The 68348-nt window shown below is 60.2% G+C and overlaps 2 protein-coding genes and 2 long non-coding RNA genes across 6 annotated transcripts; 1 reads left to right on the forward strand and 3 right to left on the reverse strand.

Moving 5' to 3' along the window:
• Positions 1-658: 658 nt before the first annotated feature.
• LOC112544881 (uncharacterized) lies at positions 659-5289 on the reverse strand. Its single transcript, XM_075923138.2, has 3 exons — positions 5173-5289; positions 4348-4449; positions 659-3440 (listed from the first exon to the last, which is right to left on the reverse strand). The coding sequence occupies exons 2-3, from the start codon at positions 4440-4442 to the stop codon at positions 671-673; spliced, it is 2865 nt and encodes a 954-aa protein (XP_075779253.2). The 5' UTR covers positions 4443-4449; positions 5173-5289; the 3' UTR covers positions 659-670.
• A 13929-nt stretch (positions 5290-19218) lies between these two features.
• On the forward strand, positions 19219-40751 carry LOC142827720 (L-gulonolactone oxidase-like). 2 transcript variants are annotated; one of them, XM_089776984.1, is made up of 12 exons: positions 19219-19352; positions 22050-22151; positions 22872-22997; positions 25434-25528; positions 27190-27280; positions 28045-28230; positions 28938-29045; positions 32917-32993; positions 34971-35120; positions 37767-37931; positions 38819-38909; positions 40395-40751. In XM_089776984.1, the coding sequence occupies exons 1-12, from the start codon at positions 19350-19352 to the stop codon at positions 40521-40523; spliced, it is 1323 nt and encodes a 440-aa protein (XP_089633110.1). In that variant the 5' UTR covers positions 19219-19349; the 3' UTR covers positions 40524-40751. The 2 variants fall into 2 exon arrangements, with proteins under 2 accessions (XP_089633110.1, XP_089633109.1); XM_089776983.1 differs by lacking the exon at positions 19219-19352 and adding an exon at positions 21525-21737.
• Positions 40752-42408: 1657 nt separating this feature from the next.
• On the reverse strand, positions 42409-44430 carry LOC142827721 (uncharacterized). Of its 2 annotated transcripts, none has more exons than XR_012902423.2 (4): positions 44307-44430; positions 44073-44191; positions 43394-43472; positions 42409-42640 (listed from the first exon to the last, which is right to left on the reverse strand). It is a non-coding gene; the product is annotated as an uncharacterized LOC142827721 (long non-coding RNA). The 2 variants fall into 2 exon arrangements; XR_012902422.2 differs by having other exon boundaries at positions 44040-44191.
• A 2729-nt stretch (positions 44431-47159) lies between these two features.
• LOC112545505 (uncharacterized) lies at positions 47160-51456 on the reverse strand. Its single transcript, XR_003088984.3, has 3 exons — positions 51083-51456; positions 50441-50528; positions 47160-47292 (listed from the first exon to the last, which is right to left on the reverse strand). It is a non-coding gene; the product is annotated as an uncharacterized LOC112545505 (long non-coding RNA).
• Between the last annotated feature and the right edge of the window lie 16892 nt (positions 51457-68348).

A 68348-nucleotide genomic window follows, 5' to 3' on the forward strand; every position in this document is an offset into this window, starting at 1 on the left:
CACCCACATGCACGCGCGCGCACACACGCACACGCACGCACACACCCCCCCACACACACACACCCGCGCGCACACACGCACACCCACATGCGCGCGCACACACACACGCGCACACACACACACGCACACACCCACATGCACACGCGCGCGCACACACGCACACGCACGCACACACCCCCCCACACACACACCCGCGCGCACACACGCACACCCACACGCGCGCGCACACACACACGCACACCCACACGCGCGCGCACACACACGCACACACCCACATGCACACGCGCGCACACACACGCACACGCACACGCGCACACCCCCCCACACACCCGCACACACCCACACGCACGCGCGCACACACCCGCACACACACACACACACCCGCACACACACACACGCACACACGCACGCACACACACACACCCACACACACGCACGCACACACCCACACGCACACGCACATTCCCCGCACCGCTGGGTTTCTAGCGCCAGGGCAGTGGCTGCCCACGAGAGGATTTGCTGTTTCTCTCCACACGCCGCCGCTTTTATTCACTCTTGTGGCCGAGCCGAACGAGGCAGAGTCTCGGATCCACAGGTGTCCGCAGCCCGGCTCGTCCATCGCCGGGAGGGGGCGGGGGGGCCCGTCGGGGCAGGAGGCGGCTTCGGGGACTCAGCGCCGGGGGGTTCGGCGCGCGCCGGGGGGCGGCCGGGCCCGCACTTTGCTCCGCAGCGTGGAGAGGGTTCGCTTGAGGCAGGCGAGGAGCCGCCTGAGACACGGGGCCCTGCTCCTCGCCGGGGAGGGCGGCCTCGGGCCGGAGGCCTGCGGGGGGGAGCCCTCGGGGCTGCCCGGTGCTACCGGCCCCGCTGGCGAAAGCCCGGTCGTGCTGGTGGCCACGGACACCGTGGTCGGGAGCCTGCCCGGAGCCTTTCTCCCCTTCCCGCCCCGCGCCCGTCTGCCGGCGGGCAGGAGCCACATCACCGGCACGCCGAGGCTGGACGCGGGGCCCGCGTCTCCCGGAGCCCCGCGCGGGGGAACCCCAGGGGGTCTTCTGGGCGAGTCGGCCCCGGCCGAGCCGGCGGGTCTCCGGCGCCGCTTCTTGCACCTGCGGCAGACTCGGGCGCGGGGCTGGTCCCTGCAGACACCGGGAGGCGCCGTCCCGTGGAGCCCGGGTGGAGCCGCCGCGTCCCGGAGGCCAAGCAGCTCCCCCGAGACTTGAGTCCCCCGCGATTTGTGACTCCCCGCTGCTCCGGGGGCCGGGCCGGCCGAGACGTGTCCTGCCCCGGGCCTGGCGCTGCTCAGCACCCCCATCAGGCGCCGGAGCTGCAGGTGCTGCGCGACCTGCCCGGCGACCAGCGCGGCGAGGGTGGCGCTTGTGCGCTGCCAGGAGCCGGGGGGCTCGGGGGCAGCCTGGGGGTCTGGGCTCCTGGGCAGAGCTGCACGGTCTTGGCCTGCCCCTCTCCCCGGCCTCAGGCCTTCTCCGGAGACCCCCTTCCTCTCCACGTGCGGCTCCAGCGTCTCCCCGCTCCCTGCGGCGCCGGCCGCGCTCCGGTGGACGTGGAGAGTCGCCGTGAGCGTCTGCTCTGTCCCGTCGGGCCCCGGAGGGGGCGATGTCGGAGCCGCCCCCGCCCGCAGGTCACAGGGCTCGGGGCTCGCCCGGCCGCCTGCCGCGCCATCGCTGCCGCCCGTCCCCGGCGTTGGGGGGCGCCGGGAGCCCGAGGAGCCGGCGCTTTGCCCCTGGGTCTGCCACGCTGGGCGATGGGCTGGGGGTTCCCCCCCTCTCGCGGCCCCCGGATACTTCCGGGAGTACAACCGGGCCAGCTGCCGCCTTGTGTCCGCGGGCAGGGCCGGTGCCTCCATCCCCCTCTCGGCGGGGGCCCCGGCAGGCCGGTGACCGGACTGAGCCTTCCAGGAGGGCGGCGAGAGATCCGGCGCCACGCCCCCGCCGTGCGGAGGAGACCGCCGGCCGCTCTGCCCCGGGACGGGCGCCGTGAACTCCCCCCGGGAATCCTGCACCCTCCGGGGCAGCCCCCATCTCTGCTGCACCTGCAGCTTGACCAGGTGGAGCTCCAGCCGCTTCCTGGTGTCTCTCCGCAGGAAGCGCAGCTCCCCGCGGCGGAGAACCACCTCGACCCGGGGCCTCCAGGCGCAGGGCGGGGGCCCCGGGGACCGGCTGCCCCCCCGGGCCTTCCACGGGGCGTCGGGCCTCCCCCGCTCCTGCGTGGCCAGCAGGAGATCGGTCTCCATCTCTCCGGGCTCCGGGCCAGCTCTCCGGGCTGGGACGGGGGGAGGCGGCTTTGCCGGCGGCTCTGGGGCCGGGGGGGGCAGCCCCCATCGCGTGGCGAGCTGCATTCGCCTTACGGGGGGGCTGAGAGGTGGGGCTGGGGCCCGCCCCCTCGCTGGGGATGCTGCCGCCCCGCCCTCCCCCGGCTCTCCAGGGGGCTGGGGCGGCCAGGCCCGGATGGGCTCTCCGGGAAAGGCGGCGCTTCTATGCGACTCGCCCACCAGCCGCGGAAACGCCTTTCTTTGGATCTCCAGGCATTTCTGGGCCACGTGGCCCTGCAACTTGGCCGCCACCGTGGACACGCGCCTGGCCGGGCTGGGGTCAGGGGCTGGCACAGCCCTGGGGGCCTTTGGGGGCGGGGGCCCCGTGGGGCAGACACAGGGCTCCTGGCTCCCTTGGCCACGTCGGGGTCTAGAGTCGGCTCTCGGGGGCGGGGGGAGCTGTGCTGGAAATCCACGGGTGGGCGGAGCTGGGAGTAAGTCCCACGGCTGCTCGGTGTCCCGCCCCCCCAGCACTGGCTGCCCCAGGGTGGGGGGTTGTGGTGCTGGAGGCAGGAGAGGCCTGGGGGGTTTCTGGGGGGCTGGGAAGTCCTGCTCTTGCTGGGTTCTCCCTGTGCGTGCAGGACGGTCCGGCTCCTCCCACGCAGGACGGTCCGGCTCCACCCACGCAGGACGGTCCGGCTCCACCCACGCAGGACGGTCCGGCTCCTCCCACGCAGCACGGCCCGGGCGGGGCACCCTGCTCGGGACGAACATCTCCGCGGGGTGTCCCTCCGGCGGGGGCCCAGCAGGGCGGCTGGGGGCCACCTGGGCCAGCGACTCCGTGGACAGGGTGAGCGCTCCCGGCTGGCTCGCCAGGTGCTCGTGGCGGAGGCTGGAGTCGAAGGCAGGGGCCGACGGCTGGGCCCGACCCGCGGGCTGCTCCGGCCGGTCTCGCCAGCTCGGGACACGAGGCCTGGGGAGAGGCGGGGGTGGGGTGGGACGCGAGGGGCCTTCCCAGCCCACGACAGACACGGTCTCCCCCGCGCGGCAGAGGGACAGCGACCAGCGCTGGGAGGCTTCGCGCAGGGCAACGCAGCTGGACCCGCAGGGGACGGAGGAGCTGGAGTCCCAGGAGGAAGAGGAGAGCGAGCTCCCGGCGAGCGTGCTCACGCTGGGCCTGCGGGAGAGAGCAGACGGGCAGAGGGGAGGCGGCGTGTGGGTGGAGGGGGTCGGGGGGGTGGCGCCCCACACGCTGCCCCACGGCAATCAGCTGGGTAACAGCGCTCAGAGGGGAAGTGGCAGCACTGGGTCTATAACCTTCCCCGCAGGCACACGTACAGCCCCTAGCACACGGGCCTAGCGTGGCTGGGGGCCTCGCGCGATTCTAGTAGAAAGATTGGCTAATAAAAAGTGTGTGTGTGTGTGAGAGAGAGAGAGAGTGAGCGAGACACACACACACACACACACACACACAACCTACTACTGCTACCAGTCAATGGAGTTTCTCCCTTGGGGGAGGTCTGTGCGATGGGCCTGAACGTCCTGGGTTTGACCCCAGCTGATGCACCATGGCTGGGGCGTGTCATGGGATGTGCCGCTGTTCCTAGCAGCCCCTCTCTGTCACCAGCTCCCTGGCTTTCTCCGCCCAGCCTGCTCCTGCCCAGCTGGGCCGGCCTGCCATCCCTTCCCAGCGCTGGGCTCTTCCTCCAGAGGCAGCCTGTGGCGTGCCTAGCCCGCCCGGCCACCTCCCCTGCCAGTCGGGTGGGGCAGACACCCCCTCAGGGCTGCAGCACAGTCGGTGTCTGTCGCGGGGAGCAGGGGAAGGCTCCAGACAGCCGCCTGCCGGGGACGTTGCTGTGCGGACGGGTTGGATCCGCTCCCAGCCCTCGCCTGTGTCTTTGCCTTGCGCTGCGGATGGGCCCTCAGGGGTCCCTGGCCGGGGAAGCGAAAGCCTCTTAGGGGCTTTTCCCTGCTATCTTAGGATCTGGGAGTGTCTGGTTTTCCCTGCCCCCTCCCCTCTGCATTCGCTCCCCCACCGTCCCCCCCAGCAGCCCCGAGTCTGGTGCCCCCCTGCATTGCCTTACGGTATCAGCACTTCCTCCAGGTGCCTGGCCACGTCCTGGATCCTCTCCTCCACGAGCCGGAGGCCGTGAGCCAGGGTGAGCGTCTCCAGCGGCATGTGGCAGCTGGGGACAGAGAGAGCAGAGCGCTGAAGGCAGGCCCGGCCGCAGACCCGCACTTATCCGGGGGCGGCTCTGAAAGTCTCCTGCCCCTTCCGCAGGGAGGTAGAGTCGAGCCTGGCTGGTGCTGGCGAGGGGGTGGCTGGACTGGGAGGTGAGCCCAGGCTAGTGCCGACAAGGTGAGCACGTACCCTGCTGGCAGCATGGCTCCTGTCCCTGTGACGGCAGAGTGTTAGCATCGAGGATAACGGCCTACTACCGCTACCAAGTAATGGAGCCACCTCTGCTTTCTGCTGCAGGGATGAGGGTCCCGGTTTGAAATGCTGCTGGGAAGGGGCGTTACACAAAGCTGCCCTGTCCCCTCACCCTGAACGGTCTGCGGCCTCGCCCTGCCCACGGTGCCAGAAAGGCCTCTCCGTCGCACGCCCCTGTGTGCACGGGGCTGCTCCCACGAGGCATTTTCTCCCCCCTTGGCAAGGGAACATGGGCCAGTCCAGTCCACACAATCTACCCCCCTCTCATTGGCGGCATGGTGCGAGAGGATGGGAATGAACCACTGTGCGGTGCCTGGGGGGGGTTGGAGATGGCTCCTGGGAACGATTCCCGAGGAGATAACGGCTCTCCTGGCCCATCGGTCAGGGCGGAGAGGGGCTGGGTGGGGGGAAATGCAGGAGGCCAGTCCAGAGGAGGGGCCTGGCCCAGGCAGGGTTTTGGGGGGCCCTTGCTCACCATGTCCCTGGGGATTGACAGGCCCCCTCCAGCTGCTCCTCACTGCATCCAGAAGCTGCCAGAAGTGAGACATAGAGAGACACTGGGCGGCCTGGAGACCTGGCTCTCCCGAGCCCCGTGGTCTGGGGCGGCCTGTGACCAGAGCCCTGGCACCACTCCAGGCACGGAGGGACCAGACCCGCTCTGTGCGGCATGGGGCCCACGTCGGCCACCACAGCTGGGGGGTCGGGGACTTACCCTTCAGCACCCGGCGGGGTCTGCGCCTCGTCCTCCTCGGGGGGGCCTGCCACACGCAGAGAGAAAGCAGCCGGGTCAGGAGCGAGGCAGTGAGGCTGGGCGGGCAGTGAGTCCTGCGCCAGGGGAGAGCCACGGGGCCCTGGGCAGTGGTCCCTAGTGGGAAGTGCTGCACCAGGGCCCAGCATGGCCACCTGCAGCCGACACAGGGCACCCAGCAGAACCGCACGGGCTGCCACGGACAATCCAGGGCCTGGAGAAGCTGCCACTGCGGGTGCCCGGAGCCGGCGGCGTTTCTAAGCCTTGCAGGACGGAGCCGGCAGAGAACCCTTCGGGCCAGTGGGGCTGGGGCGGGGCCAGGCCGGGCGAGTCCAGCTGGAAGGGGGCCTGTGACTCAGGTGTGAGGGCGCAGTTGGGGTCCCCCGATTTGGCACCCCTGAAGCAGCCAGAACAGTCTCCAGCAGCCAGCGGAACAGAGAGGGGGTTCTTGATTTTCCAGAATACAGCCCAGCACAGGCGTGAGGTGGCATGGGGGGGGGGGGGCTGGGATGCCCCAGACCCCTGAAGGCTGGTGCCTGGGGCCCTCGTCTCCAAGCCCCCTCCCTAGGCGGCTCCAGCATGTTTCCAGCTCCAGGCTAACTCTTCCTCCCCCCACGTACTTCCTTTGTGCCCCCCCCCCCCAGAACCAGTCAGGGCAGTGTCTGGCCCCCCTGCTGGGCCGTGCTCAGGGCCAGGGCCGGTAGGGGGCAGCCCAAGCCTAGCAACCAGCAAGATGCCCCCCAACATCACATCGGGCTGGAGAGAGGCGGCTGCAGCATAAGCACCGTGTGCGGGAAAAGGTTTTCTTTCTCCACTCTAGACCGACAAAGTGCTGAGTCGGCAAAACGCGGCGGCCATTTTTATGCAAATTAGGCATGGGATATTTAAATTCCCTGCCTCGTTTTCAGTGTCAACCTGCCTACTCTGCATCCCTCTGCCGGCAGTCTAGACACACCCGCAGGGATCAGTGACTGTCGGAAGACAGGGACCGAGGGGGGGATGGGGACGGGGACGGGGGGGGATATGAGGGGGGAGAATGCAGAGAGGCAAACAGCAGGTCCCGGGGATCTGTCTGAAGCCAGGGCTGCCCACCAGACTCCGAATCTATCCAGCCGAGGGGGGCGCAGGGAAGCGGTTGAATGTGCAGCCCAGTCGGTTCCACCCAACGCTGAGTGCGCTCGGGGGTGACTCCGTGCTGGGCGGTACGGAAACGCGGTGTGTTCGGATGGGCCCCGTTCGCCACACCCTCTCTCCGGGGCTCGCTGTAGCACCGCCCTGCCCCCAGCACGAGTCGCCCGCCGGCCGCCTCGGGTCACTAGTCCATCTGCTGCAGCCTGAGATTTGCTGCCCAGCCATAGACACTAGTGAGCAGGCCGGTTATCTGACGTCAGCATCTGGCCCTGGAGCGGCCGCGGGAATCCTGCCCCAGCCCTGGCGTCTGGCACTAGGGCGGATGTCGATAACGGCAGAGGGCTCCGAGGAGCCCTACGACTGCCCGAAGGGACAGGAAACCTGCCTTCCAGGGCGAGACTCTAGGCGCTCGGTCTGCAGCTGAAAGAGGTCAAAGAGGTTCCGGGGAGGTCTGATTAAAAGTCTTTACACACCGCAAGGGGACTGGAGAATTACAACTGGGCTGCTCAGCCCTGCAGAGCAAGGTCCAACATGGCCCAAGGGCTGGAAGCTGAAGCCAGACAAAGCGGACTAGAACCAAGGGGTTGATTTTTAACAGGCAGAGTAATTAACCATGGGAATCATTTACCAGGGGTCGCGGGGGATTCTCCATAGCGGGCCATTTTTAAAAGCAAGACTGGGCATGTCGATAATCGCCCTGCTCTGGGAATTATCTGGGGGAGTGTTTTAGCGGGTGCCACGCCGGGGATCAGACTGGGAGTTCACCGGGGGCCCCTCTGTCCTTAGGATCAGAGAACCATAGAGCTGGAAGAGACCTCAGGAGGCATCGAGTCCAGCCCCCTGCCCCAGGCAGGACCAATCCAACTCAATCAACCCAGCCAGGGCTTGGTCCAGCCGAGACTTAAACACTTCTAGGGATGGAGACTCCACCACCTCCCTAGGGAACCCGTCCCAGGGCTTCCCACCCGCCTAGTGAAATAGGACTCTGAAAAACAACACTTTCCAAAAGTCAGGGTTTGGCCAAACGTGTCATCTCAGCCAAAAATGAAATCAGGTTTATTTGTTGGGACCCATTTTCCATTAACCCTTTAAATTGCCTGGAACTATACTCCTGTCCTTGAATTCTTTACTGATAGAATCCCAGCCCAGCTTCTCCAGTATTTTTGACTACCAGGCCTATCAAAACCCGGGTCAATCGCTTGTCCTTGTTTGAATATTGACACAACTTTGGCCCTTTCTCAGTCTCCTGGAATTCCCTCTGGAACCCCAGATGTAGTAAAAATTCACCCCCCTGGGCCATGGAGTGCCTGAGCCAGCTCTTTCAGGACTCTTGGGTGTCGACAATCCAGGCCTGCTGGTTTCAAAACCCTTCTGGCTGGTTCCTGCGTCCAGCCTCCCCACCTTCCCTCTTACCTCCGGTCTGGCGAGCCTCATCGCGGCGTAGAAGGCGAGAAACAGCAGCGCGAGTCTCAGGACCGGCAGGCAGGAGGCGGAGTTCAGATGGAGGAGGAGGGAACTCACGCCCCCCATCGCAGACAGAGCGTCAGAGACACGCTCAAGCCTGCAACAAGGAGCCAGGCTCCGTCTGATGCTCTGGCATCGGGCAGGCGCTGATGTCGCCTCTCGAGGTCAGAATGGGGCTGCCCCCCATCATCTCCCCCAGCCTGTGAGCTGTCACTGCTGTGATTGGCTCAGGAGAGGGGGCGGGGCAGCGCCCCAAGGGAGCTGAGCTGCTGAGCTCAGAGCAGGGCAGGAGAGAGGCTGTCGGGCTCCCAGGGAAACCCTGGGTCTCTATGGCCCTCGAGTCCCTGGGCAAAGGAACTTTCCCTGCTTGGGGGATTCACAGACCCTGTGACTCAGGCAGAGTCTCCCAGCCTGGGGCGAGACGCAGCCCTGACCTGAGTCCCCTGGAGCTCTGAGGGCAGAGCAATGAGCCTGGCACTGCCAGCCCAGCAGTCCAGACCAGGAGCTCCCCCCGCACCCCCAAATCATGCCATTGGCTTCAGAATGGGGGGAAAGAAAACGCATCTCGGCTCCAGGACGCTTCATGTGCCTGCTGGGGTCTGAGCCTGGAGGGGCTTTTGCAACTTCTCTTTGCAACCAACAGGGCCTGAGATTGGCTATAAAATAAAATAAAGCCGAGGTTCTCCCATATCACGGGATCGTAAGAATCCTCATTCCTTATCTAATGCTTCCCAGCAGCAGTTTTTAACACATTTTACAAAGGAGGTCGGCAGTGTTGATGAGGGGAAACTGAGGCACCATGCAGGGCAGTGACTTGCTCAAGGCCGCCCATCAGGACAGTAGCAGAGCCAGGACCAGCACCTCAGAGCGTGGACCTCGGGGGACTATCAACTGGCCACGGCGCATGCAAAGTGAGAGGTCACAGTCACTACACTGCTGTGGGGCGGGGTGGGTATTTCGGGCTCTTCCCATGGCAGTGGGGAAGTTACACGCGTGGCCCTGTGACCTGAGAGGCTGCTGGCTCAGGGGTGTCATTATGAACATGAGTTCCTCGCGGGGGTGTATCTGAGTTCCTGTCAGGCCTCAGCACGAGTTACCTGCCCCATCTCCCCATGTCCCTGTGGGGAAGAGGACAAGCCCCTGACGGCCAGGTAGGGTGCTGACATACTGCGACGGTCAGGAAGCCTTTGACAAGGTCCCTCCCCAAAAGCTCTTGAGCAAAGGGAGCTGACCTGGGATAAGGGGACGGTTCTCTCCCGGGCTGGTCACCGGTTAGAAGACAGGAAACAAGGGGTAGGAAGAAATGGGCAGTTTTCAGAGTGGAGAGAGGTAACTAGAGGGATCCCACAGGGGTCTGTGCTGGACCAACCCTATTCAAGCTGTTTATAAATGGTCTGGAGAAAGGGGTTAGCAGAGAGGTGGCAAAAGCTGTAGATGCTCTAAAACTGCCCGAGGTAGTTGAGTCCAAAGTAGACTGCAAAGAGCTACAAAGGACCTCACAGAACTGGGACCCAGAATGGCAGATGAAATTCCGTGTTGATAAATGCAAAGTAACGCACATTGGGGGGCAAAACTCCAAAGTACGTCTCAAAGGCTGGGTCCACGTTAGCTGTGACCACGTGAGAGACAGATCTTGGAGTCACTGTGGAAAGCTCTTTGAATCTATCCACTCAATGTGCAGCAACAGCCAATAAAGCAGTGGTCCCCAATCATTTGAGGTTGCCGGGCACCAGGGGGCGTGGCCGTTCGCCCACCGGGCGCCAGAGGGCGGGGACACTTGCGCGCCCGTGGGCAGGGCCCCCCCATAGCCGCGTGCCATGGGGCAGGACCCCCCCATGTGCCATGTGCCTGGGGGCGGCGCCCCACCCCCAAGCACTGCGCACCGCCTCCAAGCGCCGCACTCGCTCCCCCCCAAGTGCCGCACGCCTGGGGCCGCGCTCCCCCCCCAAGCACCGCGCGCCCAGAGCCTGGGCAGCCAATCCACGGTGCTCCTGGGGCTGGCTCCAGTACCATGCATGCACCACATGCCTGGGGCAAGGCCAGCCCCGAGCACTTGGCGGGCGCACACAAATGCCCCCACGGATGCCATGGCACCCGCGAGCACCGTGTTGGGGACCACTGCGATAAAGCAAACCGCATGGGTATGTCTACACTAGTCCTCTAGTTCGAACTGGGGGGCTAGTGTAGGCATACCCCACGATGGGAATCATTAAGAAAGGGATAGGGAAGGAGACAGAGAAATCATATTGCCTAGATAAATGCATGGTACGCCCACATCTTGAATACTGCATACAGATGCAGTCGCACCATATCAGAGCAGATATATTGGCATTGGAAAAGGTTGAGAAAAGGATAATACAAATTATTAGGTTAGGGCCACGTTTCTCAAACTGTGGGTTCCAACCTGCCAGGCGGTCGCGATCAACTTAGAGGGGAGTCGCGGAATCACAACGTTTGAGAACCCCTGGGTTAGGGGTATGGAACACCTTCCGAATGAGGAGAGAGAAATAAGACAGACGTTTCTCAGCTTGGAAAAGAGATGCCTAAGGGGGGATAGGATAAAGGTCTATAAAATCATGACTGAGAAAGTAAACAAGGAAGTGTTCTTTGCTTCTTTTCGTACCATAAGAACTAGAGGTCACCAAATGAAATGAATAGGCAGCAAGTTTAAAATGAACTTCAGTCAGTGCCCAGTCAACCTGTGGAACTCCTTGCCAGAGGATGTTGTAAAGGCCAAATCTACCTGTGATGTCATAATGCTGCTCAGTTCTCCAGTCTTCCGTGGAGTCTGCATGGACAGGCAGGGCAGACGTCACACGGTGAGCTGGCCCAGCCGGAGCCCCTGTGTTCAGACAGAGAGGGGTTCCGGGGGAAGAGGAGTCAGGCAGCCGTCCAGCCTTTCCATCTCTCTAGGATAATTCTGTCACTTGCTCCAGGGGCACCTCGCCGGATCCATGACCAGTGTCCGACAGGAAGCGTGGCCTCTTCTCAGTGATGGAGGGTTATTCCCCAGGCTTTCAGGGCACCCGTCTGTTTCTAGGCGTCTTTGCAGGTTCTGGGTTTGTACAGAAAAAAGGACACGAAAAATCAATGGTGGAGATCCAACATTTGAGAACAGGCCGGCCACTGCCGGGTTCTTCCCATGCACCGAGTAGCCCCCTGGCGTCACTGGCGAGCCGTGTGTGACGTGGGTTCTACCCAGGGCAGCCCTGTGGAGCTGTTAGTCTCTGCGATGTCACAGGCCTGCTCCGTTTTAGCGTTACAGGCGAACCTGGCGACCCCTCAGACGTTGCCCTTGTTTCCCGTTGTGCGTGCGGCTCCTTTGCCCCTGGACGTCACTTTGGCCCCATCAGCGCAAGAGCATGAAGCATTCGGAGGGACGAGGCCTGGCTCGGGGAGGGCTTCCCAAACGCACTGCCCGATACCGTCAGCAGCGAGGCCGGGCAACGGGGCCCCAATGCAGGGGTCACGTTTGCTGCCTTCACGGCCTCCCTTGGCAAGCTCTGTTGCCTGAGATGGGCCACACCCCCGCCCCTTTTCGGGGTGTCTGCAGCAGGGCCTGTCGGCCTGCCCCCTTCACAGCGTCAGCCGAGCCAGTGGGAGCTGCAGCAGAAATGCCCTTTGCCTGTTTCCCGTCGGTTCCCAGAACACCCTGGAGTTTGGGATCTTGCCCTGCAGGGAGCGTGAGCCGGGGGTAGGAATTCCTGCCCAACGAGCCGGACTCCTTGTTTGGAAAGTCGCCGGCCAGCCCGGCGCCCTGTGAATCCCTGGGGAGTCGCTCAGGGGAAGAGCTAACTCCCTGGCCCTGAAACCCCCAGAGAGCCCCGTGTTTGGGCGCTGATTGACCCCAGCAGACTCCAGAGATCCCCTCCCGATACGGGATTTCTTACCGGCCCAAGAGCCTGCTTTGGAAAGCTCCCTCCCCCGCTCCTGTGCTCTCCTTTTCCCTCCCCCAGGCCGGGTGGCTCACAGCCAGGCTGAATTCCCTCCCTGGTTTTCTTAGCAGCTTCCAGTTGTTCAGTGGTTTCCCCTTCGCCTTAATGCTCCCCCATTGTCTGTCCCCGGCTGTGCCCCGCTGGGTGCTTAGAGCCGTCTCCTCTCCTTGGGGGGTGGCCCCTGGCTGGCTGGTTGTGTCACCTCCCTGTAGCCCGGGGCCCAGTTGTCCACACACCAGCTCTCAAAGGGGCGGGGGGGGGGCGAACACCAGACTTTCCTCCCCCCCCCCCGTTTCCCAAATCCCTCTCTGCAGTGACAAAGCCTTTCCCTCGCCCAGAGGCAGCCCCCCCCTCGCTGCTGCTGGGTTAGATCAGGCCCGTGTGTCGGGGGGCAGCAGAACCCGTCGGACCAGCCCGCGGGACGAGGCCTGGGGGGTTCCCTGCTCATCGCCGTGGCAACCCCCGTCAGCGTCAGCCCAAGGTTGAAACTGACCGACTGACACAAGCGGATGCCGGGGGGGGAGAGGGGGGGGGCAGGTCTCTGGGGCGGCCCAGGTGGCTGGATCTGACCCAGCGCCTGCCCTGCTGGGGCCGCAGGCTCTCGGGGGGCCTGGCCACACGAGCCAGGTGGGCACCACTCAGCGCTCACCGCCCCGCTGGAGGAGGGGCCCAGCCTGCCCCCCTCCCCAGCCGGCTGCGGGAGGGGGACCAGACCCCCTGCACCATGTCAGAGAGCGGGAGGGAAGGCAGCCTCCAAGGGGACTCAGGCTTCCCCACAGGGTGCCAAGCGCTGGGCTGCTCTGAGCCCTCCTCCCCTCGTGCCTGGGCACAGCCCTGCCCAGAGCCCTGTGGGACAGGGCCCCCCGGGGGACACTCCCAGGGGTCACAGCAGGGGAACATTGGAGCCTTGCTCAGAATGGCCACAGAGGACTGGCGAGCCAGGGGCTCCCAGGGGTGAGCCCATCTATACCCAAGGGGGACATTCCCCTTCGCCGGGTAACCCCACCGCTGCCCACGCGGGGCGGCTCACCCCTTCCCCGGCAGCAGTGGGTGCTGGCTGGCTGTGTTCTCCAGAAGCCAGGCACTTGGACAGTCCCTCAGGAGAGATTCAAGTGATGAGCAGAGCGCCCACAGCCGGCAGCAGGGGGTTCTCCAGGTGGTGCACATCTGCACATGCCTCGGTGCACAGAACAAACTTTATTCCGCACGTGTATGGAAAAATGAGAGGGAACATTGCTGGCCAGTGTCCCAGGCAGGATGCAGGCCGGCTGGACCCTAAGCTGGGCCTGTCTTGAGCATTTCTCCATGGGCGGCGTGTTTGTGAGAACCCAGCACCTTGGACAGCAGCAGCCTGTGACCCGCACTGCGGGGACTCTCCTCTGGACAGCCGTGCACAGGGTGACTGAGCTGCAGCCGCAGGGTTGTGCTGGCTCAGGGCGTGTGTGGCCGGGAGGAGGGGGAGGGAAGGGCCAGGCGGGGCTGGGTGCGGCTGCACTGCGCTCTGCGCTCGGGGCTGCCAGTCCCGGCCTCGTGGGCTCCGTGGGTCCCAGCCCAGGCGTGAGCGTCCCCACGGCTTTGTGCACCTGTGTGCAATGGCCGGGTCACACGGCCGGGCCGGCGGGGCGGTGGGTATCACAGGCAGGGGGAGGCTCTGCCTTCCCAAACCGCCAGCCTGGCCCCTAGACTCCGCCCCCAGAACCCGACTGTGGACGTACGGGGGGGGGGGAGTGTTGCTGCCCCCAAGCGCCCCACCCCCGAGCTCCAGGACCGGGGAGGCTGGAGACGTGCACCACTCCACCTCCCCATGATGTGGGGGCGTGGCCGGCTCGGCTCCCGTGGGGGTGGGGTCTGGACAGAAGGGGCGGGGCTAGGGGCAGGCTGGGGGTAGGTTGGGGGGTTGCCTCCCCCAGCCCTGCCTTCCCCCAGCGCCCATGTGTGCGAGCACGTTCGTCCTGCACCACACAGACCTGCCTCGGCTCGGCCTGCGTCCCACTGCTCCGGGCAGGGCGGGAAGGGACGCGGGCTCTGGCCATGGCAGGGTCCTGGGACCGGGGTCAGGATGCCCGCTGGCCTCAGTCTGGCTGATCCGGGTGTGATGGAAGGGGGGTTTGGGCTCCAACCTGGATCCGAGCCTGAGCCTCTCCCGCAGGGCAGACACCCCGAAGGGGCAGCCCAGGTCCCCTGGCGGAGGGGTCACACGGAGGGGGGTGGGGAGGCCTTTGGCCATGGGACAGATCAGCTGTAGGAGAGGTGGGCGGCGGCTGCTCCGATACCAACATCGGGGGCCACAGTCTTTGACCTAAGAGGCGTGAGAGGAGCCGCAGGCTGCCCTGAACGGTGTGGGTCAGACCCGACCCCCCCTACGGGCCAGTTCCTGCCCAGCTGGTCTCGCCACGTGGAAACGTCTCACCGCTGGTGTTATGCTCATAAGGAGCACACAGGATCTTTTCAGGGGATAAGACAACAGGCCACATTTATTGATAATACAACAAAGTAGCATATGCATTTACACACACACACACACACACACACACACACCACACACACACACACACACCCTGCTGATGGAATAGTACCCGTCTGTTGCTCTGCCCAGTCTATTGGCCAGATAGGTCAGGTGCGACGTTCATGTCAGTCCGGATCTTAGCAAGGAGGACCCATACAAGACACCCCATCCTTTATAGGACTTTCCTTCCATGCAAGTCTATGCACTTTGCCTTGTCAGACCTTAATCAGTCATTCAGCATCACAATCAATCTTCCTAGGACATGTGCTTATTGGGAAGACGTTGTTCTCACAGTCATCTGATCTCAGAGTGCCGATGACCCCTCGGGGGTGTTGTCTTTCCAGCGAAAGTTGTGGTTGGTTCCCGGTCAAGGGCTGCTTGCCTCTAGCTTCAGGGTTCGTCCGTCTGCCCGGTTAGCCCGCGTCTTTTGAGTTCTTTCACTAAGGCTACGTCGAGACTGCAAGCCTCTTTCGAAAGAGGCTTTTTCGACAGTATCTTTCAAAAAAGCCTCTTTCGAAAAAGAGCGTCTAGACGACAGCCAGTACTTTCGAAAGAGCAAGCCGCTTTTTCGAAAGAGAGCACCCAGGCAGTCTGGATGCTCTTCTGAAAAAGCACAGTTCGCATTACATAGCGCCTTTTTTCGAAAGAGCACTTTTGAAAAATGGTGTTATTCCTCGTAAAACGAGGTTTTCCATGATTGAAAAACTGCCACCTTCTTTCGATTTACTTTCGAAAGTGCGTGGCAGCGGTCTAGACGCAGGTAAAGATTTTTCGAAAAAAGGGCACTTTTCTTGAAAAATCCCTGTAGTCTAGACACACCCTTAGTTGATCATTATTTGGTGCTTCTGAGTCCTCTGCCTCTCCTCTGACCCTGTGAGCATGCCGTGGCCTTGACACTTATCTCTCCTAAAGCATTCTCTCTCTCATTCACACAAACAATACATTTACAGAATTGCAGCATGGAACAAAGGGGACTTCTAGTCACTTTCACAAAGTTACAAAGTCTTTCAACATTAAACTTCTCTCTATCTGCTACACGGCCTTACTAACCCTCACGTCACTCTGGCTGTGTCTAGACTGGCCAGTTTTTCCGGAAAATCAGCTGCTTTTCCGGAAAAACTTGCCAGCTGTCTACACTGGCTGCTTGAATTTCCGCAAGAACGTTGATGATCTCATGTAAGATCGTCAGTGATTTTCCAAAAATACTGTGCTGCTCCCGTTCGAGCAAAAGTATTTTTCCGAAAGACTTTTGCGCAAAAGGGCCAGTGTAGACAGCACGGTAGTGTTTTCCGCAAAAAAGCCCCGATGACGAAAATGGCAATCAGGACTTTTTTGCGGAAAAGCGCGTCTAGATTGGCCACGGACGCTTTTCCACAAAAAGTGCTTTTCCGGAAAAGCGTCCGTGCCAATCTAGACGCGCTTTTCCAAAAATGCTTTTAACGGAAAACTTTTCCGTTAAAAGCATTTCCGGAAAATCGTGCCAGTCGAGACGTAGCCTCTGTGTTAGGATATTCCATCCCTTCACTTTAACATGCTCACATCAGACAGAGCTGAAGCTAAGATCACAAAGCGGCCTGGCCTTGTGTGAGGCCTACATCTTGGATTTAAGTTGAATCCAATCCTTTTGCTATGACTGACTTATTAGTTACAAAATTCCATTCCAGTGCTACACGGGCTGGGCTCAGTCAATATTTAACCGGGGCTGGGAATGCCAGGGCCATCTTGTGCCGGTGTGAACCTGCCGGAGTGACCCAAGCGATGGGGATTCATGCCCTGGAGCGCGTCCGTCAGTGGGGCAGAGGGTTTTGCAGAGGTAGCAGGTGAGGGGGGGCGTGGGACCTGCCGAGGGACAGCTGCACGGGCTATTTGTCATCCATTAACAGTCAAGTGCAAAGGTTTCTCTCCACGTAGTGTGTGTGCGGATCTCCCGCCAGGCTCTGGGAGGTGAACAACGGCCCATCTCACCCTGAACAGGATCCTGGGAGAAGACCCTACACAGATGCTGTTGTTACCAAACCTCACCTATTAAAAACACAGAGAATTCAGGGCTTGATCCCCACTGCAGTGGGATTAAAAGAAAACCCAGACTTGGGAAAGTATGTAAATCGCAGTTCAGACACTTGGGCATCCTTAACTCTGACTCCTGATAGACACATCATCCAAACACCCTTAACTCTGCCCACCTCATAGTGACACCAGCTGCCCACTTGTAACTTCACCCTTTCCACAATGGTGCCACCACCAATTCAGATTCCTCTATGGGTAAGTCTAGACTACATGTTTCTGCTGACATAGGCATGTAGATTAGGCTACCCGGCATAGGAAAATGAAGCGACGATTTAAATATTTGCCGCTTCGTTTAAATTTACATGGCTGCTGCGCTGAGCCGATCAGCTGATTGTCGGCTCAGCACGGTAGTCTGGACGTTCTGCGGTCGACATCAAAGGCATTTGTCGACCTCCCAGGTATGCCTCCTGGGATGAGGTTTACCTGGAAAGTCGACAAATGCCTTTGATATCGACCGCGGAACGTCCAGACTACCGCACTGAGCTGACAAACAGCTGATCGGCTCAGCGCGGCAGCCATGTAAATTTAAATGAAGCGTCGATTATTTAAATCGTTGCTTCATTTTCCTATGCCGGGTAGCCTAATCTACATGCCTATGTCAGCAGAAGCATGTAGTCTAGACAAACCCTATGTAGCAGCACCACTGGACCACCCTTAACTCTGCCCCCCATGTTGATGCCATCTAACTACCCTTAACTCTGCCCTCCCCAGAGCAGTGCCAGCCTCCCGCCTGCCCTTCACTCGTTCTCTCGCAGCTTTGTAGCTGGACTCTGCTGGGATCTTTTACAGCCTGTGGTTTGGTCACTGGACGAAAAGACTAGATGGTCTCTGTGCTGTTACCTCTGCCAACCTCCCCTCTTGCCCCCCGTCGGGTAACGGCTGAAGGACGTGGGTGGGGGGATGGTACGTGTGGGAACATCCTCCCCACACTCTGTGGCCAGAGGGCCTGTTGCTCACCAGCCCTCACCGTGTTTAGCAGCCGCAAGTTCACGTCCGCGGATCCCAGGGGATCTGCTGCACGGCCCAGACCCCCCGGCGCTGAGTCTGCCGGGGGAGCGCTGGTGATCTGGGCAGGCGACGCCCCGGGCGATGGGTCACTGGCTGCACTTCGCCCTTGGCCTGGGGACTTGCCGGGGACACGATGTGCAGCCTCTGACGCCCTTGGGCCCGGCCCAGCTGGTGCTTTGGGCCAAGGGCGCTGAGCTGGGCGCGAGGCCGACGTACCCGCGGGGGACTGACGAGCGACGGAGCCCGAGCTCAGCGGGGCAGGGACGTGGGGCTGGCGGACACCAGCAAACCCGCCTGGCGGGGCAGGAGCTGCCCACTGCCGGGACCCAGCGAGGTCTGAGCTGGCTACGAAGCAGCCGCCTTCCTGCCAGCAGGTCTGGGCCGGACTCGGCGGTTCCAGGGCAGGTGCTGGCGGGGCCGGCTGGGCCCTTCCCCATTAAACGCCCTGGCAGCGGGGCCGACAGACGCACCAGGCCCTGGGCACAGCGTGGGGCGGGCCTGCCCGGAGCCCCCAGAAGGGGTGGGACGGGGCAGCTGGCCCCCTGCTCTGCCCGGATCACAGTGCCCCCCCCCCAGCTCTCAGCGCGACCAAAACCTCCCCCCCTCCCCTCAAAGGGCAGCGACCAGGAGCTCCAGGCCCTTCTGTGTCGCTGGGCCCCAGGGCACCTGCCCCCTTTCCCCTCCCCCGTCGGCAGCCTGACTCCCGGCCTAGCGGGACAAAGCCACTTCCTTGTCCCCGGACCCCCGAGGAACGCCCTGCCCCCGCCCGGCTGCCCCCGGCCGCTCTTCTCCCAGGGCCCCAGCTGGGCACCTGGGGTCCGGCCTGGGCGTCTGCAGCTCACGGGGAAGCGAATTAACGAGCCAGCGGCCGCCCCCTCCCGGCACCTGCCCCCGATGTTGCCACGGACGGTCCCGAATCGGGGGGGACACACGTGCTAGGAGCCCGGCCCAGAGGTGCTGTCCCTGGCGCTCAGCGCCCCGGGGGGAGCACCCAGAGCGTGTCCCTTAACGAGCTGGGGGGCCCCCTGATCCCTGCCCCACCCCAGGGTCTGCCCCAGCCCAGCGCCCCCCCAGCCGTGTCCGGACAGCGCCAGGCTGGGGCTGGCTCCGCCGGACGTGCCCGGTTGCTGGCTCTCCGGTGCCAGCCAGCCCAGCACCCTGCCCCCCGGCTGCCCCCCCGCACCCTGCCCCCGGCTGCCCCCCAGCACCCTGCCCCCTGGCTGCCCCCCCAGCATCCTGCTCCCCGGCGGCCCCCCCCAGCACCCTGCCCCCGGCTGCCCCCCAGCACCCTGCCCCCCGGCTGCCCCCCCCCAGCACCCTGCCCCCGGCTGCCCCCCAGCACCCTGCCCCCGGCTGCCCCCCCAGCACCCTGCCCCCGGCTGCCCCCCAGCACCCTGCCCCCCGGCTGCCCCCCCCAGCACCCTGCCCCCGGCTGCCCCCCAGCACCCTGCCCCCGGCTGCCCCCCCAGCACCCTGCCCCCCGGCTGCCCCCCAGCACCCTGCCCCCGGCTGCCCCCCAGCACCCTGCCCCCGGCTGCCCCCCAGCACCCTGCCCCCGGCTGCCCCCCCCAGCACCCTGCCCCCCGGCTGCCCCTCCCAGGGTCAGGGCGCTCCGAGGGGCTCTGGCCGGGGGCAGGGACCGGGCAGGGCGGTTACTCATTAGCCCTGCTCGGCCTGGGGGCGGCCCCCTCCCAGGTGACTCGGCACCGCCCTGCTGCCCTCCCAGCCCGGCTGGCCCCCGCCCCGCCCCGCCGAGCAGCCAGGCGCCCGGGAGCGGAGCAGCGCCCGGCACCATGGTGAGGGGCGGCCGGACCCGGCAGCGCGGGGATGGGGGCACGTGCGGGAGGGATTCGATGGGGAAACCTCGGGGGGGGGGGCAAAATCTCCCCTAAGCCCCCCCCCCCACTTCCTGCTGGAGCAAACGGGCCCCGCCCGACACCGGCCTGGGGGACAGTCGGGGGGGGGGGGCGGGGGGGTCAGTGGCCTCAGGGCTCCGGTTTTAGGGTTCCCAGGTCCGGGGAGGGTCCTGCCCGATGAACCTGCCTGGCGCTGTTGGGGGGGGGTCACTGCTCAGCACAGGGGGCAGCAAGGCGAGCCCAGCCCCTGTGCGCCCCACCCCCTAAGCTGGGGATCCCCACCCTGCACCCCCTAACCTGGGCCCCCCCACTCCCCACCCCCTAACCTGGGGATCCCCACCCTGCACCCCCTAACCTGGGCCCCCCCACTCCCCACCCCCTAACCTGGGCCCCCCCACTCCCCACCCCCTAACCTGGGGATCCCCACCCTGCACGCCCTAAACTGGGCCCCCCCACTCCCCACCCCCTAACCTGGGCCCCCCACTCTGCACCCCCTAACCTGGAAATCCCCACCCCCTAACCTGGGCCCCCCCACTCTGCACCCCCTAAGCTGGGGATCCCCACCCTGCACCCCCTAACCTGGGGCCCCCCACTCCCCACCCCCTAACCTGGGGATCCCCACTCTGCACCCCCTAACCTGGAGATCCCCACCCCCATCCTGGGGCCCCCCACTCCCCACCCCCTAACCTGGGGCCCCCCACTCTGCACCCCCTAACCTGGGGATCCCCACCCCCATCCTGGGGCCCCCCAATCCTCACCCCCTAACCTGGGCCCCCCCACTCCCCACCCCCTAACCTGGGGATCCCCGCCCCTAACCTGGGCCCCCCCACTCTGCACCCCCTAAGCTGGGGCCCCCCACTCTGCACCCCTGCTGAAGGGACGGGTGAGAGAGGCCAGGGCCAGGAGCCGGCTGTAGCTGCCCCCCCCCCAGCAGAGAGCAGACAGTGCAGTGATGGGTCCCACCCCCCAGCGCCGTAGCAAGGGGGGGCCGGAGTCCAGCCCAAGGGACGGGATGGGGAGTCGGTGCCGCACGGCGGCTCCAGCGCCTGGGAGATGTTCGGGGGGGGGGGAGCTGGAGGAGACCAGGTGGGAGCTGTGAGGCCCCGGAGGGCCTGCAGCCAGGGCCCTGGGTGGGGAGGGGCCGAGCAGGGGGTGCCGGGGGGAGGGGCTCAGGGGGGGTCACCAGTGTCCTGGCCGTGTGGACGGGGCAGTCGGGGTTTCCAGCCCCCGCGCGGGAGCCGTGGCCCCACCCGGCCCTTTGCCGGCAGGAGTCGGGGTCCCTGGGCTGGGCGGGGCCCTGGACTCCTGCCCTGGGACGCTGGGCCTGGAGCCGCGGCTGAGGGGCTCAGGGCGCTGGTCTGGAGGCAATAGCAGCCCCCCCGCCCCAATATGGACAGTGGGAATGGGGGGGGAGGGGGCTGACCATGCCCTGACAATCCAAGTCTGCACGGGGAGCAGGGCCAGTCCGGGGGGGGGGGGGGGGGAGGAAGTTGGGGGCTCTGGACAGGGAGCAGGGCCAGTCGGGGTGGTGGGGGGTCAGGGTCAGGGGGGTGGGAAGGAGGGTCAGTCGGGGGGGTGGAGGAGTGGGGGCTCTGCACAGGCAACAGGGCCAGTCGGGGTGGAGGGGTGGGGGCTCTGCAGGGGGAGCAGGGCCAGTCGGGGGGAGGGGAGAGGGGGCTCTGCAGGGGGAGCAGGGCCAGTCGGGGTGGAGGGGTGGGGGCTCTACAGGGGGAGCAGGGTCAGTCGGGGTGGAGGGGTGGGGGCTCTGCAGGGGGAGCAGGGCCAGTCGGGGTGGAGGGGTGGGGGCTCTACAGGGGGAGCAGGGCCAGTCGGGGTGGGGGCTCTGCAGGGGGAGCAGGGCCAGTCGGGGTGGGGGGGTGGAGGGGTGGGGGCTCTGCACAGGGAGCAGGCAGTCAGGGGGTGGGCCTGGCTCTGCACGGGGAACAAGGAGCAGTCGGGGTAGAGGGGTGGGGGCTCTACACAGGGAGCAGGCAGTCAGGGGGTGGGCCTGGCTCTGCACGGGGAACAAGGAGCAGTCGGGGTGTCACGGGTCGGAGGGAAGCAGGGAGGGGTCTGTAGTGGGGGGGGGGGATGTCAGGGACAGAAGGGGCCTGGCTCCCTCAAGCAGCCCCTCCCCCAGCATCCCAGCCCTCGGAGGGCGATTCCAGGGGCTGCTCGTTGCTCCATGTCCCGTCGGCCCCTCTCCTCTCGCTTTGACCATTGGCTGTTGCTGCCAAGGGGGCAATGGCCCAGCCAGACTGCGTCAGACCCACCGGCCAGGGTCCTCTCTCTGGCAGGGCCACCCCAGAGGCTTCAGGGAAAGGGGTAAGAACCCCCCCAGCAGGTGTCTATGGGATAATCTGCCTCCGCAGAGCTCACATCCTGGGCTCGTATTTACAGACTGGCAAAAGTCCTGAAGAATGATGTCCAAAGATTAATAGCCCTTCTAGAATTCTGCTGTTATTAATTATGCTCACTCTGCCTGTGTCTGTACCCATATCACTCTTCAGACCCTTTGCAATGTTGTTCATTTCTTTGCCTCAATAGCTTCCTCTGGCAGGGAGTTCCACAGGTTAAAACATGTTGTGAGGGGGAAAAATCTTTCCCTTTGTCAGCTTTCATCTGTTTCTCTCCTAGGTTCACGGCCAGGAAGGGGTCAAATTCCAGAACTGGGCTCAGACGTATGGCTCCTCCCCCGAACTGTACTTCCAGCCGACATCGGTGGAGGAGATCAGAGAGGTGAGGAGGAGGCCCCCCTCCGCCCAGCAATGCCGCACGCCCCGCTTTGTGTGTCTGTGTGTACAGATCCCTGCCAGAGGGACGTTTCCACCTCGTGCATCTGACGAAGTGGGCTCCAGCCCTCGGAAGCTTCTGCCCGAATATGTTTTTGGTCTGTGAGGTGCCGCAGGACCCCGCATTGTCCTGAGCAAAAAGCAGCAGGGGAGGGGGAGCGGGAGGAGAATCTCGGGGTGACATTCTGGGGGTCGCCGCAGGAGGCCTGGGCCCCCTGCAATCCAGTGAAGCCCTGATGTAAGGGTGCCTAGACCTCCCGTGGCCGTCTGCAGGCAGTGGATTTCCCCCGGGGTGCAGGGTGCATACACCAGTCAGTGCCCCTTTGAGGCAGGTAGATTGGATTTTGCTGGGTGCGGCGTGTTGGCGACTGCCCGGTGCATTCCCGCGTGCCGAGCCCTGCGCAGACACACGCCGCCGCACAATGAGCCGGGGATCCCGTGGGCTTGCAGTGCTCCGCACGGGCGCTGTTGTGATGCTCTGCGCCTTCTAGTGGCCTGGAGAGCACAGCCGTGTTACCGCACGCACTGCCCTGTGTAGTGTGTCTCATCCGGCTCAAACGGGCTTCTAGCTGCTTTGGGGTGCAAGTGTCCTGGGTTCGAGTCCCGTGGGTGGCGGGTTCTCAGCGCCTTTGCAAGGGAGATGGCCTGCAGGGTGATGTCTTTGCAGATTTTGGATCTGGCCCGGCAGCGGAGCAAGACGGTGAAGGTGGTTGGGGGGGGCCATTCCCCTTCCGACATTGCCTGCACGGATGACTTCATGCTTCACCTGGGGAAGATGAACAAGATCCTCAAGGTACAGCGGGTCCCTGCTTTGCCAGGCGGTGGGCTGTCTCCAGAGCGTCACGGGGCGGGGACACGTTGGGGTCAATGAATGAACATGAGAACGGCCGGACTGGGTCAGACCAAAGGTCCATCTAGCCCAGTAGCCTGTCTGCCGACAGTGGCCAGCACCAGGTGCCCCAGAGAGGGTGGACCGAAGACAATGATCAAGCGATTTGTCTCCTGCCATCCCTCTCCAGCCTCTGACAAACAGAGGCCTGGGACACCATTTTATCCCCTGGCTAATAGCCTTTTATGGACCTAACCTCCATGAAATTATCCAGCTTCTCTTTAAACTCTATTATAGTCCTAGGCTTCACAGCCTCCTCTGGCAAGGAGTTCCACAGGTTGACTACACGCTGTGTGGAGAAGAACTTTCGTTTATTCGTTTTAAACCTGCTACCCATTAATTTCATTTGGTGTCCTCTAGTTCTTCTATTTAGGGAACTAATAAATAACTTTTCTTTATCGGCCCTCTCCACACCACTCATGATTTTATAGACCTCTATCATATCCCCCCTCAGTCTCCTCTTTTCTAAACTGAAAAGTCCCAGTCGCTTTAACCTCTCCTCATATGGGACCCGTTCCAAACCCCTAATCATTTTAGTTGCCCTTTTCTGAACCCTTTCCAAGGCCAAAATATCTTTTTTGAGGTGAGGAGACCACATCTGTACACAGTATTCCAGATGTGGGCGTCCCATAGTTGTATACAGGGGCAGGAAGATATTCTGCAAGTCATATGTGTCATAGTAGTAACGACAACAGTTAAAGTGCATCAAGAAAGGGAGGGGAAACCACAGACAAAAAATTGAAATTTTATCTCATTTGAAATGTCGGGGAAACCCCCAAATTTTGAAATGGGCCAAAATCAAGAACTTTCAGCAGGTGAGAAACCCAAGGTGCCGGGGGAAATCGGCAAACGTATCCTAAACAACGGGCCTCGTTTTAAAAAGTTCCGTTACATTCGAAACGTTGCGACCCGCTGGACGTGACAATACACTGGTGGTGCTCTCATCTGTGCCGGGCGGTGACACAGACCCCGGAATCCGCGCGAAACCGCTGCCCCTCCCCCCAGCGCAACAAAGAACTTGTGCCTGGCAGGAGTCGGGCTGCAGACGTGGGGAAAAGAGAGGTGGGCCTCTGAGCCCCGCCCACAAATCAAGCTCCGCCCACTCTGCACACCAATCACAGGCGCTGTGGCGCTCTTCCAGCTTATCCTTCTTTCCTGCTTGCCCTGCATGGAGTGACATCATTTGTGCATCGTCCAATCAGAAGCCAGAATCTGAGATGTTCCTGGAGCGACATTTCTCAGACAAAATAATTAGGGATGGTGCTTTCCTGAGCTCTGGCTGCCCCCCACACAGTGCTCACGCAGGGGCCAGAACGAGGGGTTGATCACACCAGACGGGGGATCGTAATACAGCCCTAGTCCCCCTTTCTTCCCTGCTTTGATCAGCCACAGAAGGGATACCAATGCCAATATTGCCATGGTCGTTGGTAGGGTTCAGAGTTAACACCCAGTTGAGATTAGCGGGCGGTTCACTCTCTTGAGTGACCCTTGCGGCCTTTCGGCAGCCTGGCTCAGTCCAGGACCGATCCTCGCTGCAGTTCGGCATTTAAAGTGTGTTAGGAGCCAGACAGGCAGGCAGCCGGGTTCAGTCCTGGCTTGCGCCGGGTCCAGGAGCTCAGACTCTCCCGGACAGGGGCTGCTTCCACCCTGCGCTGCTGCCTCTGCATCAGGGCAACAGACAGCTGGTCCGTGAGGGGAGGTTTTTAAACTGTCTCCCCCCGCGGACCAGATCCTGCATGGTGCCCCATGCTGCTGCCTCTGATCCAGGGAGTGGCAGTGGGGCTGGAGCGCGCTGGCTGCCAGCCCGCCCATCCCAGGGACTATAGAACAGTCGACTAACCAATACGAATTCATGTGGTTACTCGACTAGTCAATTCACCGAGATTCCGCATCCCTAACAAGGGCTCCACGTCCTCCTTCTGGAGAGATCAGGGGAGCTGATTTTATCCCGGCCTGCTGTCCAGAAGCAGAGCTGCCGGGCGCCGGAGACTAAACCCGCCGGGGAGACGGGAAATCTGACCCAACAGCCGGTCGTCTCGGGAGTCTGGCTCCAGCCCTGGTTCCTTGTCCTGTGGGGCGGTCCCACGACTGGGGGGCCCCTCCCCCACCCTTCACGGAGCTGGGGGAGCCTTAGAGCAAGTAGCCCCCCGGCCCGCCCATCCCTCCCCAGACACGGCGCATCGGGAGCCAGGACGGCTACGGAGACAGGGGCTTTCGCCGCCCGGCTCTGCACGGCCGCCCGGCCTGGGGGCTTCTCGGTGTGAGCTGCTCCAGGGCTGGGCCAGGCAGCAGGGGTCTCTCCCGACCCGGATCCCAGCGCTCACAGCTCGTCTCTTGCAGGTGGACGAGGAGAAGAGGCGAGTGACGGTGGAAGCGGGGATCCTGCTCTCCGATCTCAACGTGGAGCTGAGCAAGCACGGGCTGGCCCTGCCCAAGTGAGTGAGTCTTGGGCTGGCTGTGTGACCCACGCCAGACGCCCTCATGAGCCTCGGGCCCTTCCATGCCCCAGCCAGGATCTAGGCCAGGAGACCTACCGGGCTGAGCTAACCTGGCGTAAAGGCACCTCTGCTCTGGGGTACGAGTGTCCACACACCGTAGTGTTAGAGCGGAGGGGTCACTGCGGCAGGAAACGATCCGTTCCGGGGGGCTCCAGGCCAGTGTAGGCGCACGGGGGTGGGGCGCTGTGACGGCGCGTTGGGGGTCCCCCGTCTCCTGCACCCCGAAATGGCACAAACAGACTCCACCAGCCAGTAGAATTGAGGGTGGTTTATTGCTCCTCCAGGATACAGCACAGCACAGATGCAATCTGGTTACAGGAACTGGGGCTAAGAGGCCTCAGTGCCCCCCTTGAGATAGGGGAGTCCCAGCCCCCTCCCCAGCTCCTTCTCCCCTGCTTTCCAGCCAGGAACTAACTCCCTCTCCTCCAGCCCTGCCCCCCAGCCAGGGCAGCATCCACCTCCCTTTGTTCCTCTCCATGGGGGTCAGCTGGCCAAACCAGTTGGGATACCCTCTGCATAGTGACTCATCGCTTGTCTGCTCGGTGGAACTACAGACAGCAGCCAGAGAGTTAGCAGGTTACCCCCACTACGTCACAGGCGCATTCCCCATCTCCCGCCGCACGGCCATTCCCGGTCGGCACGCGCCTGCGCTTGGGGAAGAGGAACCGAGTCCCCGGCTCCGTCCCTTCGCTCTCGGGCGGGCCCAGGGAGGTCAGGCCCCAGCGTGCCCGGCGCCGTGGAGACGTGGTGAGCGACGGTCCCTTCCCGCAGACCGGGCGCCGCTCTCGCGGCAGGGCAGGGACGGTGTCGTGGTACTTAGCCCTGCGGCGCTGCACGCGGCGACCTACCCAGGCCCTGGCTCCAGGGGGCAGATTTGGGCTGCGGCTGGATTTCGAGCCAGCGCTTCCCCAGCGCGCGGGAAAAGCAACGCGGGAGGGCGGACTGGCCAGTTGCAAACCGCTTCCAGCCGCTTTCCTGGCTCCGAATTCCCACCCCGGCGAGCACCTCCCCAGGGCCGGGACGTCCGCGGGGCACCGGTGGCAGCCAGCAGCCCAGGCGGTCGGTGTGCTGGGCTGCGGGTCGGTTCCCCCTGCGCTGTCCCAGCTGGCTCAGCCACGGAGGCAGCTCCCCGTCAGCAGGGCTGCGAGCCGGGGATGGGGGAGGCTTGCAGGGAAGGCGGCCTGGAGCGGGGTCCCGTTGCAGCCTGTGTGCTGTGACCGTTCCCCTCCGTGCCCAGAAGCAGGCAGGGCTCAGCCTGCCCCCTGCACGTCTCGCTTGCCTGGCGCCGGATCCGTGCCGGGGGCTGGGGGACGGGTGGGGTGTTCCCTGAGATCAGCGTCAGGTCCTGGGCGAGCAGCACAGGGGCCGTCTGGAATCGGAGTGTCCGGCCCACGTCTGGTCCCCGCCCGGCAGCCTGTGATCTCAGCGGGGACTGAGGTGCAGCCGCGGGCGCCTTACGCTGGCTTGGCAGGCCCTGGTCTGGGGCAGCTGGCCATTAGCGGCCCTCGGACGTCAGGTTAATTAATATCGACTCGAGACGCACCCGGGCACAGCCCCCCCAGCGCCCTGCCCCGTGACGGGTCTTTGTGTGTCTGCAGCTTGGGAGCTGTTTCGGAAGTGGCGGCCGCGGGGGTCATCGGCACGGGGACGCACAACACGGGCATCAAACACGGCATCCTGCCCACCCAGGTGAGGCCGGGGCTGGCGGAACGGGGCTGGTGGGGACCAGGGACTGGGCTGGGAGGGACGTTGCCAGGACGGGCTGGGGGGAAATGAGCCCAAACCCCTGCACCCCTAGTGCACCCCAGTCCTATGTCCTAGGTCACAATCGCCTCCTTCGCCCAAACTCCCTCCCAGACCCCCCACCTGCTCCTGCACCCCGATCCCTCACCCCAAGCTCCCTTCTGCACCCAAACTCCTGCCCAGACCCCCCACCTGCTCCTGCACCCTGATCCCTCACCCCAAGCTCCCTTCTGCACCCAAACTCCCTCCCAGACCCCCCACCTGTTCCTGCACCCCGATCCTTCACCCCAAGCTCCCTTCTGCACCCAAATTCCCACCCAGACCCCCACCTGCTCCTGCACCCCGATCCCTCACCCCAAGCTCCCTTCTGCACCCAAACTCCGCCCAGACCCCCCACCTGCTCCTGCACCCCCATCCCTCACCCCAAGCTCCCTTCTGCACCCAAATTCCCACCCAGACCCCCACCTGCTCCTGCACCCCGATCCCTCACCCCAAGCTCCCTTCTGCACCCAAACTCCCGCCCAGACCTCCCACCTGCTCCTGCACCCTGATCCCTCACCTCAAGTTCCCTTCTGGGCCCAAACCCCCACCCAGACCCCCCCACTTGGCAGGGGCCCAGGGGCTGGAAAGGGCGCAGAGCCCCTGCCCTGCGGGGGTGGGGATGCTGCGCTCAGCCTCCGGGCAGTGGCGCATCCTCGTCTCCCCGACAGGTGGTGGCGCTGACGTTGCTGACAGCGTCCGGGCAGATCCTGGAGTGCTCCGAGTCCGCCAGCCCCCGAATCTTCCAGGCTGCCCGGCTGCACCTGGGCTGCCTGGGCGTGGTCCTGAGCGTCACCTTCCAGTGCGTGCCCGAGTTCTGCCTGGTGGAGACCAGCTTCCCCTCCACCCTACAGGAGGTACCGTAATGCCCGGAGTAGAGGCGGCAGCACAAAACGAGAGGCCCCTCTCTGACGCTGGTGCCGTGCAGGCGGGACGGGCTGCTCCGGCCGGGGCGGGGGGGTGCGATGGCAGCCGGCCGGGAGATGCCCCACGTGCCCTGCGCCCCTCGCGTGCAGTTTGGCTGCGGCCCAGGGGAGAACAAATGGGTCGCTGGAGGAGACTGGCACAGGCCGACCCAGTGACTGACGGGGACTCGCCGTTCTGCGCTGGCTTTGAACCCAGCCTCCCTCGGAGCCCGGCCGCGCTGGCCGCGAGCTGCCGCGAGTCCCCCTGGCCGGTCTCAGGCCTCGGCGCCGTCACTAGCCCGGAGCCGCGCTAGGAGGCTGTGGCCGTGGCTCTGATCTTCGAAGCCGTTTCCCGGGCTTGGTTCTTTTACGGATTTCATGGGAACGTTTCACACAGTCCTGCCGGGACCTGCCTGGGCAGGGGGAGTTCAGCCTCCAAGCCCCGATCCGGCCTCCAGCCCCCCCCCCCCGCCCGACTCCCTGCATGACCCGAACCCAGCGCTTCCCGTGGGGATGGACCATCCCCCTCCTGGGGGTGTCTGGCTGGATTGTTGAGTATTCTAAAGGCGGGGGAGGGGACCATTTGCACAGCTGCCGTGGGGGGGGGGGGGTCCCATGGCTCCCCCGCCCATTCACAGCGCTTGGTCTCTCCCACCCAGGTGCTGGACAACCTGGACAGCCACCTGCAGCGGTCGGAATATTTCCGCTTCCTGTGGTTCCCCCACAGCGAGAACGTCAGCGTCATCTATCAGGACCACACCGACAAGGTACCGCCCGCCCCGCTCCCGCCCCAGCCCCTCCACCCCCCGGGTCAGGGGGACACCTGCCCCGGCAGCAAGGAGGGACCAGCCCGGCACCGGCCGAGACGCAGCGCCAGAGCCCAGCGCCGAGGAAACCGCCCCGCCGGGGGCTGGCCATGCCACGGGGAGGGTCAGGCGCAGGACGTCCTGCGATCGCCTCTCCCAGGCCCAGGATCCCCTCTCCCTGGGCAGGGCCCTGCCTGGCCGGCGCTGGGGGAAATGGGGCTGCTGAGCCGGTGGCCTTCAAGTCCTAGAATCCTAGAACCCCAGGGCGGGCGGAGACCTCAGGAGGCACCGAGTCCAGCCCCCTGCCCAAAGCAGGACCAGCCCAACTCAATCATCCCACCAGGGCTTGGTCCAGCCGGGACTGAAACACCCCTAGGGATGGAGATTCCACCCCTCCCTAGGGAACCCAGCCCAGGGCTTCTCCACCCGCCTAGGGAAATGGTTTGTGCTAATCTCCAACCTAGACCTCGCCCCCTGCAACGTGAGCCCATCGCTCCTTGTTCTGCCACCTGCCCCCACTGAGACCAGCCTCTCTCCAGCCTCTTTGGACCCCCCCTGCAGGGAGTTGCAGGCTGCTCTCAAATCCCCCCTCGCTCTTCTCTTCTGCAGACTAAACAAGCCCAAATTCCTCAGCCTCTCCTCATAGGCCATGTGCTCCAGCCCTGAATCATTTTGGTCATTCTCCGCTGGACCCTCTCCAGTTAATCGACATCCTTTCTGTAGTGGGGGGCCCAGAATTGGACACAATACTCCAGATCTGGCCTCCCCAGAGCTGAGTAAAGGGGAACAATCACTTCCCTAGATCTGCTGACAGTGCTCCTCCTAATGCACCCTAACATGTCGTTAGCCTTCTTGGCTAGAGGGCGCCCTGTTGACTCAGATCCAGCTTCTCATCCACAGGAATCCCCAGGTCCTTTTCTGCAGAACTTCTACTTAACTGGTTGGTCCCCAGCCTGTAACAATACTTGGGATTCTTCCGTCCCAAGGGCAGGACTCTGCCCTTGTCCTTGTTGAACCTCATCAGATTTCTTGTGGCCCAATCCTCCCATTTGTCTAGGTCACTCTGGACCCGATCTCTGCCCTCCAGGGCATCTACCTCTCCCCCTAGCTTAATGGCACCAGCAAACTTGCTGAGCGTGCAACCCATCCCCTCATCCAGGTCATTAATAAAGATGTTGAGCAAAACCGTCCCTAGAACTGATCCTTGGAGCACTTCACTTGAAACCCACCGCCAGCCTGACACGGAGCCGGCGATCACGACCCGCTGGGCCTGACAGTCCAGCCAGCGTTCTGTCCACGTCACAGTGCATGTATCCAATCCAGACTTCCTCAACTTGCTGGCAAGAGGATTGTGGGAGACCGTATCAGAAGCTTTGCTAAACTCAAGGTTTATCACATCCCCCAACTTGCCCACGTCCACAGAGCCAGTTACCGCATCAGAGAAGCTAATCCGATTGGTCAGGCAGGACTTGCCCTTCGTGAATCCATGTTGACTATTCTCGGTCACCTTCCCCTCTTCCAAGTGCTTCAAAATGGATTCCTTGAGGATCCCCCCCATGATTTTTCCGGGGACTGAGGTGAGGCCGGCTGGTCTGTAGTTCCCTGGATCGTCCTTCTTCCCTTTTTAAAGATGGGCCCTACATTCGCCTTTTTCCAGTCATCCGGGATCTCTCCTGATCTCCACGAGTTTTCAAAGATAATGGCCAAAGGCTCCGCAATGACATTTGCCAACTCCCTGAGCCCCTCGGGTGCATTAGATCTGGCCCCATGGATTTGTGTATGTCTGGCTATTCTAAATAGTTCTTCACCTGTTCTTTCTCCACCGAGGGCTGCCCACCTCCTTCCCACACTGTGTTGCCTAGTGCATTTGTCTGGGAGCTGACCCTGTCTGTGAAGACAGAGACAAAGAAAGCATCGAGTACTTCAGCTTTCCCCACATCATCTGTCCCTAGGTTACCTCCCTCAGCCAGTAAGGGCCCCGCAGGCTCCCTCATCGCCCTCTTCTTGCTAACATGCCTGTAGAAACCTTTCTTCTTACCCCTTCACATCCCTTGCCAGCTGCAATTCCAATTGCGCTTTCACCTTCCTGATTACTCCTCTGCATTCTCGAGCAATATATTTATACTCGTCCCTCGTCATCCGTCCAAGTTTCCACTTCTTGTAAGCTCCCTTTTTGTGTTTAAGCTCGGCAAGGATTTCGCCGGTAAGTCAATCTGGTCGCCTGACACATTTGTTTTTCTTACTGCACGTCGGGATGGTTTGTTCCTGTGCCTTCTATAAGGCTTCTTTAAAATGCAGCCAGCTCTCCTGGACTCCTTTCCCCGTCATGTTACATCCCCAGGGATCCTGCCCATCAGTTCTCTGCTTTTCTGCTTTTCTGAAATCCAGGGTGTGTATTTTGCTGCTCTTCTTTCTTCCTTTGGTCAGGATCCTGAACTCGACCATCTCATGATCCCTGCTGCCCAGGTTGTCACCCACCTCTACTTCCCCTCCTAGTTCCTCCCTGTTTGTGAGCAGCAGGTCAAGCTGCACACGGCTCCTGGTCGGTTCCCTCAGCACTGGTACCAAGTATCCCCAACGTTCTCCCAAAACTTCCTGGATTGTCTGTGTCCTGCTGCATTGGTCTCCCAGCAGATGTCAGGGTGATTGAAGTCCCCCATGAGAACCAGGGCCTGCGATCTGGAGGCTTCTCTTAGTTGTCTGAAGAAAACCTCGTCTACCTCCTCCACCTGATCTGCTCTACAGCAGACACCAGCAACATCACCCCTGTTGCTCCCGCCGCTGAGTTTGACCCAAAGACTCTCAACAGGCTTTTCTCCCTGGCTGTGTCTAGACTGGCCAGTTTTTCCGGAAAATCAGCCGCTTTTCCGGAAAAACTTGCCAGCTGTCTACACTGGCTGCTTGAATTTGCGCAAGAACACTGACGTCCTACTGTAAGAAATCAGGGCTTCTTGCAGAAATACTATGCTGCTCCCGTTCGGGCAAAAGTCCCAGAGTAGACAGCTGAGATTTGTTTTGCGCAAAAAAGCCCCGATCGCGAAAATGGCGATCGGGGCTTTTTGCGCAAAAACGCGTCTAGATTGGCCACAGACGTTTTTCCACAAAAAGTGCTTTTGCAGAAAAGCGTCCTGCCAATCTAGACGCTCTGTTCCGAAAACTTTTCCGTTAAAAGCATTTCCGGAAAATCAAGCCAGTCTAGACGTAGTCCCTCTGTATCCTGGAGCGCTGAGCAATCCGTCTGCTCTCTGACATACAGAGCCACTCCTCCCCCTTCTCCCCCCGCCTGTCCTTCCTGAGCAGTCTACACCCTTCCCGGGCCGTGCTCCCGTCACGTGAGTCGTCCCACCAAGTCTCCGTTATTCCAGTCACGTCGTAGATCTCCGAATGGGCCAGGACTTCCAGTTCTTCCTGCTTGGTCCCAGGCTCCTTGCGTTCGTGTACAGACCCTTCGCTGACTTGCTGATTGTCCGACCTTCTCCATACGGATCGGGGCCCTCCTCCACCGCACCTTCCTCCCGGTGTTTCTTCCCCGCTTACCTCTGGGCGTAGGTCACTGTCCCCCCCGTAGGGGGCGCTGTGCAGCCGGGGGTGCTCTCTTACAGCTGGGCGGGGTGAGTGGACCCCACCTCCCTCGAGGCCTTTCACAAGGGCAGGCCCCCAGCTCCTGGCCAGGTCTGAGCCGTGCAGTTCTGCTCTGCCCACCTCATTCCCCAGCGTCCGTCTGACGCTTCCTGCCGTCCGCGGGAATGTCCTGGAGCGACAGACAAAGGGGGCCCGGGTCTGCCCCCGCCTGGGGAACCTCTGACCAGAGCGTTCGCCTCCTGCCTTGCAGCCTCCGTCCTCCTCCACCAGCTGGTTCTGGGACTACGCCGTCGGGTACTATCTGCTGGAGTTCCTGCTCTGGCTCAGGTAGGGCTGGGTTCTGGGGGCGTTTTCGCCTGGCGCCGTGTGGCGGGCGTGGCCGGGAAGGAGCCCACGTGGGGCTACGGCCACCAGCACGGCCAGGCTGCCGGGGCTTTGCGTGGGGTTGTGTGTTCCCCGCGTCTCCAGAATAAATCCAGCCCTGGGAGGAGAGGCGACCCGCTGGCCGACCTCAGTTAGGTCAGGGCAGCGGGGCTGGAGTGGCAGGAACTTGCCTTGGGATCGGGAACAGCCCGGGCTGTCGTGCTGGCTCTGCTGCTGACCTCAGAACTCGCCCCCTCTCTGTGCCTCAGTTTCCCCATCGGTGCTATCCCAGCCGTTACCCCATTGCAGAGATGGGGAAACCGAGGCACGGAGGGTGGTGAGGGTTTGCTGATGTTTCCCAAGCACCTTGAGGCTCTAACGCATCCGGTACGTGCTTGGGACTGTTAGCAGCTAGCAACCCTGCCCCTGTCAATAGCCAGGAATCAGCCATGCTCGGTGTACACTGGGGGTGCCGAGCAGTCGTCCATAGGGCACTGGCTGGCTGGGCCGTGGGGCTGGCTCCTTCTGCCCGGCTGCTCAGTCGCTTCTTTGCGCAGCTCAGTCCTGGGCTGTCCCATGACCGACTGGAGGGGGACGCGGGGCGGGCGACTGGGAGCCACACGCTCCCTGCGAAGATGTGCCCCCCGCTAGGGAGAGGTGGGCGCACCCCTGGGTGAAACGTGGAACATGATCTAAAATCCCCCCCCCCCGGCGTAAGAAACGCTCCGGGGCCCTTGTCAGAGCCGGGGACCTGCCCTTCCCTCCTTGCCACAGCCCGGCGCTTCCGTTCCTGGAGGGGCACAGAGCCCTGGGGCTAGTGTGTTAAAACAAAACCACCCCGCTCTATGTGTCAGAGACTCTCTACTGCGGAGGGCGATTCCCCCTCTGCTCAGGGGGGCAAGAGGGACTGTGCTTGGGAGCGGAAGGATCTGAGTCCTGTCCCTGCTGCCCAGCGCCCCGGCAGCCGGCGCGGAGTGGAGCTCTCACGCTACCCCTGGTTGCTGGGTTCCCACCTAGTCTCCCTCGTCTTTTCACGAGCTGCCCCCCCCCACGCCCCAGCGAGCTCCTCCCCGTGCGACACACCCACAGCCAGAAGAGCCTCCCCCCTCGCAGCTTCCTCCCCCGTCTGCCACAGCAAGTCACGGCCCTCGGGCCAGGCCCCCCGGGCTATCACAGACCAGCCAGTCCTGGCCCTGCCTCGGCGCAGGGGGGCCTGTCCAGCCCCACACGGCTCTGGGTCCCCGGGGCGGCGTGTCGGAGCCAGTCCTGGCCCTGCCTCGGCGCAGGGGGGCCTGTCCAGCCCCACACGGCTCTGGGTCCCCGGGGCGGCGTGTCGGAGCCAGTCCTGGCCCTGCCTCGGCGCAGGGGGGCCTGTCCAGCCCCACACGGCTCTGGGTCCCCGGGGCGGCGTGTCGGAGCCAGTCCTGGCCCTGCCTCGGCGCAGGGGGGCCTGTCCAGCCCCACACGGCTCTGGGTCCCCGGGGCGGCGTGTCGGAGCCAGTCCTGGCTCTGCCTCGGCGCAGGGGGGCCTGTCCAGCCCCACACGGCTCTGGGTCCCCGGGGCGGCGTGTCGGAGCCAGTCCTGGCCCTGCCTCGGCGCAGGGGGGCCTGTCCAGCCCCACACGGCTCTGGGTCCCCGGGGCGGCGTGTCGGAGCCAGTCCTGGCCCCGCCTCGGCGCAGGGGGGCCTGTCCAGCCCCACACGGCTCTGGGTCCCCGGGGCGGCGTGTCGGAGCCAGTCCTGGCCCCGCCTCGGCGCAGGGGGGCCTGTCCAGCCCCAGACGGCTCTGGGTCCCCGGGGCGGCGTGTCGGAGCCAGTCCTGGCCCTGCCTCGGCGCAGGGGGGCCTGTCCAGCCCCACACGGCTCTGGGTCCCCGGGGCGGCGTGTCGACATGGGCGCTCCCTGGGCCGCCCCGCCCTGATCTCTCTCCGTCTCCGGCAGCACGTTCCTGCCCGGCCTGGTGCGCTGGGTCAATCGCTGCTTCTTCTGGCTCCTCTTCACGTGCAAGGTGGAGAACGTCAACCTGAGCTACAAGATCTTCAGCTACGAGTGTCGCTTCCGGCAGCACGTCCAGGACTGGGCCATCCCCATGTGAGCGGGGGGCCGGGCCAGGGCCGTGCGGGGGGTGCCGGGCGGGCCAGGGCCATCCCCATGTGAGCGGGGGGCGGGGCCAGGGCCGTGCGGGGGGTGCCGGGCGGGCCAGGGCCGTGCGGGGGCTGCCGGGCGGGCCGGGGCCGGGGCCGTGCGGGGGGTGCCGGGCGGGGCCGAGGCCGTGCGGGGGGGGGGTGCCGGGCGGGGCCGGGGCCGTGCGGGGGGGGGTGCCGGGCGGGCCGGGGCCGTGCGGGGGCTGCCGGGCGGGGCCGGGGCCGTGCGGGGGGTGTATAAAGTCTGTATAAAGGAAGCCTCCCCAGGGCTGAGCGAGTCGTTAGCCCAGCCGGGCTTGGGGTGAGGGGGGGTCTTGAGCTATCGGAGATGTGACCCCCCCCCGATCCTAGCTCCCCGTGGCCTAACCCCGCTGAGGCTGCAGGGCGGGAGGTGCCCGGTATCTGGCAGGCTGGGCCTGGGTTACCCCGATAGGGGGCTAGTGGGGCACACGCTGGTTTTGTCCCACGTTGGGGCCAGTTGGGAACCGGGCTCTGGGGCCCCCACCGGCCCCTCCCTTTCCGGTTCCTCTCACACGGCCCCAGCAGGGCCAACGCGCCTCCCCAGGGCCGGCAGCGCTGAGCCGCAGGGACTGGCCCGTGGGGTCACCCCCAGGAGCCGGGGGGGGGGGGGGCTGCAAACAAACCCACAGAAACTCAGAGCAGCTTCCCGGGGGGCCCGTCCTGCAGGGCCCGGCTTTCTGAGGGGGGGGGGGGCTCTGGGTCCAGCTTAGCTCGCAGGGTCTTGGCTCTGTGAGAACGGCCCCGTCAATCGATCGCCCCTTTGTTATCCCAGCCCTGACCCCCCCCCCCAGCTCTGCCCCTCAGTCCCACCCCATCCCCCCCTCCCAGCCCTGCCCCGCGAGCTCTGCCACTGCCCCTCAGTCCCACCCCATCCCCCCTCTCCCAGCCCTGACCCCCCAGCTCTGCCCCTGCCCCTTAGTCCCACCCCATCCCCCCTCTCCCAGCCCTGACCCCCCCCAGCTCTGCCCCTGCCCCTCAGTCCCACCCCATCCCCCCTCTCCCAGCCCTGCCCCCCCAGCTCTGCCTCTGCCCCTCAGTCCCACCCCATCCCCCCCTCCCAGCCCTGCCCCCCAGCTCTGCCACTGCCCCTCAGTCCCGCCCCATCCCCCCTCTCCCAGCCCTGACCCCCCCAGCTCTGCCCCTGCCCCTCAGTCCCACCCCATCCCCCTCTCCCAGCCCTGACCCCCCCAGCTCTGCTACTGCTCCTCAGTCCCGCCCCATCCCCCCTCTCCCAGCCCTGACCCCCCCAGCTCTGCTACTGCCCCTCAGTCCCGCCCCATCCCCCCTCTCCCAGCCCTGACCCCCCCAGCTCTGCTACTGCTCCTCAGTCCCGCCCCATCCCCCCTCTCCCAGCCCTGACCCCCCCCAGCTCTGCTACTGCCCCTCAGTCCCGCCCCATCCCCCCTCTCCCAGCCCTGACCCCCCCAGCTCTGCCCCTGCCCCTTAGTCCCGCCCCATCCCCCCTCTCCCAGCCCTGACCCCCCCAGCTCTGCCCCTGCCCCTTAGTCCCACCCCATCCCCCCTCTCCCAGCCCTGACCCCCCCAGCTCTGCTTCTGCCCCTCAGTCCCACCCCATCCCCCCTCTCCCAGCCCTGACCCCCCACCTCTGCTACTGCCCCTCAGTCCCACCCCATCCCCCCTCTCCCAGCCCTGACCCCCCCAGCTCTGCTACTGCCCCTCAGTCCCACCCCCGTCTCCCCTCTCCCAGCCCTGACCCCCCAGCTCTGCCCCTGCCCCTTTAGTCCCACCCCATCCCCCCTCTCCCAGCCCTGACCCCCCCCAGCTCTGCCACTGCCCCTCAGTCCCGCCCCATCCCCCCTCTCCCAGCCCTGCCCCCCCAGCTCTGCCCCTGCCCCTCAGTCCCGCCCCATCCCCCCTCTCCCAGCCCTGGCCCCCCCAGCTCTGCCCCTGCCCCTCAGTCCCGCCCCATCCCCCCTCTTCCAGCCCTGCCCCCCCAGCTCTGCCCCTGCCCCTCAGTCCCACCCCATCCCCCCTCTCCCAGCCCTGACCCCCCAGCTCTGCTACTGCCCCTCAGTCCCACCCCATCCCCCCTCTCCCAGCCCTGACCCCCCCCAGCTCTGCCCCTGCCCCTCAGTCCCACCCCATCCCCCCTCTCCCAGCCCTGACCCCCCCAGCTCTGCCACTGCCCCTCAGTCCCATCCCATCCCCCCTCTCCCAGCCCTGACCCCCCCCAGCTCTGCCCCTGCCCCTCAGTCCCACCCCATCCCCCCTCTCCCAGCCCTGACCCCCCCCAGCTCTGCCACTGCCCCTCAGTCCCATCCCATCCCCCCTCTCCCAACCCTGGCCCCCCAGCTCTGCCCCTGCCCCTCAGTCCCGCCCCATCCCCCCTCTCCCAGCCCTGGGGGCGTGTGGGGCTCTGGCCCGGTGCTGCTGGGGAAGGCCGGCTGACGGCCCGGCAGCGCGAGGGCGCCCCAGGGCTAACGGGGCCGGGGGGGTTGCTCTGGGCAGTGAGAAGACGCGGGAGGCGCTGCTGGGGGAGGCCGGCTGACGGCCCGGCAGCGCGAGGGCGCCCCAGGGCTAACGGGGCCGGGGGGGGGGTTGCTCTGGGCAGTGAGAAGACGCGGGAGGCGCTGCGGGAGCTGCAGGCCGCGCTGGAGAACAGCCCCGGGCTGGTGGCGCACTACCCGGTGGAGGTGCGCTTTGCGCGGGGCGACGACATCCTGCTGAGCCCCTGTTTCCAGAGGGACAGCTGCTACGTGAACGTCATCATGTACAGGTAGGGGCTGGTGGGGGGCGGGTCCAGCGGGGCCGGGGGCCCACGGGACGGCGCAGCCCAAGCCGGAGCCGCCTGCAGCCGTCTCTTCGCCTGGTGGGTCGGGCGCCCGGGTGCCTGTTCCCAGCACCGTCACCGGGGTCCTTGGGCCAGCCACAGCCCCGCCCCGTGCCTCAGTTTCCCCACATGGCGGGTGGGGCATGGACACGGGCCGGTCCTGTGGCCTGTGGCTGCTGGGATGCAGGTTTGCTCGGCTCATGGCCACTCGATGACAGAGCTGCCGGCTGCTCCGGCCTGCCCCGGGGGGGTCTGACTGGGACTCGCTGTTCATTGCTGGGATTGTGGGGGGTCTAGGGGCCCCAGCGAGGCCCTGCAGCCCCTCGGCGCAGGGCTGGACAAGCACAGACCCGGCCACGTCCCCCCGCCTGGTCTCCGGGGCTCTGCCCCGTCCCAGCCCCCTGCGATGGGTCCCAGCCCTTTCCTGGGGTGCTGCCCAGCAGGGACCCAGCCCCCACATGGGAAGGGCTCCTGCCAGCCCCCCAGCTCCCTGGGCGCAGGGTTCCCCGGCTCAGGGACAGGGCGTCTCTGGCCCCGCTCGGAGCTGGAGCAGCGGCTGCCCCAGGCGCCAGCCAGCTGGGATGCTCCCAGGGCAGCGGCTGCTGCGTCTGGCACGGAGGGGCCCAGGTTCGAGCCCCACTGCGGCCAGAGCAGGGCTGGGAGCAGAAGCAGCCCCCAGCCAGGGGCTCGGGCTCCCGTGAGCAGCCCCCCGGGAGGGGCAGGAGGATCCAGCCCTGCCACGGGGAGCGGCTCTGTCCCCCTCCTGTGGCCAGACCCTCCGTGGCGGGGGGGGGAGGCAGGAGCCAGCCCCCGACGCTGCCCTGTGCCCGCAGGCCCTACGGGAAGGACGTGCCCCGGCTGGACTACTGGCTGGCCTACGAGAGCATCATGAAGAAGGCCGGGGGGCGACCGCACTGGGCCAAGGTACCGACGCGGCTGCCCAGGGAGGAGCCAGGTCACCCAGCCCCTGAAACCCTGAACCACATTCCGGGGGGGCGGGACCGGCCTGGATGCTCCCCAAGGCAGAGTCCTGTCCGGGAACCCCCCAGCCCCTCCCCCCGCCTTGCCCCATCTCCCTGCTGCGGCTCCCAGCCCCCCCACTCCCGACCCGGGGGCCCTGAGGTGCACAGGAGGCCACGTGGGGCCAGGTGGGGCTGGGGTGGCAGGAATCGGCCGCTGTCCCCCCGGGAGGAGGGGGAGGCCTCGTTAGATGGGGGCAGGGAGATGTGGATCCTCCCAGGGCAAAGGGGCTAAGGGGGGCGGCTCAGCGTTCAGTCTGGACCCACGGGGCAAACGGGGCCTTGCGGAGCTCGTGGGTGAGCCAGGTGGTCCCTTACAGCCCAGAGGGTCTGTCCACACTGCACCCGGCTCCGGTCTGAGACCAAGCCGCCTTCGGTCCACCCGCCCGCCAGCAAGCTCCCGGGGCCGGCTGGGGCTGGGAGAGCCCAGGGCTGCTGCGACTCGGCCAGCCCCTGCCTTGTGGCCGCGGGGACGCAGGCCAGGCCAGAGGGGCTGCGTCGTGGCGCGTCGGTGCGGCCGGGGGACCCAGCTCCAGCCGTTGTGGCCCCGGGGTTCCCGAGCCGCTCCCGCGCATATAGAGCCCCCGGGGTTCCCGAGCAGGGCGGGCGCTCGAGCCGCTCCCGCGCGTATAGAGCCCCCGGGGTTCCCGAGCAGGGCGGGCGCTCGAGCCGCTCCCGCGCGTATAGAGCCCCCGGGGTTCCCGAGCAGGGCGGGCGCTCGAGCCGCTCCCGCGCGTATAGAGCCCCCGGGGTTCCCGAGCAGGGCGGGCGCTCGAGCCGCTCCCGCGCGTACGGAGCCCCCGGGGTTCCTGAGCAGGGTGGGCGCTCGAGCCGCTCCCGCGCGTACGGAGCCCCCGGGGTTCCTGAGCAGGGTGGGCGCTCGAGCCGCTCCCGCGCGTACGGAGCCCCCGGGGTTCCCGAGCAGGGCGGGCGCTCGAGCCGCTCCCGCATGTACGGAGCCCCGGGGTTCCCGAGCAGGGCGGGCGCTCGAGCTGCTCCCGCGCGTACGGAGCCCCCGGGGTTCCCGAGCAGGGCGGGCGCTCGAGCTGCTCCCGCGCGTACGGAGCCCCCGGGGTTCCCGAGCAGGGCGGGCGCTCGAGCCGCTCCCGCGCGTACGGAGCCCCCGGGGTTCCCGAGCAGGGCGGGCGCTCGAGCCGCTCCCGCGCGTACGGAGCCCCCGGGGTTCCCGAGCAGGGCGGGCGCTCGAGCCGCTCCCGTACGTACGGAGCCGCCCGCCCCCTGCGCCGGTAACACTCTGGGGTCGGGACTCGCGCGGGGTCCGCCCGGGGCTGCGCGGGCGCCCCTATGTCTCTGCAGCCCAGCGCAGGATGCTGGTGTCGGCGGGTGCCCTGTTGGGGGTTCGCCGGGTGCCACGGTCGCTCTCTCGCAGGCTCACACCTGCACCCGCAAGGACCTGGAGAAGATGTATCCCGGCTTCCGGCAGTTCTGCGCCATCCGGGAGGAGCTGGACCCCACCGGCATGTTCCTGAACCCCTACCTGGAGAGGGCGTTTTACTGAGGGAGGCCGGCGCGGCGCGAGAGAAAGGAAGCTCCCCAGCCTGTCTCCTTGGGAGACTGGCTCCTTCCACGCCGGCCCCGCATGGGCACCCAGCCCCGATCTCTCTGGCTCCCAGCCCTGCCCTCTGCAGCCCGTCTCTTAGCCAGGGACTGTCCCGATCGGTGTCTGTGCAGCTCCGAGCGCCGTGTCCGAGAGCGCGCCCAATAAAGAACCAGCAGTGACTGGGAACGGTCTCTAGGCTCGGTGCTGACTCGGGGCTCCCCCAGCCCCCCTCCTGGGAAAGCGCCGCTCGGGGGGCTCTCCTGCCAGGAGATCTGTGATTCTGGCCGGTTCAAAGCAGGCCGCTTTGACTCCATGCTGCAGGCGGCTGGTTCTGGTATCTCAGAGCCGGATCCCCCAGAGTCCAGGGGCCTTGGCTCCAGACCCGTCTCTAAGGAGAAGGTCCCAGGTGCAAGCACGGGGGTGAATGGCCGGGCGGAGAGAGCGAGGGGGTGTGGGGTGGACTGACCCACAGAATCCAAGGGATCTTCGTTCTAGTCCCAGCCTGGGCACAAGCAGGATGAGCTGGGAACTGTTATCGGCACAAAACGCCAGTATTAGACTCCTAGGGCGGGCGGAGACCTCAGGAGGCACCGAGTCCAGCCCCCTGCCCAAAGCAGGACCCACCCGACTCAATCATCCCAGCCAGGGCTTGGTCCAGCCGGGACTGAAACACCTCTAGGGATGGAGATTCCACACCCTCCCTAGGGAACCCAGCCCAGGGCTTCCCCACCCGCCTAGGGAAATGGTTTGTCCTAATCTCCACCCTAGACCTTCCCCACTGCAACGTGAGCCCATCGCTCCTTGTTCTGCCACCTGCCCCCACTGAGACCAGCCTCTCTCCAGCCTCTTTGGACCCCCCTGCAGGGAGTTGCAGGCTGCTCTCAAATCCCCCCTCACTCTTCCCTTCTGCAGGCTAAACAAACCCAAATCCCACAGCTTCCCTTCGTAGGTCATGTGCTCCAGCCCCCTGTACCTGTAGATATGTTAATTGCCCACTCCACCTTGAATGGTCTCTTGCAACATATCTTATCTCCTTGTATTTAGCTGTGAGGCTCTGGGCCTCTTTCCCAGACTTGGAGAACTCTGTGTGAGCTTGAATGCTTAGGGCCTAGTAAAACATGCTTTCTTGCCCATCATCTTGCTCTTGAACATCCAGTATCCTCATCTGGAGTATTGCGTCCAGTTCTGGGCCCCCTGTTACACAAAGGGGCTGTGTCTACACTCGCGGCTTCTTGCACAAGTAATATGCAAATGAGGCTAAGCGTGGAATATCGCCGAGCCTCATTTGCATACCTAATGAGCCACCATTTTTTTCAGAAGAGGCTCTTGCGCCAGAAGGAGCATCTACACCGCCCCTTCTTGCGCAAGAAAAACCCTCCTGCGCAACGCCGTTACACCTAGTACTTTTCAGGATTACACCTGTTACTTTGGGGAGAGGGATAGCTCAGGGGTTTGAGCATTGGCCTGCTAAACCCAGGGTTGTGAGTTCAATCCTTGTGGAGGCCATTTAGGGATTTGGGGCAAAAGTTTGTCAGGGATGGTACTTGCTCCTGCTGTGAAGGCAGGGGACTGGACTCAATGACCTTTAAGGTCCCTTCCAGTTCTAGGAGCTAGGCAATCTCCATTAATTTAACGGCATTGCGCAAGAGGGTTTTCTTGTGCAAGCAGGGGTGGTGTAGATGCTCCTTCTTGCGCAAAAGCCTCTTCTGAAAAAAATGGTGGTTCATTAGGTATGCAAACGAGGCTCAGTGATATTCCACGCGTAGCCTCATTTGCATATTACTTGTGCAAGAAGCCGCGAGTGTAGACGTAGCCAGGGTGTGGACGCATCGGAGACACGTCATTTAACACCAGCTGATTTTTAATTAAAAAAGAAGACAAGGAGCAGACGTTTTGGTGGCATCTGGGAAGGGGATGTCTCTGGGGTAGCTTCCCCTCCTAATCCCGGCAGCATATCATGGTATGGTGGTAGCAGGTGCCGATCTCCACTTCGTCGTCATCGCAGTCGTTGTAGCGGCACGTCCCGCCTTTCTCCAGGCAGTGTCTGAGATCCCGAGTCATGCGCTGGCCACGCGCTGTGCAAGGAGGAGAGTTGGGTTTGCGAGGGGAGAGGCAAGATCTCAAGTTTGACAGCGGGCCAAAGGCCAGGACGAAAAGCTCGAGAAACTCCCGGAGAGGGACTGGGCTGGTCGACTCCTAACGCCCATTGAACTCTGCCCCTTGGAGATGGCCCCATAAAGAAGTCCTGCAAGACTTGCCTAAAGGAACAGCAACACGCTGACCGTTCAGATCCCCAGTAAACACCGGAGTAGAGGAGAATGAAACCTGAGGCAAGATTCACCCAGCCCAAAGGACTCAGGAGACTGGGGCCCTGAATTGAACAGCACTGCTCAGATGCCCCAAGTCTTTTCCCTACATTTTGGGGAAGCTCAGACCCTACTGAAGATTGGAACGTGGACCCGCCTGTCTCAGGTTCTGGGGGAGCCAGCGGCTGGTTTTTCAGCTGAGCTCCCTCCCTACCTCCTTCTCCAAGGCTTTTGGGAGGAAATTGTGATGCTGGGTTCAAACCACGAGTGATTATCACGCGGAATCAGATCACCACTCGAAATAAGTGTGGCAAGTGAATCCCGCCTCCGTCTAAGTTGGGGAGGGCAGGTCCAGGATGTCACTCCTTGAGTTTTCACTTACATTCTCCATTGGAACCTGCTATGCAACGTGGAACTCAAGGGGCCAGATCTGCTGCACCGCTGACCCTCTTCCTCCCCCGTCACCACCCAGTGGAAATATTTAGGGTCCGATACAACCCGGCTCCAGTACGGACATCTCACCTGCAGGGGCCAGGCAGATCCCTAAGAGCAGCACAAGCAGCAGGGGGAGAAGCCTCATGGTTTGCAGTCAGCTGGGACGCTGGAGAGAAGAGACATAAAGACAAAACTGGCCCCGACACAACCTCCCCGGTGCCGTACAAACAGACAGACAGAGAGACCCAGAGACAGGCGGGCGGACAGGAACCGGAGCGGAGGTGCTTGGCAAGATGCAGACGGATCTCCCAATTGGCGCCGGCTGCTCAGGGACGCGCAGGATGTGAATGGTCCCCGGAGCCATGACAGAGGCCGGCCCATGACGTGGGCTCCCAGGCGCCATGGTAACACTAATTGTAACGATCTCTCATCTCCGCCTTGATTCCCCCCAGCAACGGCCAACCCTCGTCATCGTCTGACACCGGCCCGTTTCCCGTTTACATGCAAAGGCCGGCACCTCCCCCATCGCCAACCCACATCCCACCCGGCCGTTCGCGTCCCCAAACTGAGCCCCCTACGGGCGTCTTGCAGGGTCCCCGTCCTTCTGCCTACAGCCCCCCCTGCTCCCTGCCGCCTCCCCCTGCTCCGTCCCCAGGGGGGCTGTGAGCTCTGGGATCAGGAGCCCTGAGCCCCTCCGAAGGCGCTTCCCCCCCCACCAGCGCGGGACACACACACAGATGAAGGCGATGACTTGAGCTGGCGTCACCTGGTCCTCACAGCTCAGCACCCTCCCAACTTGCTTCGCACCAGCAGCTCCGGTGGCCACAGCAGATCCACGCCCAGCTGCCGTGGCAGGTTACGGGGGCAGCGGCCACCCCCAGACACCTGCAGGGAGGGGAAGCAAGGGAGATGCTGAGCCTGGCTTAGGTTAAGGCCAAGGGCCCTTGAATGCAGCCAGCGTTTTCCAGCAACGCTCACGGCCTTAGCGCCCTCGGGTCACCTGGTGCCTCCAGCACAGCCTGGCTCCCACTCTGCGGTGTGCCCACGGCAGTGCCCACGGCGCCTCTGCCAGCCACCGGCTCGGAACCTGCTTGTCACAGAGACAAACACAATCCTGCCTTGTGATTGGCTGAAAAGAGGCACGTGTCAACTTCAGAATTTCCCCCTCCATTGTGAGGTGACAATGGGCCCAGCAACCTCCTGGATTAGCCAATCAGAATTAGGTTTGCCGATATTCTAATTCCAGAAAAAGCAACCCTTTTGCCCCGCCCACTGCCCCGCCCCATGCTGGAGACCTTGCCCCACCCCGTCTTGAGGCCCCACCCCACTCCTTCCCGAGGTCCCCTCCCCCTTTCACTCCATCCCCAAACACCAGCTCCCCTTCCCCCATTCATTTTCAATGCAAGCCCCAGCCAGGCCTCTCTCTTGTCTTGCCAGACGGACTGTGGGACGTTCGGGTTTCGTTTGTCACAGGACACTAGAGCTGGCAGGAAACCCATCAGAAAGTTTCCTTCCATTTCACAAAGGCTTTCAGGATCCTTTCCCTCCCCTCGCCCCATGTTTCGTAACCAGCCCCGGGGGCGCTTGGTCACAAGTGGCGGTGATTTCACGTGAGGAATTAGACACACACAGTATCCCAGCTGCAAATGGCCCATTCAAAGCCCAAATACGGAGCGTGAGGAGGCGGCCAGGCAGCAGGGGAAGACATCTTCACCCTGGGACCCCTCAGCAGCTGCCTCCTCAGTGCTCGTGAGTCGCACACTCTGCCGACCCGGCCGATGGGAGCTGCGTCTGGTGGGCTTCCTTACACAAAATGGATCCAGCCCGTAGGCGGGATTGAACCTGGGCCCAGTGCTCCCTGTAAGCTGAGCACTTGAGCAGCCTCCTAGGAGAGATTCAGGTGCTGCCCAGATGATTAGCAGAGCCCCCACAGCCGGGAGCATGTGTTTCTTCTGGTGGTGCACATCTGCGCGTGCTTTGGCGCACCGAACAATATTTATTCCGCACGCGGATGGGAAAAAATGTGGACGGAGCATTGCCTGGGATTGTGGGGGGTTAAAGCCGTGAGTTTCTACTCCATCAGCTGAATGCCACCCACCCCTTCACTAAGGCTGGACTCTTAGCCTGTGGGTTACACTTCTTTCAGTGACACTCCAGATGTTTTGCTTTTGGGTCGCATGTCCCCAGGAAGGCTGAGCTGAGGGAGGGGTGGGGACTGGTCAGTGCTGCAGGTGCTGTGAGGTCCATCGGACACAGAGCTAGGAGCGGGGCCCGGGGCCTGTGAATAAGGAATTGGTGTGCCTGGGGCATTCAGTCTCAGGCTGTGCTGGCCGGTGTCGAGTGCCCGTGTCCCTCCCTGGGCACCGAGGTACCAGTGGCCCAATTCTCAGCGGCGCTGACCCCCTGTCACTCCCAGGGCGCTCGCTGGGTTGCCCATCACCTCGGCTAAGTCATGTTGGTACCCAGATATGGGGTCTGGTCAGGGGCATCCAATGCGGAACATTCTGGCCAACGGGGCCCCCACGTTTCACAAGAAGGCTTTCTCCTGTCCTTCCCTCATGACAACGCTGCTTGACAGGGACCGATTCCTACCTACACCGCGTGGGCCAGCCAGGTGCTGGACTCTGATGTAATTTTGCTGCATTCCCCTGACTTCACTGCATTAGCACTGCTGGCAATGAAACCAGAAACTAGCCAGGTAGCGATATTTGTCACTGGGCTCTGGTAGAGTCACGCTAAGCTGGGGGCAGAGATAGATCTGCTGGAGGGCATGAAGAGGGTCCAGAGTGACCTAGACAGATTGGAAGTTTGGGCCAAAAGAAATCTGATGAGGTTCAACAAGGACAAGTGCAGAGCCCTGCCCTTGGGACGGAAGAATCCCAAGCACAGTTACAGGCGGGGGACCGACTGGCTAAGTAGCAGTTTGGCAGAAAAAAGCCCTGCTGATTACAGTGGATGAGAAGCTGGAGATGAGTCAACAGGGCGCCCTTGTAGCCAAGAAGGCTAATGGAATATTAGGGTGCATTAGGAGGAGCATGGCCAGCAGATCTAGGGAAGTGATTATTCCCCTTTATTCGGCTCTGGTGAGGCCACATCTGGAGTATTGTGTCCAGTTCTGGGCCGCCCACTACAGAAAGGATGCGATGGCATTGGAAAGGGTCCAGCAGAGTGCAATGAAAATGATTAAGGGGTCTGGAGCACATGGCCTATGAGGAGAGGCTGAGGGGTTTGGGCTTGTTTAGTCTGCAAAAGGGAAGAGTGAGGGGGGATGTGAGAGCAGCCTGCAACTCCCTGCCGGGGGGTCCAAAGAGGCTGGAGAGAGGCTGGTCTTCTGGTGGCAGCTGGCAGAACAAGGAGCGATGGGCTCAAGTTGCAGAGGGGGAGGTCTAGGTTGGAGATTAGGACAAACGATTTCCCTAGGCGGGTGGGGAAGCCCTGGGCTGGGTTCCCTAGGGAGGGGGTGGAATCTCCATCCCTAGAGGTGTTTGAGTCCCAGCTGGACCAAGCCCTGGCTGGGATGATGGAGTTAGGCTGGTCCTGCTTTGGGCAGGGGGCTGGACTCGGTGCCTCCTGAGGTCTCTTCCAGCCGTGGGGTTCTGTGGACGGCAACGTGAGGGGAGTACGCCTAGGGCTTGTTGAAAGCCACTGTGAATGTGGCAACACCTGAAATGAGAACAACGGGGCAGATGGGCCCATGTGGAGGAGACCAAATCATTCACACCCGGCTGTGGGAGTTCAGAACGTCCCTTTTATGAAGGCCGCGTGAGCTGTGTATTGAGGGAAACGTGTCCCGCACAGATTTCTCCTGAGTTTCTGGCCCGGTTCACTCTGTCCCTACGTGCCCGGCGTCCTTTATGACGTTCTCTTGCAGCATATCCTGTTGCTCCGCAGGCAGCTCCCGATCTCTTCCTCATCCAGGTAGCAATTGTCAGGGCGACAGGAACCGCCTCGGAATAAACACCCCAGCACGACAAACTGGCCATTTCCTGGAGGCAAAGAAAGGACTCATCTTATACACAGGCAGGACGCTGGGGTCTAGGGAAACCACTGGGCTCGCTGAACGAGGCATGTAGGCCTAGTCATTGCATGTGCAAAAAGCCACGAGATCAAGAAAATCATAGAATCATAGAACTGGAAGAGACCTCAGAAGGTCAAGTCCAGCCCCCTGCTCTAGGCAGGACCAAACCCAACTCAATCAACCCAGCCAGGGCTTTGTCAAGCCGAGACTTAAACACCTCTAGGGATGGAGACTCCACTACTTCCCTAGGGAACCCATTCCAGTGCTTCACCACCCTCCTAGTGAAATAAAATCTCTGTGAGCAGGGCCTTAAAGGAGGAAACTTCAGAGGTCTGTGAAAAGAAAGATTGAAATCCAGCCAGGGGGCCCCAGACCAGTATCCAAATAGATGTGACCCGGACGACTTAGGGTAACGGGTTCAGAAGTGCCTTCGGGCCAGACGTTTGAAAGTATTTAGGTGCCTACAAATGCAGAGGGCACCTCTGAAAGTCATTGGGAGTTAGGCACTGTCGAAAATCCCATTAAGACCCTACCTCGGGAGTGGGTGAAAACATTCACGGGGGACGGGGGAAGGGACTTAATTAATTTTGATACATGGTCATGAGCCGGCTCTACTCTGGAAGGGGCGGAGCCTGGGGAGGAAGGGGCGGGGCTGGGGACTAGAGTTGTCTGGGGACGTAGGCTCTGAAATTAAAACACAGCAAACCGCTCGCAGCCCCCGGCTCCACCGCTGCCGCATGGCCTGGCAGCCGCCCAGGTTTGCTGCAGCTATTTAAAAGGCTCTTGTCTACAGTCCTTGCTGGGGTAGCACTGCAACTGGGAGCCGGGAGCCATTTATACAGGATCCTGCTGCCTTAGCCACTGGCTGGAAATCGGACAGCTGGATATAACTAGAACGCGGCCAGATGCCATCCGCGGGTCGGATCAAAGCGTTAGGTGGGCCGGATCTGCGGCTGTTTTATCTGCAGCTTGAAGCTCCTCGACACCTTTTACAACGTGGACCTCAGGGTATGTCTAGACGACAGGCTTTTGTCAACAGAAGTTTTGTCGACAGATACTGTTGACAAAGCTTCTGTCGACAAAGACTGCCTAGACGGCATCCCGTTCTGTCGACAAAGCAAGCCCCTTTGTCGACGTGAGAGTGTAGACGCGGAGGACAGTGTAGATGCAATAACGCCTTCTGTCAACAGAACTCTGTCGACAAAAGGCGTTATTCCTCGTAGAATGAGGTTTACCGCCGTCATCAAAACTGCCGAGTTCTGTTGATGTTATGTCGACAGAACTCAGCGACAGTGTAGACGCAGGTATAGTTGTGTCGACAAAAGTCCATTTTTGTCAACAAAACCCTGTAGTCTAGACACTCCCTAAGTGACTTAGCAGGCCAGGACCCACCGATGTTTGCGGAAGATCATCTGAGCCTAAGCTTCTTTAGAAAAATGAGCGTTACGCGCCCAAGTCATTTAAACGCTCTGGAAACGTTTACCCTCAAATACGAAAGGCCGGATTCCCCGGTGCGCTAGGACGGTGCCGTGCCATGCCGCAACGGGAGATGGAAAGGAACCACACACGTGGCTCTGTCGGTCAGTTCCACGACGTTTCTTGCTTCTTGGCGTTGCCAGAACGATGCAGAGCATCCCCGGTTTGCTGGTGACCGGACCCTCACGTTCCTTTTCAAAGACAGGGTGGGGTCCCTCGCAGAGGTCCGCCGGCTAAGTCGAGGGAATGCCCAAAGCATCTCTCTTCTTCACTTCCCCACCAACCCCGGAGCGCTGCTGGCAGAAGGAAAGGATGAAATCCATCGGCCCGTCAGTCCTTCCTGTACCAAACCTCACTGGGTCAGCGGGCTACGATTCTGCAGCCACCTTGCCCAGACATCCATGGGGCGCAAGGATGAACTACAGAGTTGGGGGGTTTTCTTTATAAAAATAACCAACGTTTCACCCGCTGGGGCTGTCACTGCTCCAGCTGCAGAGTCTCCAAGCGTGGCTGGGGTTGAGAGTCGAGAGGAGCGACTGGGCTTGGAAGCTTTGCATGCCCACGGGAGAGGTCAGTGGCTCCCGGTGGGGAAAGTCGGCCGTTTGAGAATGCGTCGCGGGTCTCCTTGCTACAGAGTGGGCGCTGGAGGCTGTTAGGAGCTTGGCAGAAGTTTGGCCTCCGGACCCGCCCGTCCATGCTTGGAGCAACGTGCCCAGTCCAACAACCAGGTAGGGTTGCCAGGTGTCCAATATTGAACCGGACAGCCCGGTATTTGCTTCTTCCGTTCAGTAAAAAAAATGGGGAAGACTCCAACTACCAGGCAAGTGAGTTCGGTATTTGGGTTCGGTTGTGAAGCCATCTGGCGACCCTAAACCAGGTCCAGGCTAGATCCCTGACTCCAAGTGGCGATCCACAGACTCCTCCCACGGGGAGCCAGGCAGGCCTGCTGACTGGGTGGGGGCACTGCCCCAGAGCCCGGCGATTCTAAAGGACCTGGGGTTCCTAGCCATGGCTACTGCAGCAGCGGTGGTGGCCAAAACCCCAGACCCTATAAATCGCTGCCAGAGCACCACGAGGCAGACTCCTGGTGGCTCTCAGGGCTGCTGGTGGAGGCTGCAATGTGGCGTATTATGGGTGGCACTAAGGTCTAGCTGTTCCCAGCCCCGCCCCTTCCACCTGAAGCCCCTCCCCTTCCACCTGAAGCCCCTCCCCTTCCACCCAAGGCCCCACCCCTTCCAGCGAGGCCACGCCCCTTCCGGGCATGTGGAGCTGTGGCCCCCCCCACCTTGCCCAGGGGCCCGACAAATCTGTCGCCCCTCCCCCCCCAATTCCGTGGCAGGATTGGGGCCTGCCTTTGTTCGGATAGGGCAGGAAGCCAATGACGGTGTAGCTGCTGGAGGACTTCAGTATGAAAAGGTTGAAGAAGCCACGAGATCTTGCTCTGAGATTCACGTCGTTGACACTGACTGCTTGCTCGCGGTCTTACGTGCACTGTGGGAACTCCTGGCCTGACTGACGTCTATGGGAGTTGGGTTATCGATTCAAGGGGGCTTCTCCCACCGCTGACCATATTTCACTGGCTCTGCCCGTTGGGTTCTCTCGCTGACAAAGCACGGACCCTCTCCGAGAGGGGAATTTACCTGGCTTGGGCAGGGAAAGCAGGAAGAGACCAGCAAAAAGAAGAGAAAAGATTTTCATGCTTGACAGTCAACTGGAGTCTCAGGGAATCTGGAGGGGAGAGAAATGGAGAGAGATTGGAAGAGACGCTATTTCCAGGATGACAGCGAAAAGCCTGTTTGTTTATGCTGCAGTGTCTAAAAGGAGGCAGGACATAAGGACCATGTTAATTAAACTCTAATTGAACTGAGCTCATTCCTTTTTAATGTCATTACATTCATCCAGTGGATCTTCAAAACGTCCTTTGCTCTGAAGAAGAAAAGCAGCTGGAAGCCTGGCTTAGCAGGGACAGACAAATAATTATTAGCAATAAAAACGAGCCACGTTTTTTCCATTCCAAACCCCTCTACAAATGCTCCAGACTCAAAAAGGATTTATGAGCCGGTGATGGGGTGGACTAGGCCCAAAGCCCCCTGCTGGAGGTGGGGGAGGTTGCCACCCCACGCCCCAGGGAGAGGAGCAGAAGAGAGGTCCTCCAGGCAAACTAGAGCGGCTGCTTCTGCTGCAGCCAATCAGGGCCCAGCAAGCTGGTATAAAAACCGCTGCTGGGCCAGGGCCCGGCAGTTGCTTGCTGGAGCTCAACCCAGTCAAACCTAGGGACTGACTTGGAAAACAGCAGCTCCGAGTGTGAGCTGGACTTCAGACCTGGCTGGAATCCAGGTCCAGCAACTTCCAAAGTCAATTCAGAGCGGAGAAGTTGCAGACCCGTCCTCGGCCACAAAGGAGCGCCCGTGGGAGGGTGAGCCCCTTCACAGTGCTGTGGGGGGACATTGTTCTCAATGCATCAGAGGAGAAGAATACTTATGGGAAAGAGGACAACGAATGGCATTCACACCTAGTGGAGTTCAGCATGGATTCCGAGTTCTCCCGCATCATAAGAGCGGAGTGCTCCGAGCTAGAATTCCAGTTCTGCTGCCCATTGCCGTTAACAGAAGCCTTTTCGCTAGGCTGGAACGTTGGAACTTTTCACTCCGGTTGGCCAGGGAAGGGGTTGTGTTTTCCTGTCCTGTGAACACTGTTGAGATTTCAAAAATGCCTCTCCTCCCGAATCCAGATGAAAAGTCAAAGCCTTGCACGTGTTCATGAACTAACCATCCCCCAACCCATCTTGGATTGGGTCAATAAAAGCCTTCCTTCCGATAAATTAAAAACGTTTACTTTGTAGTTTAATCATTCTTCTAATTATAAAGTCGTAGAACAATTGGGACAAAACACATACGACACAGAATATCTTACTGCCCCTGTATAAAACTATGGTACGCCCACATCTTGAGTACTGTGTACAGATGTGGTCTCCTCACCTCAAAAAAGATATTTTGGCCTTAGAAAAGGTTCAGAAAAGGGCAACTAAAATGATTAGGGGTTTGGAACGAGTCCCATATGAGGAGAGGTTAAAGCGACTGGGACTCTTCAGTTTAGAAAAGAGGAGACTGAGGGGGGATATGATAGAGGTCTATAAAATCATGAGTGGTGTGGAGAGGGTGAATAAAGAAAAGTTATTTATTAGTTCCTGTCATGATTATGAGGGTTAGCCAGCAGCCTGGGGATTAAGGGGTTAACTACACCTAGCCAGGTGGAGTGACCAATAGGAATGTAGGTGGGACTTTTCAAACTGGGACAAAGGAATTTGGGTTTTTTCTTTTTTTCTCCCTTTTGTCTCTCTGAGAGAGTTCTCTGCAGCTACCGAGAGGGACAAGCATGTCTCTCTCTTTCCCTTACACCATTCTTCATTTTCTGTAAGTAGGGTATAGTTTAAGTAGTTTTGTTAGACTTTATTGTTTTATGGATTGGGTATGAGATCTGAGATCTGGCACTGCTTAAAAGATGTTTTTGCTTTTCTTTGTAACTAAGTTCTAGGCCCATGGAGTTTCTCCATGAGTATATTTTGTTACCTCCCTATCTAGTCATTATGTTTTCAACAGGAATATTGTTGTAATAATAAAAGTTCTTTCTTTTCTTTTTATTAACCTGGCAGTGGTTAATGGTGTGCCTTGATTTTTATTTTAGGGGTAAGATTTCCCAAATGATCTTTCCCCTGATTTCTTTATCAACATTTGGGTGGTGGCAGTGGAAGTTTTAGTCCCAAGATCTAGGTTTTTAAGATTTTGGGGGGAGTTTGATACCAAAGCCTGGTAGATAAGGCTTTGGGGTACACTTGCTGGCCCCCACTTCTGCATTTATCATGCCAGAGTGGGGAAGGAGCCATGACAGTTCCCATAATAGAAGAACTAGAGGACACCAAATGAAATTAATGGGGAGCAGGTTTAAAACTAATAAAAGAAAGTTCTTCTTCACACAGCGCGTAGTGAACCTGTGGAACTCCTTGCCAGAGGAGGCTGTGAAGGCTAGGACTATAACAGAGTTTAAAGAGAAGCTAGATAAATTCATGGAGGTTAGGTCCATAAAAGGCTATTAGCCAGGGGATAGAATTGGTGTCCCTGGCCTCTGTTTGTCAGAGGCTGGAGAGGGATGGCAGGAGACAAATCGCTTGATCATTGTCTTCAGTCCACCCTCTCTGGGGCACCTGGTACTGGCCACTATTGGCAGACAGGCTACTGGGCTAGATGGACCTTTGGTCTGACCCAGCACAGCCTTTCTTATGTTCTAAAAAGGCATTTTGACCTGAAAGATGGGTCACTTTGGTTCCAAAAATGTCAAAATGTCCCGTGTTGATTTTTTGGAGCTTTTTATTTCATTCTCTCTTGAAATGTGAAATTCAGCAAAACTGCCCCTTTCTCGCAGACATTTTTGGTTTCAACAAACTTACATTTTCCAATGAAGAACGGTTTCATTGAATAACTCCCAGGCTGCTCCACTTTCCCCTGACTTGGATCAGACACTGGGACAGCGGAAGTAAGCTAAGTACAAATTTCATCACATGGGCGTGTCCTCGGAAGGACACTCACCCAGAGAAGTCAATGCGAGCTTTTCCATTGATCTCAGTAAGCTCTGGATTCAATCCCATCACAGTGCAGATGCAGAACATCTGTCCAGCTCCTCAACAGGAGCATGTGGCTATCTTCAGCAAGACGTTCACCAACCCCCTCTCACGGGAGGGCCCCGGTACGTGTTCACACACAGGTGGCTTTGTTTTTATCACACTCTGCTCTGGACTAAACCCACAGCGGAAAAATGTTCTGGTTTTGCCCAAGAAGCGCCCCCTATCCACCGAGTTACCTACCTCCTTTAGCACCAATCTCCGTACGGGATTGGACGGACAGGCCTGGGTTCTTCTGGATCCTGCCACACACTCAGCAAGGCGTGGCTTCATTGTCTTCCCATATGAATTTATTTGGTCGCGCCTTTACTCCCCCTCCCCTCCTCCGACACGTTATCGGATTTTATCGGCACGTTATCGGTCACTGTTGCACCTGCTGGTGGATGTCATGGACTTGTATGTAAGGTTATGAATCTGGGCTCTGCACTTGTATTGAACTGTTCTCGGTCTGGGAGGGAGAACCGGGCCTGGGCCACCTACTGGGAGGAACGGTTCTCCAGTGAACGACGGTGCTGATTAGCGATGCTGCAGGGACGAAGGCTCTGAAGGTTTCCAGTAAACACCCGAAGAAGGTGTCTGGAAACCTGCAGACCAACCAGTGCATCATGGCTACTTGCATAAAGGACAGAGACCGGTCACGTGATCATGTGATCAGGTCCAGTTTGGGAGGCACCTGGAATATAAAAGTACCACGCGGGCGCCTCCGTCTGCTCTTCAGTCTGGCTCCTGAGTCCAGAAGCAAAAAGTGGATAAGGAAAAGTTATTTACTTATTCCCACAATAGAAGAACTAGGGGTCACCAAGTGAAATGACCAGGCAGCAGGTTTAAAACAAACCAAAGGAAGTTTTTCTTCACTCAGCGCGCAGTCAACCTGTGGAACTCCTTGCCAGAGGATGTTGGAAGACGAGGACGGGGTTCAAAAAAGAGCTAGATAGATTCATGGAGGTTAGGTCCATCAATGGCTAATGACAGGAAGGATGTCCGTACCCTCTGTTTCTCTGGAGGTAGGTGACATGAGAGGGATCATGGGACGATTCCCTGTTCTGTTCACTCCCTCTGGGGCACCTGGCTTTGGCCACTGGGCTGGATGGACCTTTGGTCTGACCCCGTCTGGCCGTTCTTATGTAAGCACCCTTGCTAGGTACAGAGGGCCAGGAAGGAGCATTGACCCATCCTAACATAGGACGTACTCCAGAGACTTTTAAACCAGCAGTTTGTTCCATCTCTGCTAAGAGTCTGCATCAAGAACTGATTGATGTGAGTCATGTATTCTCCTTCGCAATCTCACTCTCAACCTTTCTCTCTCTTATTAATAAACCTTTTGATGTTAGATGCTAAAGAACTGGCCCCAGTGAGCTCCTCGGGGCAAGATCTGGGGCATAAATTGCCCTGGGACTGTGGCTGGCCCTTTCGGACTGGGAGAACCTGTCCGGAGTTGGTGAGATGGGTCTTATGGCCTCTCACCTGTATAAGGTGCGGGTCTGATTATGGCACAGGGAACACTGTGTCTAAGGGGCTTGTGAGGCTTCTCGCTGGCCAGGGTGGCAGCTGAAGGACTTGGTGTGACTGCTGTGGTGCCTTATAGGGAGGACTCCAGATTTGGGCTGTCAATAGGCCTGGTTCTGAACAATTCACCCTGATCTGACCCTCTCAGTGGTGCCCGGACTGACTTGGTACATTACACCCCCGTTTGCTCCTTCCTGGCCATGTCTCCAGTAATAATAATAAGTAATAATAAGTCTAACCACGGGGTAACTTATTCGTCTGGTAGTTGGAGTCTTCCAGGGAATCACACAAACACGTGCACTGAATTTAACACCGTCATTGTATTCAGCGTGAGATAAAATATAAGCGTAGCCTTGGGTCCCTCACCCACAGGCTCACTGCCCCCCTGCACAGACACCCAGCCATCTGCCACAGGCACCCATTTAGGGTATGTCTACACTACCCTGCTAGTTCGAACTAGCGGGGTAGTGTAGACATACCCTACGAGACACTTTCCCTTTGGTTACAGTGAGACTGATCAGCCCCAGAAAACTTTCTCTGATTTCTGGGCTTTTTCCGCCCTGGTGTTGATTTCAGCCTCGCCTTTGAGGCACTAGACAGGCCCCTAGAAGCCTCACTCGCAGATTCACGGCTACCTGCCACAGACAAACATTTAGAGACACTTTTCTTTCGGTTACAATACGATTGACTAGCCCCAGAAAGCTTCCCAGAGTTACCTGTACCCCCCTCACAAACCTCATACATGCTTTGGGGGTGGGTTACAACATTACCCCACATGTCCACACGGTCAGACACCGAACTATCAGGAGGACACGGTTCCTTTTGTGCTTCAATTCTTTTGGGTTGAAGTTCAAATCTGGCAGCTTTTTCCCGGCCTTGATTGATTTGTCTGTCCCACTCTGCCATTCTCTCTGCATGTTCTCGGTCTCGCCTCTATATTCTCTGTTGTGATAGCAGACGAAACTCCTCCACTTCTCGTTTACATCTAAGTTGCATTCTCCTCACTGGATCCTGCTCTCTTATTTCTTCTGCAGCATTTCTGACCATTAACAAAAATGCCAGCTCCGGATTAGAAACTTCCTCATTAAAGGCAATGCCTCCTTCCAAGCACAAGAGTTCCAGAGTCTCTCTGTCCAGACTTTCATACTGTAGCTCACTCATTGCAGCTGCTCTTTAACCAACCAAACTCTCAGTAGCAAAAATCAAATTTAGACAGAGTGGGGTCCTGATCCCAAAGCTCAATTGACCAGGATCTGTGGATCCTGCCGACTACGCCACTGTGACGGACCGGGCTGTGTCTGGGCACAGCTGAGGGCGTCCGCTCAGGGTGAATTGCTTAAATCCGGGGCTCCTTACAGCCCCCAGACCGGTGACCTCTCCAAACAGGCCACAAACCAGTCCCACAGAGCACTTCAGCAACCTGCCTGAAGCCTCCCGAGCAAAACCCCTCTGACACCCCAGCAATATCCGTGACCCAGATGGCCCCGGGCCTCATACACAGGTGGGGGGTCTTAGAACCCAATCCCACCTACCCCGAACAAGTTCTGTCCGGTCCCAAGAAACCAGCCACAGATCCCTGGTCAATTTACCCTCTGGATCTTACCCACAAATCACGCGGAGACAATCCTTTAGAATCTATATCTAAAGGTTTATTATCACAAGAAAGAAAAGCATGAGAGTAAGGTTGTTAAAGGATAGTACGTTACATGCACCGAATCTCCCAGTCCTCGATGCAGGCTCTAGCAGAGATGTTACAGCTGCTGGTTTAAAAGTCCTTGTTGCGCATCCTAGGATCAGGATGGGTTCACAGGTCTTTTGGGCTCTTCCATCCCTGCAGTGCTGCCTCTGGGATGAAGTGCTGAGCTGAGAACAAGATGGCGTCGACCACATGGCCTATTTATCCCTCCTTCCTGGTCCCTTCTTGGCTGTAGGTGGTCACCTGGCCAGAGGCCAATCTCTGTGTTCCCTGCTGGCTGCTCTCAGATGACAGCCCCCATTCTTTGGGTGTGTCCATAGCCCATTGAGAGCCATTGTCCCACAGGGCCTCGGTAATTAGCATGTCCACAGGCCCGGCCCTGCCCAATGCTCAACCCCATGCAGGGAAATCTTCAGTATCCACACAAGTACATGCTAATAATTGCACACACAGACATTCTACAAACACATGAACAGCGTACATAGGATTATCAGGCAGTGAGCTTCTAGTCAATATCTCACATGTCCCCCTTCTATACTATTTTTGGGGCCAACACCCCCACCTATGGGTGCAGCAGTGATCTGGCTGCTCCCCTCAAGATCCAGTAACGTGACATGAGCCCCCAACAGCCCTGAGACTCTCCTCACCCTGAACCCTGACTTCTGCACCTTCTCACCCCTGGCCCTAAGGACCCGAGCGACACTGGGGAAATCTTCTAGTATTTCAGATTTGACCAGTTTCTGCAGGCGAGAGAGACACGCGTTCACACCCACGGAGCTCTGCTAATGAACCTGGACTGACTTTCCCAGCCCCGAAGAAGAGCGCTGACTGGCTCGGACGACCATTTTTCTCTCCCTCCAGCAGACGTGAGGCCAGTAAAAGATATGACCTCACCCCCTCGAATCTTTAGTACCCTGCGGTCCACATGGCTACCCACAATGCTGCACATCACAGGTGGCGTGCCGGCTGTTGTCCCAGAGTTGGGTCTGGTTACGGCTATGGCCCAGGAAGGGGGTGGCCCAAGGTTTGTGTCTGCTGGGGAGAAGGATGAGGTAACTCAGGTAGAGCCAGTCAGTGTTTTGCCAGAACCCCAGAGATCAGACAGTGGTGACCCTGATACTGCTGTGTTGCTGGAAGAGGGGAGAGTGACTCTGTGGGACCAGGGTGACCCCTTAGCTCGGGCACAAGGAGGGAATGAGGGCATGTTAACTCTGGAGCCTAATGATGGTGTGGACGTTTACAGCCATCTAGAGAGCTGCAAAGGGAGAAAAGGTGCCTCTGACCCTGTCTCTTGTGAATCTGTCTGTGTGCCTGAGAAGGGATTAGCTGTGAATCCATGGAAGGGGCCAGAGATAACTCAGGGAGTAAGAGAATTGCAGGAGGAGTTGGTTGGGGCTCAGCAGGGCAATGCTGCTGCAGAGTCAGAGAAGGGTGAACTGCTGCTTAAGGAAGCTCATAGGGAGGAGAGTCCTGGCAGTGCTTGTAGCAAGCAGTTTGCTGTGACTGAGGGAGGTGACAGGGCCTTGCTTGGAAAAGGCATTCAGGAGAAAGCTCTGCCTGTAAAAGGCAGCAGCTTGTTGTGTGAGGCACTTGTTTCGGTGCCTGACAGACAGAATTTGTCTGTTAACAGTGACTCCGCTGACTTGGGTTTAGGGAAACCCAGTGTGGATGGTGTTGGAGAGGTCTTGGAGGGACTGAGGGCTGTTCCAGATGAGGCAGGAACAGCCAGAGAACTGGAGCAGGCTGATAACCCAGTGACTGTGTGTGACCAGCTTGCTGGGAAGTCAGTGTGTATGGAACAGGGTTATTCCCAGGTGAATGAGGAGAGTGGGAAGTTAGTGTCTCAGATTCAGGAGAAGGACTGTGTAGCTAAGTATGCAGAGCAGAACAGCTGTGTGGTCACTCTCCCTAGGATGCAGGAGATGGCAGTTAAGCTCCCATCTCTGGACACAATGGACACTCATAATCAATCAGGGTATGTCTACACTACCCCCCTAGTTCGAACTAGGGTGGTAATGTAGGCAACCGGAGTTGCAAATGAAGCCCGGGATTTGAATTTCCCTGGCTTCATTTGCATAAAGCCTGGCGCCACCATTTTTAAATGTCCGCTAGTGCGGACTCCGTGCCACGCGGCTACACGCGGCACAGACTAGGTAGTTCGGACTAGGCTTCCTAGTCCGAACTACCGTTACTCCTCATTTCACGTAAAAGGACATTGTGATGTTGATATTTCATGGTTAATGCTTGTAACTGGTCTAGGAACATCTTACAGGACAAAAAAGGTTCCAGCCAGAAGGTCCTGTGTGAAAAGGGAAACTGAGGCACGCCACCATTTTGTTTTCGTGGATAAGTGCAAAACTGCCTACACTATTTGGGATGAGAATACCTACATTCACACAATGTTAATTGTGGTTCAGAGATTTCCCAGAGCTGGCCTGGATAAATTCATTACTTTCTTCAGCTCTGGGCAAAATCACCTGACACACATGGGGATCATGCTACAAAGGCAGATCCAATTAGTTCTGGGTCTTACCAAGTTTTACCTTGGGATTCTAAGACAATGCAAGGATGTGGCTGTCGCTATGACAGACCTTGCAGTAATGAAGCCTATTTTTAGGGAACTGGGTTCTCATACACTGATCCAGCTCTGTACTGTTGTTTCTAACATTGGGTTAGAACATGTGATGAGACAGAGCCAAAGCATGGGGAGTCCTGTGATGCCCTCAGTGATGTTACTGGCATCTCTTCCTGCATCAGTTTTGCGTTGGGGGTGTCAAGTTACTGAATCTTGAGGGGAGCAGCCAGATCACTGCTGTGGACATGCTAATCAGCGAGGTCCTGTGGGACAATGGCTCTCAATGGGCCAAGGACACACCTAAAGAATGAGGGCTGTCACCTGAGAGCTGCCAGCAGGGAACACAGAGATTGGCCTCAACTTTGCTCAACTTTGGGGCTCCTTACAGTCCCCAGACCGGAGACCTTCCCAAGCAGGCCACACACCAGTCCCACAGAGCGCTTCAGCTGCCTGCCTGAAGCCTCACGAACAAAACCCCCCCGACACTCCAGCAATATCCGTGCCCCAGATGGCCCCAGGCCTCATACACAGGTGGGGGGGGGGGAGGTCTTAGAACCCAATCCCACCTACCCCGAACATGTTCTGTCCAGTTCCAAGAAACCAGCCACAGATCCCTGGTCAATTTACCCTCTGGACCTTACCCACAAATCACGCTGAGCCAATCCTTTAGCATCTAACATCTAAAGGTTTATTGCTACAAGAAAGAAAAGCCTGAGAGTGAGGTTGCTAAAGAATCGTACATTACATGCATCGAATCTCCCAGTTCTCGATGCAGGCTCTAGCAGAGATGTTACAGCTGCTGGCTTAAAAGTCCTTGTTGCGCATCCTAGGATCAGGATGGGTCCACAGTTCTTTCTGGCTCTTCGATCCCTGCACTGCTGCCTCTGGGATGAAGTGCTGAGCTGAGTACCAAGATGGAGTCAGCCACATGGCATATTTATACCCCCTCCCTAGTCTCTTCTCGGCTGCAGCAGGTCACCTGGCCAGTGGCCTATCCCTGTGTTCCCTGCTGATAGCCCTTAGGTGTCAGGCCTCATTCCCGAGGTGTGTCCTTAGCCCATTGAGTGCTGTTGTCCCATAAGGCCTCGCTAATTAGCATGTTCATAGGCCGGGCTCTGCCCAATGCTCAACCACATTCAGAGAAATATTCAGTATCCATACAAATTACACACTTATAACTTCACACACAGACATTATACAATCACATGACTAGCGTACATAGGATTAGCAGACAGTAAGCTTCTATTCAACACCCCACATGTCCCCCTTTTATACCATTTTTGGGGCCAACACCCCCACCTATGGGTACAGCAGTGATCTGGCTGCTTCCTTCAAATTCAGTAACGTGACAGTCATCCTATTGACCTTAGACCATTTCTCTAGTTTGTCCTGATCAGTTTGAATTTTGACCGTCCCCTCCAATGGGTCTCCAAAGTGGGGTCAGATGTATTTCCACTGACACTGAATCTACTTTTCAAGCCCAGAATGACATCTATGATCTCTATGGAGGAGAAGAAGAGGGAAACGTACACATCCTTGTAGAAATGCAATATTTATTAGTTACTATTATTATTCTTACTATTTATTAATATTAAGGAAATGGAAAAGAACTGTTTATGTTTAATTCAAGAAGAAGAGCAGAAGTTTTGGTGGCCGCAGTGGGATTCCTTGAGGGCAGCATCACCTCCTAATCCTGGCAGCATAACATGGTATGATGGTAGCAGGTCCCGATCTGCACTTCACCATCATCGCAGTCATCATATCGGCATGTCCCGCCTCGCTGCAGGCAGTGGTTGAGATATCGAGTCACCCGCTGGCCGTTTGCTGTGCAGAGAAGAGAGCTGTGTTGGCAGCCACAAATGCAGGACGATATCGGTTGCCACGTGTGGTCAAAGGTCAAGAGGAAATGGCCCGTTGACAGTAGGGAAAGGCCTAAACCGACGTGTCTTAGGAAGGCTCAAACTCCAGTTGAACCTTTCCCATTGATTCACAGGGGCTTTGGAGCGGAGCACGAATCAGATCTTTCATATAGAGCATCACAACAAGCAGGAGAAATTCAAACCAGAGGCACGATTCTCCCGGTAGAGCGGTAGATTAAGAAGGAGGAGACAGGAGACTTATTCCCAGAACTGCTATTGACCTGCGGGATGATCTGCCGCCCCGAACACAGCAGGTTTGCTCCTGCTTAACTTTGGGGCAGCTCAGATCCTTTGCACGTGGACAGACCCATCTCTGGTTCTGGGTCAGCCTGGGAATGATTTTCCAGTGCATTCTCGCCCGCCTCCCCCTCCAATGCTTTGGGGAGGAAATTGTGGTGAAATCGTGCGACCCTGAGTGATGATCACTCAAAACCAGACTAAGCACTGGGGCTGACGTCAAAGGGAATTTGTAATTGACGGCAGTGGGGCCGGATTTCATCCCCTTGAGTTTTCAGTGTGATTCGCTTCAATTCGCCGCTGGAACCTGAAATTCAAAGTGACAGTTGGGGGCGGGGGCAACCTCCCGAAAAGCTAACTCTCTTTCTCCCTCCGGGCCCTGAAATGGAAACATTTGGGAACCAACGCAACTGAGCGCGGCAGCAATCGTTACATCTCACCTGCAGAGGCCAGGCAGATCCCAAAGAGAACCACAAACAGCAGGTGGAAAATCCTCATGGTTTGCGGTCAGCTGGGAAGCGGGAGAGAAGAGACGTGAAGACAAAATTGGCTCTCAGATACCAAGTCCACAGGGAGAGTAAAACCAGAGAGAGATGAGTGTGTCTGGGTACAGATAGATAAATAAGAGGGGGGGACGCAGAGACAAATGACTGTGATGACCAAGCTGGCGTCACCTGGTCCTTACAGCTCAGCACCTTCCAAACTTGCTTCACTCCAACAGCTCCGGTGGCCACAGCAGATCCACGCCCAGCTGCCGTGGCAGGTTACGAGTCAGCGGCCACCCCCAGACACCTGCAGGGAAGAGAAACAAGAAAGATGCTGACCCTGGCTTCTCCCTTAGGGGGAGAGGCCACAGATCCATCCACTCAACTGGCACCTCCAGCACAGCCTGGCTCTCACCCACCCGGCGCCCACGGTGCCTCTGCCAGCCACCGGCTTGGAACCTTCTTGTTACAGAGACAGACACAATCCTGCCTTGTGATTGGCTGAAAAGAGGCATAGGACAACTTTAGAATCCCCCTCCATTGTGTGCTGACAATGGGCCCAGCAACCTCCTGGAATATTGTTAGCCAATGAGATTGCATATGTAAATATCTCCATCCTGACGGGCTGCCACTGAGCTTTGCGTGAGTTATCACTCAGCTGGAGGCACAAAACACAGTTCTGCTTTCTGGCTGGCTTATCATAACTGTCATAGTAACGACCGTTCCCCCGGTTTCATCGGTTCCTAGATCCCAGGCCAGAAGGGACCACTGTGATCTTCTAGTTGGAGCCCTCCAGTCCAACACGGGCCAGACACCTGCCCTGAAATAACTCCTGTCTGAACCAGAGCACGCCCTTAAAAGAAAAATCCAATCTGGATTTACAACTTGCTGGTGATGGGGAAGCCATCCCCGTCTTTGGTAAATTGCTCCACTCGTTAAACACCCTCACTTAATTGCCAGCATTTCTAGCTGCCAGGCCCTTTTTAGAGAATTAGTTTCCAAGAAAATATAGAAAAAAAGTGGTAGGCAGGATTTCCTGATCTCCAGAGGTCCCCATTAAAAAACCCCAAATCGTGAAGGACGTGCATACAGCGGGGAAGAAAACCAGACCTGGGTGTAATCGATGTGAGGTTGTTTGCCTGAGTCTGCAAAGAGCCTAAAACAATCGCTCTGGGAGCTGTGAACTACCCACTGTAAAACCCCAGCCCCGCCTCCAGGCCTGCCCCTTCTGCCCAGGCCCCGCCCCCACGGAGGCCAAGGCGCCCCCTTCCCGCCCAAAGCACCACAGGCAGGTGGAGCAGCACACGGGACGGCGGGTGCTGGGGGCAGGAACACGCCTCCCCCAGTACAATAGGCATTCTGGGGGCAGAGTCTGGGTGGGGCCAGGCTAGCAGTTTGGGAAGGCAACACCTCCCCCTGCCTCTGATATCTGCCGCCCCTGCAGCAGGATTAGCTGCTCTGGCTTGCCCCCACCCCCCACATGCTGGGATAAATACTAGGGCATCTTGTGGTGCCCGCTCTGCCTCTTTGGGAGCAGGGGGGTCCCAGGCTGGAGGTTCTGCCCCTGGGGGAGGGGAAAGGGGCTCTCTAGCCATCACTACTCCCAGACGTGTGGGTCCCACAGCAGGAGAGCACAGCCCCCGCCCCGCCCCACCCCGTGGCCTTGGAGAAGATGGGATGCACATAAGTGAACAATGCGGAGAGAAGGCTACACCCCAAGAGGTCTCCAGTGTAGACAGCTCGGCTACTCAGCAGTCATAGCCTCTGTCTGGCTGTAAGGACAGAACCACTCACCATGGGCCCAAGAGCGAGATTAGACCGAGAGCCCTGAAATTATCCAGGGCTGAGGAAAATAGAGGGAACCTCAGAACGGCCACGGTGGATCCGACCGATGGTCCATCTAATCAACATCCTGCCTTTTGCCAGAGAGGGAACGAGGGAGAGTCCCACATTAAACAGACTCTGTTTGCTCGTTGACACCTAGGAGAGGGGCAAGTACTCAGGGGAGTAGAGGGGTATTGTTTCCAGAGGAGAGCCTTCAACCCCATAAGCATGATCCTTCTGTGAATCGCTCCCCGGGCTTCGAGTGATTCACCGCCCTAAAATTAAGCACGTGTCAACGTGTTTGTGGATCGGGGCCCGAGACTGTAAACTACTCGGGTGAAGAACTCGGGTCTCTTGGTTCTGTGTTTGTACAGCACCTAGCACGGTGGGTCCAGTATTTGTTCTTCCTTTCTGTCCCAGCCGGGCAGCTGATGTCCGAGGCCTGGAAGGCAGACTTTGAAGGTACAGGCAGTCCCCGGGTTACATGGATCTGACTTACATCGGATCCCTACTTACAAACGGGGTGAGGCAACCCCGCACTAGCTGCTTCCCCCCAGCAGACGGGGGAGATGCGAAGCTAGTGCCCCCCCCAGCAGACCAGGGAGACGCAAAGCTAGTACCCCTCCCCAGCAGACCAGGGAGACACGAAGCTAGCGCTCCCCCCAGCAGACCAGGGAGACGTGAAGTTAGCACCCCCCCCCAGCAGACCAGGGAGACGCGAAGCTAGCGCTCCCCCCAGCAGACCAGGGAGACGTGAAGTTAGCACCCCCCCCCAGCAGACCAGGGAGACGCGAAGCTAGCGCTCCCCCCAGCAGACCAGGGAGACGTGAAGCTAGCACCCCCCCCCCAGCAGACCAGGGAGATGCGAAGCTAGCGCCCCCCCAGCAGACCAGGGAGATGCAAAGCTAGCGCCCCCCCCAGCAGACCAGGGAGACGCGAAGCTAGCGCTCCCCCCAGCAGACCAGGGAGACGCGAAGCTAGCACCCCCCCCAGCAGACCAGGGAGACGCGAAGCTAGCGCTCCCCCCAGCAGACCAGGGAGATGCGAAGTTAGCGCTCCCCCCAGCAGACTAGGGAGACGCGAAGCTAGCGCCCCCCCCCCAGCAGACTAGGGAGACGCGAAGCTAGCGCCCCCCCCCCAGCAGACCAGGGAGACGCGAAGCTAGCGCTCCCCCCAGCAGACCAGGGAGACGTGAAGCTAGCACCCCCCCCCCCAGCAGACCAGGGAGATGCGAAGCTAGCGCCCCCCCAGCAGACCAGGGAGATGCAAAGCTAGCGCCCCCCCCCAGCAGACCAGGGAGACGCGAAGCTAGCGCTCCCCCCAGCAGACCAGGGAGACGCGAAGCTAGCACCCCCCCCAGCAGACCAGGGAGACGCGAAGCTAGCGCTCCCCCCAGCAGACTAGGGAGACGCGAAGCTAGCGCCCCCCCCCCCCAGCAGACCAGGGAGATGCGAAGCTAGCGCTCCCCCCAGCAGACTAGGGAGACACGAAGCTAGCGGCCCCCCCCCCCCAGCAGACTAGGGAGACGCGAAGCTAGCGCCCCCCCCCCCCCAGCAGACCAGGGAGACGCGGAGCGGCTTTTCTCAGCAGACACCTCAGCTTGAGAATAAAGGACTGAGGGAAGTGAGGTGTGGGAGAATAAAACTGAGCTCTGGAGAAATGTTTGGCTCGAGTTTCCCCTACAATATGTACCAGTTCCGACTTACATACAAATTCAACTTAAGAACAAACCTACAGTCCCTATCTTGTACGTAACCCGGGGACTGCCTGTATTGGCTTTGAGGCAGTCTTGTTTAGTCGCAAATAATGCACAACGTCCTGCTCCCCTCATGGCAGCGGGGGCCGCCAACAACCACTGCAGAATCTTAGTGTACAGCTCCAAGGCCATGGGCGTCGGGTGAAAGCCCAGCTGGGTAAGCCCCACCCCTTCTGCCCGAGGCCCCGCCCCTGCAGCCAAGCCTCTTGGCCAGACCGATTTAGGATCCCCTGTCAGTGGCACCAAGATCTACCGGTAGATCCTGATCGACTGCTTGGTGACCACTGCCCTAGGACCATCCCCGACAGGTGTCTGTCCAACCTGCTCTGAAATATCTCCAGGGATGGAGCTTCCACAACCTCCCCAGGCAACTTATCCCAGTGTTTCACCACCCGGACTAGTGGGAAGTTTTTCCCAATGTCCAACCCAAACCTTCCCTGCTGCAATCCAAACCCAGCGCTTCCTTTCCCCCTGTCGGAGCGCAAGGAGAACAATTTTTCCCCCTCCTCCTCGTAACACCCTTGTAGGTATTTGAAAACGCTGTCACGTCCCCTCTCAGTCGTCTCCTTTCCAAACCAAACAAGCCCAGTTTGGCCAGTCTTCCCTCGTAGCTCATGGCTTCCAACTATACGTACAGTATGATGGGGGCTAATTTGGCTACGACAAATCAGGAAAGGGATCTTGGAGTTATCGTGGACAGTTCTCTGAAAACTTCCACGCAGTGTGCAGCGGCGGTCAAAAAGGCAAATAGGATGCTAGGAATTATTAGGAAAGGGATAGAAAATAAGACCCAGAATATCTTACTGCCCCTGTATAAAACTATGGTACGCCCACATCTGGAATACTGTGTACAGATGTGGCCTCCTCACCTCAAAAAAGATATTTTGGCCTTGGAAAGGGTTCAGAAAAGGGCAACTAAAATGATTAGGGGTTTGGAACGGGTCCCATATGAGGAGAGGTTAAAGCGACTGGGACTTTTCAGTTTAGAAAAGAGGAGACTGAGGGGAGATATGATAGAGGTCTATAAAATCATGAGTGGTGTGGAGAGGGCCGATAAAGAAAAGTTATTTATGAGTTCCCTAAATAGAAGAACTAGAGGTCACCAAATTAAATTAATGGGTAGCAGGTTTAAAACTAATAAAAGAAAGTTCTTCTTCACACAGCGTGTAGTCAACCTGTGGAACTCCTTGCCAGAGGAGGCTGTGAAGGCTGGGACTATAATAGAGTTTAAAGAGAAACTAGATAATTTCATGGAGGTTAGGTCCATAAAAGGCTATTAGCCAGGGGATAGAAATGGTGTCCCTGGCCTCTGTTTGTCAGAGGCTGGAGAGAGATGGCAGGAGACAAATCGCTTGACCATTGTCTTCAGTCCACCCTCTCTGGGGCACCTGGTGCTGGCCACTGTTGGCAGACAGGACACTGGGCTAGAAGGACCTTTGGTCTGACCTAGTACGGCCGTTCTTATGTTCTCATGTTCTCAGCCTTGAACCGTTCTTGTGGCTTTTCTCCGGGACCTTCTCCAGTTTCTTCACCTCCTTTCTTGAAACGCAGTGCCCAGAACTGGACACACTACCCCAGCTGAGGAGATAACAAGTGAAGGAAATAAGAGAATGTCAAACAATTGCACAGGGGTGACTTCAGTGGACCCAGGTTACGTTGACAGCTGGCGTCTGGGGCCAGATTGGGGAAGGCATTTCAGCACCTGAAGACGCAGCGAGATGTTCCTGGGGTCTAAAAAGTGCCGAGGCACCCGGCTCTGAACCGGACTGAACCTGACGAAGGAGGGAAGCCCGCAGCAGAGGCCACATCCCCAGACCAGTGTCCCCTCTACTCTTTCCCATCCATGTGCGGATTTTTTTCCATTCCGGTGCAGAATGATTTTTTTTAGGCGCACCAAGGCACGTGTAAATGCACACCACCATGAGAAACAAAACCTCGCTGCGGGCACTCTGCTAGTCTGCTGGGCAGCCCTGGAACCTCTCCGGAGAAGCCGCACAAGTGCCCAGCTCACAGGGAACACTGTCCCCCCACTTCCCCCCCCCTCCCTAGGGATCTCCCCTGCCCAGCAGTATCCCAGTGTAAGCAGGGAGAAAACTATAGAAAGATTTGGGGTCCATTGGCTACAGAGGCCAAATCCCGCAGCCCAAGACCAGCGCCTGCACCCCAACCCGCTGCCCTGACTGGTGAAAGGGAGGAAGGACGGGAGAGGGAAGATGGAGTGAGCAGGGGCGGGGCCTCGGAGAAGGGGCGGGAAGGAGGCGGGGCCAGGGTGTTTGGGTGTGAGGTCGATTCTGGATAGCACTGAAATTCAAAACGTGATCTCGTGCTTCCAAAGGTTGGAGACCCCTGGTCTAGACAGGACGGGGTCCTGCCGGGAGGGCCGGGGGCTGGACTCGAGGGCCCGCCCAGGCGTAGTGTGCTGGGATTGTGTCACTCTAAGCCGAGTGCCCGGCCATTTTGGCCACGTCACTTCTTATCGGAAACGGCTCCACGGAGCTGGAGCGTGAGTGCCGAGAAGGCCCTTGTCAATGGCAGGGCAGCCAGTTCGGAGGCGGGGTTATACAGATGGCATCTTTAGCCAGCACCAATCAGGTCGATCAAGGAAATGTCTTGACCTGTCACATGACTCTTTTCAGCCAATCGTGAGGCAGGTTGCCGTCTTCTATGTAACAGAAGGTGCTGAATGGGTGGAAGGCTCGTCCGGTGAGCGGAGTGAAGGGGTTGGAGAGACATCACGGGGCTTTGTGCCGGATCCACCGAGGTCATCAGAGGTTAACTCCCCGATCTCACGACTGCTGCCAGGCACCTCTCCCGAGCTTGGGATCTGGTCCGGATCCTGCGCCGTCCAGGAGAGCTCTGCCCTTTAACTTGACAG

This window comes from Pelodiscus sinensis, chromosome 3 (assembly GCF_052426305.1).
Source record: "Pelodiscus sinensis isolate ZL-2025 chromosome 3, ASM5242630v1, whole genome shotgun sequence".
Classification (NCBI taxonomy): domain Eukaryota; kingdom Metazoa; phylum Chordata; order Testudines; family Trionychidae; genus Pelodiscus; species Pelodiscus sinensis.

Excerpts from the sequence above, each read along its gene's own strand:
- LOC112544881 (XM_075923138.2), bottom strand. The coding sequence starts at position 4,442 with ATGCCGCTGGAGACGCTCACCCTGGCTCACGGCCTCCGGCTCGTGGAG. Across the intron at positions 3,441-4,347 it reads CTGGAGGAAGTGCTGATACC|GCCCAGCGTGAGCACGCTCG; the intron begins GTAAGGCAATGC and ends TCTCTCCCGCAG.
- LOC142827720 (XM_089776983.1), top strand. The coding sequence starts at position 21,657 with ATGGCCCAGCCAGACTGCGTCAGACCCACCGGCCAGGGTCCTCTCTCT. Across the intron at positions 29,046-32,916 it reads ATCAGGACCACACCGACAAG|CCTCCGTCCTCCTCCACCAG; the intron begins GTACCGCCCGCC and ends CCTGCCTTGCAG. Across the intron at positions 38,910-40,394 it reads GGCGACCGCACTGGGCCAAG|GCTCACACCTGCACCCGCAA; the intron begins GTACCGACGCGG and ends GCTCTCTCGCAG.